This window comes from Carcharodon carcharias, chromosome 17 (genome assembly GCF_017639515.1).
Source record: "Carcharodon carcharias isolate sCarCar2 chromosome 17, sCarCar2.pri, whole genome shotgun sequence".
Lineage (NCBI taxonomy): Eukaryota > Metazoa > Chordata > Chondrichthyes > Lamniformes > Lamnidae > Carcharodon > Carcharodon carcharias.
In genome coordinates, this window is record NC_054483.1 from 22,958,458 (window position 1) to 23,023,746 (window position 65,289).

The 65,289-nt window shown below is 44.9% G+C and overlaps 1 protein-coding gene across 1 annotated transcript; it reads right to left on the reverse strand.

Moving 5' to 3' along the window:
• Window positions 1-11,572: 11,572 nt before the first annotated feature.
• Window positions 11,573-56,601, reverse strand: LOC121289884 (rho GTPase-activating protein 25-like). Its single transcript, XM_041209825.1, has 11 exons — window positions 56,420-56,601; window positions 37,742-37,941; window positions 36,370-36,457; window positions 31,665-31,790; window positions 26,893-27,100; window positions 24,594-24,726; window positions 21,027-21,100; window positions 19,760-19,881; window positions 17,462-17,631; window positions 15,316-15,887; window positions 11,573-12,164 (listed from the first exon to the last, which is right to left on the reverse strand). Exons 1-11 carry the CDS (start codon window positions 56,586-56,588, stop codon window positions 11,960-11,962), a joined length of 2,067 nt encoding a protein of 688 aa, XP_041065759.1. The 5' UTR covers window positions 56,589-56,601; the 3' UTR covers window positions 11,573-11,959.
• Window positions 56,602-65,289: the final 8,688 nt, after the last annotated feature.

Sequence of the window (65,289 nt, forward strand, 5' to 3'; positions counted from 1 at the left end):
GCCAAATAGTGCCTTGAATCTTGGACATCTACCATTCATCAAATAGTGCCATGAATCTTCTACATCTTCACTTCGTCAAACAGTGCCATGAATATGCGATATCTTCATTTCATCAAATAGTGTCATGAATCTTCTACATTATCCCTTCATCAAATAATGCCATGAATCTTCTACATACTTCCCTTCTAAAACAGTGCCATGGAATATTATACATTCTCACTTCATCAAATAGTGCCATGAATCTTTGACATCTTCCCTTCATCAAATAGTGCCATGAATCTTCTAGATCCTCCCTTCAGCAATCAGTGCCACGAATCTTCTACATCCTACATTCTTCAAATTGAGCCATGGAATCTTCGACATCTGCCCTTTGTCAAACAGTGCCATTAATCTTCTACATCCTCCCTTCGTCAAATAGTGCCATGAATCGTCTACATCCTCCTTTCGTCAAATTGTGCCATGAATGTTCTACATCGTCCCTATGCCAAACAATGCCAGGAACCTTCTACATCCACTCTTCGTCAAACATTGCCATGGAATCTTCTACGTCATTACATCATCAAACAGTGCCATGAATCCTCTCCATCCTCCCTCTGTCAAATAGTGCCATGAATCTTATACATCCTCCCCTCATCAAACAGTGCCACAAATCTTCGACATCTTCCCTTCGTCAAATAGTGCCATTAATCTTCTACATCCTTCCTTGATCAAATAGTGCCATGAATCTTCCACATCCATCATTGGTCATATAGTGCCATAAATATTCTACATCCTCCCTTCGTCAAACAGTGCCATGAATCTTCAACATACTCTCTTCATTAAATAATGCCATGAATCTTCTACAGCTTCCTTTCCTCAAATAGTGCCATGAATCTTCTACATCTTCCCTTCATCAAACATCGCCATGAATCTTCAACATCGTCACTTCATCAAATAGTGCTGAGAATCTTCTACAACCCCCCTTCATCAAATTCTGCCATGAATCTTCAACATCCTTCCTTCATCAAATAGTACCATGAATCTTCCACATCCTTCTTTGGCAAAATAGTACCATGAGTCTCCTATATCCTTCCTTCATCAAACAGTGCAGTGAATTTTCTACTTAGTACCTTCATCAAATAGTGGCATAAATCTTCAACATCAACCCTTCACCAAATAGTGCCTTGAATCTTGGACATCTTCCCTTCATCAAATAGTGCCATGAATCTTCTACATCCTCCCTTCGTCATCTAGTGCCATGGATCTTCTACACCTTCACTTCTAAAACAGTGCCATGGAATATTATACACCATCCCTTCATCAAATAGTGCCATGAATCTTCTACGTCCTACCTTCTTCAAATAGTGCCATGGAATCTTCTATATCCTCCCTCCATCAAATACTGCAATGAATCTTCTAGGTCCTCCCTTCATTAAACAGTGCCATGAATCTTCTACATCATATCTTCGGCCATCAGTTCCAGGAACCTTCTACATCCACCCTTCATCAAACATTGCCATAGAATCTTCTACATCCTCCCTTCATCAAACAGTGCCATGAATCTTCCACATCTTGCCTTCATCAAATAGTGCCATGCATCTTCTAAATCTACCTCTCATGAAATAGCACCATGAATCTTCTACATCCTCCCTTCGTTAAATAGTGCCATGAATCTTCTACATCCTCCCCTCTTCATATCGTGCCATGAATGTTCTACTCTTCCCTTCATTAAATAGTGCCAAGAATATTCTACATCGTCCCTTTGTCAAATAGTGCCATGAATCTTCTACATCTTCCCTTCGTCAAACAGTGCCAATGATCTTCTATATCTTCCCTTCGTCAAATAGTGCCATGAATTGTCTACATCCTCCGTTTGTCAAATAATGCTATGAATCGTATACATCCTCCCCTCTTCATCTCATGCCATAAATCTTCTACACCTTCCCTTCTAATGAAGTGCCATGGAATATTCTACATCGTCCCTTTGTCAATTAGCACCATGATTCTTCTACATCCTCTCTTCAGCAATCAGGGCTACGAATGTTCTACATCCTAGCTTCTTCAAATAGTGCCATGGAATCTAACATATCCTTTCTTTGTCAAACACTGCCATGAATCTTCTATGTCCTCCCTTTGTTAAACATTGCCATGAATCTTCTTGATCCTCCCTTCATCAAATAGTGCCATTGGTCTTCTATATCCCACCTTCATCAAACAGTGCCATGGAATATTCTACATCCACCCTTCGTCAAAAAATGCCATGAATCTTCTACATCCTCCCTTCGTCAAACAGTGCCATGTGTCTTCTACATCCTCCCCTCTTCATATCGTGCCATGAATATTCTACATCTTCCCTTCATTAAATAATGCCATGAATATTCTACATCATCCCTTTGTCAAATAGTGCCATGAATCTTCTTCATTTTCCCTTCATCAAACAGTGCCAATAATCTTCTATATCTTCTCTTCGTCAAATAGTGCCATGAATTGTCTACATCCTCCCTTTGTCAAATATTGCTATGAATCGTATACATCCTCCCTTTGTCAAATATTGCTATGAATCGTATACATCCTCCCCTCTTCATCTCATGCCATAAATCTTCTACACCTTCCCTTCTAAAGAAGTGCCATGGAATATTCTACATCATCCCTTCGTCAATTAGCATCATGATTCTTCGACATCTTCCCTTCATCAAATACTGCCATGAATCTTCTACATCCTCCCTTCAGCAATCAAGGCCACGAATGTTCTACATCCTACCTTCTTCAAATAGTGCCATGGAATTTAACATATACTCTCTTCATCAAATACTGCCATGAATCTTCTATGTCCTCCCTTTGTTAAACAGTGCCATGAATCTTCTACATCATATCTTCATCAAATACTGCCATGAAATCTTCTACTTTCTCCCTTTGTCAAACAGTGCCATTGATCTTCTACATCCTCCCTCCATCAAACAGTGCCATGAATCTTCTACATCCTCCCATTGTCAAATCGTGCCATGAATCTTCTAAATCCTTCCGAGTAGGCAGATGGGTTTCAGTTGAACACCTCCTCGGAATAGAAAAGAAGAAAGCTGAGAAACATCCATGTTAGAGGTCACTTGTTTTCACTCTTAGTCATTGAATGAAATGTATTGCAGGCTCGATGGAGGGAGGTGAGATGTAAGTGTCTAAGTGTGTCAAGTAACCCAGCAGCCATACCAGATTATCAGACTAGTGAAGACAAGGTAGGAAGCCTTTTACAATTATTTAATTCAAAGTTGTTCCTTATTCTTTCTCACACAGCAGTGAGAGGCAGAAGACATTCATGTGTGTGGTCGAGAAGTATATAGGACCAGACTCAGTAACACAAGGTGGCCCCCTGCATTTAATGAATCTTCTCTGTCAACTGTGCTCTTCTCCGCCGATGCTGCCAGACCTGCTGAGTTTTTCCAGGTATTTCTGTTTTTGTTTTGGATTTCCAGCATCCGCAGTTTTTTTGTTTTTATATTTGAATGTTAGCTCATTGGAGCCCTAGGTCTGCTTCACTCCTCACCTCTGTGCTCACTGACCTACCAGGGAGTCAGAGAGCTGTTAGAGCACTGAAGGATTCCATTTGGTCCATCTCTGTAAGAGCAATTTCCTTCATGCCATTCCCCCACCAGTAGCCTTCTTCCTTTATAGAAGATGTTTACAAGTTTTGTCAAAGATGTAAGGTGTTTAAAAATTCATTCACGGGACGTGGGCATCTTCGGCTGGGCAGCATTTATTGCCCATCCCTAATTGTCCCTTGAGAAGGTGGGGGTGAGCTGCCTTCTTGAACCGCTGCAGTCCATGTGGTGCAGGTACACCCACAGTGCTGTTAGGGAGGGAGTTCCAGGATTTTGTCCCAGCAACAGTGAAGGAACGGCAATATATTTCCAAGTCAGGATGGTGAATGGCTTGGAAGGGAATTTCAGGTGGTGGTGTTCCATGTGTCTGCTGCCCTTGTCCTTGTCGATGGTAGTGGTCGTGGGTTTGGAAGGTGCTGTCGAAGGAGCCTTGGTGAGTTCCTGCAATGCATCTTGTAGATGGTACGCACTGCTGCCACTGTGTGCCCTTTAAGATGTACCTTAAAATCGAGCTTTTTGACCAAGTTTTTGATTAGGTCACATCGCCTTACATGGATCTGTGTCAAATTTTGTTTGTAAATTCTCCTGTGAAACATCGAGGGAACATTACTCACTAAAGGCGCTGCATAAATGTAGGTTGTCGTTGTGGGGAATGTAGATACTGACACTGAAGTTCCAGGGAGCTGTTTAATTGATGGAACTTTGTCCATGTTGGCATACCCGCCTCACAACTGCAATAGTGTGAGGTAGAGAAGGTGGCCTCTCTCACAGGGAATCTGAACTCGAGGAACAAGTTTAAGAGAAAGGGGTCTCCCAATGAAGACGGAGATGAGGAGGAATTTCTTCTCTCGGAGTGTTGTAAGTCTCTGGAATATTCATTGCTAAGATAAAGTCAAGGGCGGTTTGGGGGAACAGGCAACAAAGTGGAACTGAGACCAGGATCAGACCAGCCACAGTCTTATGGAGTAGTATAGCAGGCCCGAGGGGCCAAATGGTCGACTTCTGCTCTATTTCCTACGTCCTCATGCCAGTGATGGCAATTATAGCATTGTTAACATGGGATGTATGCAGTACAGAAACAAGCCATGCGGCCCAGCCCAGCCCCTGCTGGTGTTCATGCTCCACTTGAGCCTCCTCCCATCTTTTCTCATGTAAATCTATCATCTGAGCCCCCTGTTCCCTTCTCCCTCATACACTTGTCCAGTTTCACGTGAACCACTTGCTGTGGGGGAGATCGCTTTCCACATTCTCACCGCGCTCTGGGAAAAGAGGTTTCTCCTGACTTCCCGATCAGATTTCTTGGTGCCGATCTTATTTTGATGGCTTCGGGTTCTGCTCTTCCCCACAAGAGGAAACATTCTGGCAAAACCTTGCAGCCTTTTGTTCGGACCTCGGCCTTCTTTTTTCAAGTGAAAAGAGACCCAGCCCGTCCATCCTTTCCTGATGTGTATAACCCACACATTTCTGGGATCACCCTTGTCAATCTGATTGGTGCGAAGCAGGAAGATTGGAAGCGACCATTGCTGTGACCCAGCAGGGATGATTTTCTTTTGAAGAGGTTTTCTGGGTAATGTGCATCATTACCAACCCAAGAATGGCATTTGCAGAGTTGCAATGTGTTTTTAAATGTTCGATTGCAGCATTGTGCTGCACCTTGGTTCCTGAAGGAAAAATGATTTGCAAATCACGCTTTCTCTGCCAGCAATTTCTTGCCCCCTCAGAGATGTGGAACTGGTGCCAATGCCGTGACTGTGTCAAGAGTCAGATTCAGTCGCACGCCACCACCTACTGGACATACCATGCAAACGCATCCACTTGAAGCTCGGTCTCAGGGATGCTTGCAAGCATGACCTGAAGGCCCAAGACATCGACTCTCCCACCGGGGATTCACGATCTGGTAAAAGAGGGAAATGGTGACACCTCCTGTGGGCTGGCGTGCACTACCGCAATGAGCAGTGGCTACGTCAGCTTGGCAACAGGCAACTAGTGCCAGAAAGAAAGCCACTACGACACCTGGTGGCTTCATGTGTGCAGCACTCGTGGAAGAACCTGCCTCAAGGATTGGCCTTTCCAGCTGGTGACAAATGAAGACCCCACCCCCCCCCAACCACCTTGCCCCCCCACCCACCCCATTGCCCATGTGAAATGGGTTTGTTTGCTGCGTGTCCATCAGCTTTCGTGGGACTGAGTACACCCATCACCAAACCACCTCAGATGAAGATGCTTCCAATTGGTTTATCAGTATTGTCTAACAGGATTTCAATGCTTGTGGTGAGCAGGTTGACTACCTGATACAAAATCCATATGCAGGATGGGATGAACCTTGTGACAATCTTGCAGTGATGAAGTGAGATTGAGGGCAGGACTAAAGGTGTACTGGATGGTGACAGACACTCTGTGACTGTCACGGCCTCCAGCTACGGTGTGGCAGCTGAAATATCTCACCGACTCCTCACTACAGGGGGGGAGGGGAGGGTGATCCTCTCTACGATAAGCCTTGATGGAGCTTGGTTACAGTTCTGTCCATGCGAAGGGTTGCTCCTTGTGCGCGGTTCTTTCTACTTGTGATGTGGACAGGGTCAAGAGCTGGGTCCTCAGTCACAAAGGCTGCCACAGTCTCTGAATATCCACCTGAGTTCAAATCTTCCAGCTGGTGAACAGCATCAACTCGCCATGTGCCCACTGTCGATTCACCAGGCGTGGTGAGCGCCAATGTCTTGGGGGACACTGTGGACAGAATCTCACATCCCCCCCACCCCACCCCCCGCCACCACCCCAGGCCACCCCACCATCAGCGGGGTTCATGGTGGGTTGATGGTAGGAAGGCCTTCCCATTGAAGCTTGACGGGAGCCCACTTTGCACCATTAAAACCCCAACCGGCTGGAATCAAACCTTCCCACCCTACCAGCAGCAGGTTCGTGCCTGCACCCAGCGAGGGAGAATGTGAAAACGCTCGTCTTGGAGTTGAAGCTGGCTGCGTCACTGGAGCTGCTCACAGGTGTGGAACCTGTGGAAGACACAAGTGAGGATGGTGCCAGAGGAGAAGTGGGGGGCGGGGTCCTGAATGAGAACAAAGGCTGGGAGCTTTCTGGATGGAGTATGTGAGGCCAGAGTGCTTCAGAGGGAGGGGCCAGCAGATTCGACATTGGGATTCTGGGGAGGGGTGCTGGCGATATGAGGGACAGTGACTGTTGGGGGTGGGGGGGGGGGCGGAAGTGGGACATGGTAATGTGGGAGGGTCTGATACAAGAATGTCGTATTCATCTCCGGGGTCACTTTGTGCTGGTGTGCTAGCTACTTTACCTACCTCACCTAGAATGGAGAGAGGAGGGAATGAGGGGCTGCCTAGCTGGCTCAAATGTGGCACTCATCAATCGCCTTGGTTTTCCGAGGATTATGCCTGCTCCCTCACTCGATGGTTGGGGGAGGCCGACCTTGCCTTTGGCACGGACACGGTCATGGCCCTCTCCTGCCAGTTCAGCACCCTGCTGCTGTGTGAGGGGAATGAGATCTGACATCATCCCCCCATCGCCTCTTGTTTTCTCTCTCTCTCCCTCCTGTTGTGGGGTGCCTCCTCCTGCCTAGGGACAGATAGATGGATTGTGAGCACTTATGATGAAAGGGCAGCTCACAGGATTCTAACTCTGGGGCTGCTAGCTGACCTTGTGACTCCCCAAAACCCGACCATCAAGTGCAAGGCGCAAGTGAGGAGTGAGATGGAATACTCTCCAGGTGCCTGAATGAGTGCAGCTCCTAAAGCACTCAGGAAGCTCAACACCATTCAGGACAAAGCAGCCTGCTTGATTGGCACCACATCCAGCATTCAGACCCTCCACCGCCCACGCACAGTGGCAGCCGTGTGTACAAGTTGTACTGCAGCAAGTCACTAAGACTCCTTGAACAGCAACCTGCAACCCCTCAAGCTCCTACCAGCTAGAAGGACAAGGGCAGCAGATGCATGGGAACAGCACCCCCTTCAGGTTGCCTTCTACTCTATACCCCCATGGCTGTGCCCTCATTGGGGCTGGGTGAAAATCCTGCAGCTCCCTTGCCAATAGCACAGCATGTGGACTGTGAGGGTTCAGTAAGGCAGCACCCATCATCTTGTCAAGGACATTGAGGGATGGGCAAGAGAAATGCTGGCCTTGCCAGTGATGCCCAAGTCCAAGTGGGACAAACACAGATGTGTGAAGGTAGGTTGGAAGAGTAGAAGGTTCACTTATTCTAACATTGATCTTTTTCTCAAACTGCAGGAGCAGTGTTTCTAGGACACTGACCTCCCTGACTCCCTCCTCCCAGGCCGCAGTGGAGAGCAGGGATGGCCTGCTGTTGCCATCCCTGGAGAAGAGGGACATCCCACCTTTCTCGCACTGCCCCCAGGGAATGCTTGAGGGATGTATTGCTAAAGCGGGAGGCCTGCGGCTTACTGCCTTCTCCTGTTCATCCCTCCCTTCTTCCCATTAGTGAAGGCCTGTCTGGGTACCTTTTCAATATGGTGCTTGGACATGATGGTGGGGTGCCCAACTCTCTGCCTGCCCTGCCATGAGACTCAATGCGGGGATGCACTCATGCATAAATTACAAGGTGGGGAGCGCTTGACTGCTGTAAAAGCCTGTCCGCCTGCAGTGGGAATCACTCCGACTTTCTCATCCCACCACAGAACCTATGGCAGGAGGAGAAGATTCCACCCTCGTTTCCAGCTTTCAGCTGTTTCTTAACCAAGCCAACTGTCCTTGCCACCAATCTTCAGGCATCAACTGGACAGAATTTCCAAAACCAATCACCAATAAAACACAGCCACGGTTCTTCGGGAAAGAATAGCACTGGTGGCTTTTGCAACACAAGTGACACTTGCAATCACAGTTGGGAAACTAGCCCTTTTTAATATGGCTGGAATTTCAAGAGTTCAGAAGAAATAGACAAGAAAAAAAATCATAAATGATTGAAGAGCTATAATCACTCAAAGCCAAGAGAGGACACATCAAATAATGAAACCTTACTGTACAATGAAAGTGTACATTCACTCAAACAGACACAGGATCCAAATCTGCCTAAATCCTGCCCTAAGAAAACCCTTTTATACAGTACTCTTCAGCAGCATCTGTGATGTAAACCACACAAACAACATCACCACTTTCGAGAGAAAAAAGTGCTTGCAAATGCAATACACAAGGTTGATCCCAGTTCTTCTAGGGTATGCTTACTGGAATGGTCTGAACTGGCTGTGGTGCTTTTCTCTAGACTTAGAGAGGACACAATGGAGATTTTTCAAATGATGATGAGTTTAATGGGATGGATGTGGAGAAAATGTTTCCACTTGTGGGTGAGACCAGAACTTGGGGCCATAAGTGTAAAATAGTCACCGATAAGTTCAATAGGAGGAACTTCTTTATTCAAAGAGTTTGTACATGGGACTCAGCACCACACAGAACTGTTGAGGCCCAAAGTATTGAAAGTGAATCTGGATAGACGCATGATGGAGGAAGGAATAGAAGGACATGCTGGCAGGGTAGAAGGAGACTCGGCTGGGGCATAAACACATGGACCAGCTGGGCTGAATAGCCTGTTTCTGAGCTATCGATTCTATGTGGTAGGCAATTGGAGGAAGGGACCTTCGATGAGAAGGCAGTTCTGGAGACAGCTTCTGTTGTGGAATGGCACACAAATTCTGAATGCATGTCATGACTGGAACAAACCATCAGCTCCCCGCTTCTCTCTTAGCAATGAAACTGGAATATCTGAACTCTTATGGCTCAAATAAGACCACAATCAAATGCAAGACTTTGCATGTCCTGTTTAGGGAACCTCGGCAAGTGCTCAGGGGGAAGACTGATAAAGAATTGAAATTCCATGAAATGCATTCACCCAGAGGGTGGGTATGATTGCACCGTATAAAAGCCTGTCAGTTCTTCATCCTCCACTTGAGTCTGCTCAATATTTATCGACTCATAGAGGGCTGGTTTCAATGAGCTGCAGGCCACGCCCAGGATTGTACACAGTGTAGTCATGAGCAGAGAGACCCTCAGGAATGTGCAAAGGCAAACTCTCAATCTGGTAGAGAGCTCGATTGATGTCTGGGGGCATGCTGTCTTGCTCTTAGGATGTGCAGCCTTTCATGCCATTCTTGGCCTCTCACATGGGCCCTGGTTTTGAAATCTTCCCCACAGGATCCCTTACACCAGCCTCAACACCAACTCCAACTGGAAACTAGCTCGTGCCCTGCAGGAACACCAGATGGCAGCATCTAAGGAGTGCCAATGTCACTCGCAGGAATGGAGAAATCGCGACATTTAAAAATGACCACTATCTATCTAGTTCTTCCTCCACCACCCTGTTATGTGTCTGATACAATGAGTAATGGAGTTGGTGGCTGATTAGAGCAATGGGCTTCCATTGATGAGTCTACAGAAGACCCAAAAATTACATAACCCCCTTGTGATCAAGAGCTCTCAGAGGTTTAAAGTCAGCTTTTTCTCCCAACATATGCCAAGTCTCAAAGGAATATTACATTGATGAGTAAACTGGTCAGCTGCACTGGCCTCTACATGCGGTGAATGGCACTGATATAAAAGATGTATGGTGGGATTTTCTGGCCCCTCCCACCGCTGGAATCAACCTGTCCCACTGAATGTCAATGGACTTTTGGCCGGGCCTCCAAATGTCCTGCGGTGGGCAGGTCCTGCCACGATGGGCCCGGAAGATCCCAGCTACACACTCTTTATCGCACAGCTAAATCTGACTGAGGCTTCGTTGCCAGATATAACCCAGTGACTTCTCACTCACTCCTCACCTAGCTCACAAACAGCAGTTCCTCCACTGTGTAGTGGGTACATACTGATACACACTCTATCCACATAAACTGTGGGCCGCATGAAGAGGACAAAGTAACAATCCATTGTTGGATTCCAGCCAAGTACGTGTTGATAAAATGCAAGCCTACCACAGTCAGTCAGTGTGAAGGGATATTGCAGAGTGCGCATAGATTGTGAGAAGGAAATCAGGTTTAACCAATTCATTGTAGTCCTTTGAAGAAGTAACATGTGCTGTGGGAACTGCTGGATGGATTGTACTCGGATGTCCAGAAGGCATTTGATAAGGTGCCACATCAAAGGTTATTGTGGAAAATCGAAGCTCATGGTGTAGGTGGTAAGATATTGCCATGGATAGAAGATTGCTTAGCTAACAGGAAATAAAGAGTAGGCATATATGGGTCATTTTCTGGTTGGCAAGATGTAATGAGTGGTGTGCCACAGGAATCAATGCTGGGCCCTCAACTCTTTACAATTTATATAAATGACTTGGATGAAGGGACTGAAGGTATGATTGCTAAATTTGCCGATGACCCAAAGATAGGGTGGAAAATAAGTTGTGAAGAGGACATCAGGAGGCTACAAAGAGATATAGATAGGTTAAGTGAGTGGGAAAAGATCTGGAAAGTGGAGTATTATTGTGGGAAAATGTGAAATTGTCCATTTTGGCAGGAAGAATAAAAGAGAAGCATGTTATCTGTATGGTGAGAGATTGCAGAGCTCTGAGGAGCAGAGGGATCTGGGTGTCCTAGCGCATGAATCGCAAAAGGTTGGTATGTAGGTACAGCAAGTCATTAGGAAAGTTAATAGAATGTTATCATTTATTGCGGGGGAATTGAATACAAAAGTAGGGAGGTTGTGCTTCAGTTGTACAGAGCACTAGTGAGACCAGATCAGGAGTACTGTGTACAGTATTGGTCTCCTTATTTAAGGAGAGATGCAAAATATGTTGGAAGCAGTTCAGAGAATGTCGACTAGACTAATACCTGAATGGGTGGGCTGTCCTATGAGGAATGGTTGGACAGATTAGGCTTGTATCCACTGGAGTTTAGAAGAGTAAGAGGTAACTTCATTGAAACTTATAAGATCCTGAGGGGTCTTGACAGGGTGGATGTGGAAAGGATATTTCATCTTGTGGGAGAATCCAAAACTAAGGGTCACTGTTTAAAAATAAGGGGTCACCCATTTAAAACAGAGCTGAGGAGAAATTTTTTCTCTCAGAGGGTCGTGAGTCTTTGGAACTCTCTTACCCAAAAGGTGGTGGAGGCAGAATCTTTGAATATTTTTAAGACAGAGCTAGATGGATTTGTGGTAAGCAAGAGAGTGAAACGTTATCGGGGTAGGCAGGAATGCGGAGTTGAGGTTACAGTCAAATCAGCCATGATCTTAGTGGATGGTAGAGCAGGTTCGAGGAGCCGAATGGCCTACTTCTGTTCCTAACTCGCATGTTCATATGTCTCTGTGATAAACTGGCAGAACGGAAATGTAAAAGTGGAAGATTTTGATTTCTTTGTTCCCAGTCAGCTTAGTCCTTCTAAAAGGGACTCTTTCTTCTGCGGCAAGTACTTCTTGGGGATTTAAGATCTGTCGTTTTCTTTTTCTGTCTGAAAGAAGCCCTTTAGCTCCTCCTCCAGCTCCTGGTTGCGTCTCTCAGCGTCCATCTGTGCCCGAAATGCATTGCGGAACCTGATTTCCAGGGCTTCGAATTGCTTCTTATTTTCTTCTATCTGTTTGTTGAGACGGACAACCTTGGACCAAACTTCGTAATTCTCCTTTTCGAGGCTGCAAACAAAAGCAGATTGATTTGGTCGGTACCATCATGTTTCAGCAGGAATACCCAGTAGTAGGGCTGACAACACAGGGAAGCTGGGTGTACTCCAACAGGCACAGGGCATGTCAACAGTCAGGAACTGTCACATGGCTTGTGACTTGGTGACACCAGCAAGTTTGGAAATGTGTCTTTCCCATCCATCATCTAAGTTATTGATGAATGTCACAGCAACAGCCTACACAGCACATTTAATAGAATGAAATCTTCCAAGGAGCATTCCAAAACGAAATAGACCACCAAGCCAGAAAAGAGATATCAGGGCAGATGACCAAAAGCTTGGCCAAAGAAGTAGGTTTTCAGGAGTATCTTAAAAGGAGGAAAGTGAGGTCGAGAGGGAGGGAATTCTAAAGCAGTGAAAGCACTGGATAGAGTGAATAGTTGAGGCCTAACATGAAACACCACTGGTCATATGTGCCAACGAGAATACTTAACCTCCACTCATCCTGCTCATCCAACTCCCAAGCCAGATCAATAATTCGCCTTAACTTCCATGGACTTCAACTTTAGCTAGCAGTCTCTTATATGCGACACGTACTCAATCACTCTGGGTAGGGAATATGTTTGTCACAAAGCTGCAGTCAAATTCTCACTTGTTTTCATTGGGACCTCATGACTATCCCTGGTTTTCAACGCTCTCCCTTTGGTGGCCGTGCCTTCAGCTGCCTTGACCCTCATCTCTAGAATTCCCTTCCTCAACCTCGCCACCTCCCTCCCTTTAAGACAGTCCTTGAAGCCTTCCTGCAAGATGAAGCTTATGTAGCTCCATGTTAATGTTGTTTGATAATACTCCCGTGAAATGCTTTTCAATGTTTGACTATATCACCGGAGCTGTATAAATGTTATTTGGTATCATTTTCACATCCTCTGATTTACAAGGTAAAACGTTGCACAGAGGAAAGTGAATAGAGGAGACTTTTGGTGACAGTTTTCGTTATTGCAGCTCTGCAACGATCAGTTTCTTTCTCTATGAATACTGCCAACCTGCTGAATATTTCCATTGTTTTATGTTTTAACTATAGATTCCCCACACCCACAGTACTCAGCCCTTGTCATGAAATTCTGACTCTGTTGAAGTGACTTTCAGAGACTGGAGCACACCATGCTAGCTGACACTCCACTGCATGACTGAGGGGGTGCTGCACTATTGGAGGTGTCATCTTTCAAACCAAAGCCCTGTGACCTGGCTTATATGTAAAAGAACCAATGACCCTCTTTTGAAGGAGAGGAGAGTACTCCCCACTGCCCTGGCTAATATTTATCCTTAAAAAAGATGATCTGGCCATGATCCTTTGATTTTTTGTGGGAGTTTGCTGTCTTCGAATGAGCTGGCCCATTTCCAACATGATAACAGTAGCTACGGGCGGAATTCTCCCATCCCTTCAAGCCGGCGGGTTCTTCCAGTCCCGCCGATGTGAACGGGAATTTCAATGGCTCGCCGGCCCCGCGTTGGTGGGGAGGGGCTGGAAAATTCCACCCTACATCTCAAAAGGACATCAACCGGAATGCACATCCTGAAACTACGGAATGCACGGTATTAATGGAAAACATTTTTGTTAAACTGTTGTAAAGTGAGTGGTCCTGGCCATTGGGAATTCATTCATTTGTCACAGCTAATACTTTATCACAGAAAACTCGGGTCAAGCGAATATTTTGCTTTGGTACTTATGCTGATGAGTGTGCACATGAACCTCATATTTTATTCAATCCTCTCTCCCACTGCTCTCCCCACACCACAGAGCATGCAGCCCTAAGGTTCAGCAAAGAAAGAAATAGATTGTGTTTTATGCAGCATCTTCCATGGCCTCATTACCAATGAAGTCATCCCTGGAAGGAAAACAGATTGTGATGGAAGTACTCAACAAATCAAACAGCATCCACGGAGAGATAAATTTAATGTTGCAAATGGCTGACCTCTTGTCAGAACTGGGAGATGTCGGAAGTGGAATAGGTCCTGAGTAAGGGGTGGGTGGGATGCAGACGAGAGGAAAGCCTGTGATAGGGTGAAAGACAGGGGAGATTAAATGGCCTGAAACATTGGTCTTCCAAGGCCAAAGGGAAAGGTGATGGGGCAAGAAAAGGATCAAAGACACGAAGATGTCTTTTCTGAGCGCGTCAACATTCCCCTTGGCTCTGGAAGACTAACTCTTCTGTGATTTAATCTCTCCTGTCTTCCACCCTATCACCGGCCTTCCTTTTGTCTGTGTCCCATCCCTGCTCAAAGCCTATTCCATTTCTAACTTTCCTCACTTCTGACGGTCATTAACTCTGTTTCACTCTCCACAGATGCTGTTTGATTTGCTGAGCATTTCCAGCAGTTTCTGTTTTCATTTAAAAATTTCCAGCACCCACGGTATTCTGCTTTTCAAGCAGTTTTTGAAGTGTAGCCACTGTAGTGAGAAATGCATTCCAGTTGGGTACCCCTGTCACAAGCTAGTCCCAGGGAACCAGCTGAGGTGAAGAACAACAGGCCCAAGAAGGCCTCACCAATCATCATCCCACACTTTTGGTGTGTTCCTTGACTCCTCTGGCATGGGCTGATGAAAACACCCAGGCCAATTTTCAATCTACCCTCATGCCTTGGTTTCTACCTGTCTGGTTCCTGTTAATGCAATTTTGGCAATTTTGTGAGAGCTATGCTGGAAAGAGTGGACTATATTTTAAAAGCCAGGTTTCTGTCGGTTACTTGAAAGGCTTCAATTATTGAGCTGAATGAAGATTTTCTTCAAACCTGGAACTAAAGCCGTGTCTTGCAGACTTGCAGATATTGCCGTTCCTTCACTGTCGCCAGAACTCCCTCCCTAACAGCCCTGTGGGTGTACCTACGCTACATGCACTGCAGTGATTCAAGAAGGCAGCTCACCGCCACCTTCTCAAGGACAATTAGGGGTGGGCAATGAATGCTGGCCTAGCCAGCGAAGCCCACATCCCACAACTGAATAAATAAAAAAGAGACTCGCATTTTGTTCCTATCTCACTTTCTGTCTGCATCCCAAACACAATTCAGTCGCTCACTTGCCAGGGTGCTAGCTTGTCACAGTAATTCAAACCAGCTGAGAAGCCCAAAGCCTCAAGCAGAAGAGTTGGTTTGTGTTGGCCAGTTACCTTTCAATTCTCTCGACGTAACTTTCCCTCTTGCTGTGAAACTCTTCCCTCAGCTTCGCGATCAATTTCAGGAGCTGCTCCTTGCTCATTTCCCCCACCTTCGCCTCACTTTCCTCTCCTCCGCTATCCAGCTCAGCTTTTTCCTGTTGGGTCTTTGCCGTGAGGCTTTGACTGGTCTGTAACAGGGAGTTGGCTGTTTGATGGCTGACCATGTCCAGAGAGGGTGAGGGACTGCGTGCAGCAGACCCATCCTTATCCTGAGAAGAAGCAGCAGAGGTTGCTGTTGGAGAGGTTTCAGAAGTGCAGAGCAACTGGTAGGAAGCTGAGGCTCTCAGAATGTCCTGCGAAAGACACCTTCTGTGCCCCTCAGTCACAGCTTCCTTGTCATTCCTGACCTGGGAACTCTTGGTGTTCCAGTTCTGAGTGCTGGGAATACCTTCGTTCACACTGTCAGATATCTCTGTGCATTTCCTGGCTGGGAGTGTTTGAGTCCTTTTCCTGGGGCTTTCCATCCAGTTTTCCAATTCGCTCTCCTCTGGCATGCTGTTGTCATTCCCATCATTCTGGCAGCGCTGTAAAGGGAAAGAAATTCCTGTCAATATTTCCAATCTTTCCCACCGAAAGAAAGACTTGCATTTGAGCAGCACGTAACAACGCATGATGTGCCTGTTGTCATGTAAGAAACATGGCAGCCAAATTGCACACAGCAAGCTCCCCAAACAGCAGTGTGATGAGGACCAGATGATTTGTTTTTGCATGCATTGTCTAGGGGATAAATATTGGTCAGAACATCAGAGAGAATTCCCCTGCTGTTCTTCAAAATAGAGCCCATGGGGTCTTTTATGTCCACCTGGGGGGAGGACAACATTTCATCTGAAAGACAGCATCTCCGACAGTACAGCACTCCCTCTGTACTGCACTGAAGTGTCAATCTGGATTATGGGCTCTGGTCCCTGAGGTAAGTCTTTGACGATCTGATTCAAAGGTGACTGAGTGCCTCCACTGATCCATGACTGACACCCAGGACACGGACAGCACAATATGTCCCTTGCTGGGTGTCACAGTGAAACCAAGACCGAATGGCCTGATACACAGATATTTATAAGCAATAGCGTTCAGAGGAAATACCGATATTGGAGTGATGAACTGGTGAAAACAGTTTCCTCTGCTCAAACTCATCCCCTGTTCTTGACAGACATTATTAACTTCAGCATCACACCATTCATGCCTCATGCTTGATCCTGAGATCTGTTGGGTAACTTGATCTCAGCTGGGACTAGGTAATTTCAGCACTTTGTGGCTCAGTCAGTAGTGTTGGGGCACTGGTGTGGGGTGGTGGGGGGGGAGAGGGGAAGGTACAGCCAGACACCACTTCATTCCTGTCACTGACTGCAATGTCATTGCTAAGTCCTACTGGGATACAGCTCAGTGGATATTGGCTGCACTTCCATACCTCACTGCTCATGCTGCAAGCAAAAACATAGACCATGTACTGCAGCAGGAAATAACAGCAAACGTAGACCCCATTCTCACCCAATATCCACATGTGACCTGATAAGCTGTTGATTGTGGTTCAAGACCTCATCTCTCTCTCTCTCTCTACCTCTGTAACCATCTCCAGCCCTACAAAGAGCTTCAACTCGAGCTCATGTGTGTCCCCCGTCTACTTCACCTAACACTGGTGACTGTGCCTTCAGCTGTCTTGGCCCCAAGCTCTGTAATTCCCTCCCGGAATCTCCCCTCCTTTAAGACGCTCCTTCTAACTGACTTTGACCAAGCATTTGGTCTCCTGTCCGACTATTTCCTTAAGTGGTTCAGTGTCAAATCTTGTCTCATGAAGCACCTTGAGATGTCTTAGTAGGCTGAAGGGAGTCACTTGTTCGTACAGAACTTGAGTGTTGATGAAAAAAAGAGACATGCTGTCAAAGTTTTCCATCTTGCACTCATCAGGACTGCTCGCACAAACTTACCAACTGTAACGAGGGAAATAAGAATTTATACTGCATGAGAAGAGAGTGCCGATTAATTGGAGATGTGAGATAAATGCAACTTATTATTGACGTAGTATGGTGTGGCAGTGGTGATTGGGTGTGCCTGCAGTGAACTGGTGTAAGGTCAGATTTTGCTCTGTGTTCACGAATCTTACCCTGTGTGTCCTGGTTGCCACTCCTGTTGCAAACTCTGCAGCACCCCAACCAACCATACTTCGTTGTGCAGAGATTCTCAAAGGGGAAGGAGGCTTATCCTCATGTTTTGGAAACAGTTCATCGTGGCTGCTGATCAGAATAGTCATCAGCTTCTGAACCTGTGGTGTCCCTGTCTCAAAAACAAAAAATGGAATATTGGTAAAGGCAAAATACTGTGGATGCTGGAAATCTGAAACAAAAACAAAAAATGCTGGAAAAACTCAGCAGGTCTAACAGCATCTGTGGAGCGAAAGACAGAGTTAATGTTTCGAGTCCATATGACTCTTCACAGAGCTAGGAATATTAGGTTTCTTTTCTGTCAAACCTTTAAGTCAGGTGAAAGAAAGTGGGGGCAGGTTAACTCCGTTGGCTAGACGGCTAGTGTGTGGTTTGAAATAACGCCAACAGCACAGGGTTCAATCCCCATTCCAGCTGAGGTAGACTTGGGGCCTGCTTTCTTGACCTGCTTCCTCGTTAAATCCTAATAATTCCATATGTGGCTTAGCATCTCACTTTGTCTTCGAACATTTTTACCCAGAGGGTGGTGACGGTCTGGAATGCACTGCCTGGTAGGCGGGTTGCCTCATGTCCTTTAAAAAGCACCTGGATGAGCACTTGGCACGTCGTAATATTCAAGGCTATGGGCCAAGTGCTGGTAAATGGGATTACGTCGGCAGGTCAGGTGTTTCTCACGTGTCGGTGTAGACTTGATGGGCCGAAAGGCCTCTTCTGCACTGTGTGATTCTGTGATTCCTGTCAAGCACCCTGGATGTTCTGCTCCACTAAAATTGCGATATAAATGTGAGTTGGTATTGGTGAGGTCAAATCATCTTGGACCTGGGCTGGAATACAAAATCTGATCACTACTTCTCAATGCCTCTTACTGGGTGTTGTTTCTTCCCACTGGCTCACTGGATTGTTTTTGTAGTGTGCTTGATTTGACATTGTATATTTTAGTTTAGCATTTATAATCTATGTTTCAACAGGGGCTGGTGGTGTGGTGGGGATGTGGGTGGGGGTGGAGGTTGAGGTTCGTGGGGGTGGAGGTTGAGGTTGGTGGGGGTGGGGGGATGGTGGTAGTGGGGGTTGGTGGGGCTGGGAGTGGGGGTTGGTGGGGGTGGGGGATAGTGGGGGGTGGGGTGCGCGTGGGGGAGGGGGTTGGTGGTCTTGCTGTGTGCTGCCACATGACATTAATCTCTACACTTGTAAGCAATTCATGACAAGTGAAGTGTTGAGCTCTTTCTGAGAGGTGTGATCTGATGCGATTAAAATGAAAATCTTTTTCTTTGTTGTTTCTTAATCTTGTCAACCTCCTCTTTCAACGATGTGACTTGCTCTGGTCAAGAAGGCAAGGCAGCTAATCTCTTTGCAGGCATCTATTATCACCACTCTAACCAGCTGTTGGAATGGTTTAAGTTTACCTTCGTTCACAGGATGTGGGTATCACTGGCTGGTCCAGCATTTATTGCCCATCCCTAGTTGCCCTTAAGAAGGTGCTGGTGAGCTGCCTTCTTGAACTGCTGCAGTCCATGTGGTGTAGGTAGACCCACAGTGCTGTTAGGGAGGGAGTTCCAGGATTTTGACCCAGTGACAGTGAAGGAACAACGATATGTTTCCAAGTCAGGATGGTGAGTGACTTGGAGGGGAACTTTCAGGTGGTGGTGTTCCCATATATCTGCTGCCCTTGTCCTTCTAGATAGTAGTGGTTGTGGGTTTGGAAGGTGCTGTTGAAGAAGCCTTGGTGAGTTCCTGCAGTGCATCTTGTAGATGATACACACTGCTGCCACTGTGCGTCAGTGGTGGAGGAGTGAATGTTTGTGCATGTGGTGCCAATCAAGTGGGCTGCTTTGTCCTGCATGGTGTCGAGCTTCTTGAATGTTGTGGGAGCTGCACTCATTCAGGCAAGTGAGGAGTATTCCATCACACTCCTGAATTGTGCCTTGTGGATGGTGAACAGGCTTTGGGAATTAGTTGGTGAGTTACCTGCCGCAGAATTCCCAGCCTCTGACCTGCTCTTGTAGTAAGTTGATATCCAACTTGCACCTCTGTCTATTTTTGCCCCCACTAAGAAGGTGCAGCTGAGATCAGGATATAGGAAGGCAGCTGCCCACCTCCTGCCCCTATGCGGTGCCAGGTATTGAGTTCCAGCACCCTGACACCAGTTGCCATCCTAACAAGAGGTGTTTTGTATTGTTATGGACTAGCCCAAGGTAGAGAATTCAGAAGGAGCTGAAGAATTACATCAGACTCTGACTTGCCTCTCATGATGGCCACGGGATCTTCGATTTTGGGTCTGAGGAGATTCACCCCGAAGACAGTCGCCAAATTGTCCACGCTCATTTTATTGATGCTGGAGTTGAGCTGCACTTCATGGAGAAATCTGCCCGGGAAACAGAAGAAACATTCAATTTGCACCTTCTGGGAACAATTGCCAAAGCCGGTCTGACTGGAATAACAACACCAGGGCCAAATATGTACAATCACAGGATTATAGAATGATAGAATAATACAGCAGGAGGCCATTCAGCCCATCGATACTGTGCCAGCTCTCTTGAATAAGAATCCAGTTATTCCTAGTTCCCCACTCTTTCCCCGTATCCCTGCAATTTTTTTTTCCTTTTGTATTTACCTCATTCCTTTTTGAAAGCTCCTATTGAATGTGTTTCCACTACACTATCAGGCAGGGCATTCCAAATCCTAACCACTTGTTGCACAGTCAAGTTTTTCCCTCTTCTTGCCCCTGGTTCTTTGAGCAATTATCTTCAATCTCTGGCCTCTGGTTATCTACCCTTTAACCATTGGAAAGCATCTCTCTTCAGTTAGTCTATTTAAAGCTTGTCATCTCCATCCAACATGTACCACATCCCACAGGGGTATGTGATCAGCAGAATCAGTAATCACGCCCATTTGAAATTGAAATGTTCATCCAACGTGCATGTTATGTTAGATAACAAGTGATACATGCTGAGGAACTAGGTGACATTCTATTCCGAGATCCCGGATAACATCAACCATTTCCTGCCAAAGGAATCGCCTGTTTTCATTTTGTGTCTGTTTGGTAGACTTCGTATTCCTACAAGAAAAAGCCCATTGGGAGACAATGATTCAATGTTGTAATTGGGAAGCACCATCACCTTGTTCGTTCCATCAGTTTCATATTAAGAACATTTAATAAATCAGTTTCATCTCTTGCTGCCAGGCCCATAGCTTTCTATTCCAAAGCCTACATCCCTCTATTCCCAAGCCTACATCCCTCTATTCCCAATCTTACACCCCTCTATTCCCAACTTCATGTCCCCGTTTCCAATCCCCTTTCCCTACACTCCCACTCCAACTCCACATCCCCAATCCTAATCCCAAATCCCTCCGCTCCCACTCCTGTGTGTGTCCATTCCCAATCCTGTATCCCTATCTCCCAAGCAGCATTTCTTTGTTTATGAGGAGATAGCCCTCCTGTGCCAAAGCCTTTTCACAAAGAAGCCTGGAGTTCAGATTCTGATTTGCCAAAGGTCGTGAGTGTCTCACCTGCAGATGTAGCTGAGCAGGTTGCAGTTTACCTGAGGCAATAAAGACAGCTGTGTCATCAGCTCCTTTCGCCCCTGTTGAGCAGAAAACATGAGTCACATATCAAAACAGGTTGTCACAAAGTACATTTTGTCTCTTTCTAAAGCCACAAACTGTTGGTCCCAGAAGAAATGGTTTAAAAATGATTATTTTCATTCTATTCTGGTCAAGCTTCCTGGGCAACTACTCAACAGAGCCTTTCATTTCTGGTTTCATTCTATGGAATCTTCAATCTTTTGGTTCCAATATCCTTTCTACTGTCATTTCTTACAATCAACCTTGCACCACGCCTGCCCAGCCCACCCCTCACTATCCCCCACCCCCACCAATCCCCACTCCCATCCCCCCCACCCCCACCTCCCCGACCACCACCCCGTCAGTCAGCCTATTTAGCCATGCTGAACAATCAGCGCTTTTCCCTTGTCCTTTCCCCATTCCCTTATACATTTCTTTCTTTTACAAATATTAGTAATGTTACCACCATGTTTGGAAGAATGAAAAAAAGAGACATTTTTAACAAGAGCCACAGGATAATCCAATTAATCAAAGCCTTAAGGATTAGAGACCATTCACTAAGCCAGTTGCTGTGTGTATCATTGCATTGCTGTAGCTGACATGAGTGTTGATCCACAAGTTGATGGCTCCTGACAACTCTCTTAGAATCTGGAAAAACTCAGCAGGTCTGGCAGCATCGGCGGAGAAGAAAAGAGTTGACATTCTGAGTCCTCATGACCCTTCAACAGATCTGAATGAATATTAGGAGAGGGGTGAAGTATAAGCTGGTTTAAGGTGGGGGAGCGGGGGGCGGGGAGAGAAGTGAAGGGGGGTGGTTGTAGGGACAAGCAAGCAGTGATAGGAGCAGATCATCAAAAGATGTCACAGACAAAGGAATAAAAGAACACAGAGGTGTTGAAGTTGGTGATATTATCTAAACGAATGTGCTAATTAAGAATGGATGGTAGGGCACTCAAGGTATAGCTGTAGTGGGGGTGGGGGGGCATAAAAGATTTAAAAATAATGGAAATAGGTGGGAAAAGAAAAATCTATATAAATTATTGAAAAAAAAACAAAAGGAAGGGGGAAGAAACAGAAACGGGGTGGGGATGGAGGAGGGACCTCAAGACCTAAAGTTGTTGAATTCAATATTCAGTCTAGAAGGCTGTAAAGTGCCTAGTCAGAAGATGAGGTGCTGTTCCTCCAGTCTGCGTTGGGCTTCACTGGAACAATGCAGCAGGCCAAGGGCAGACATGTGGGCAAGAGAGCAGGGTGGAGTGTTAAAATGGCAAGCGACAGGGAGGTTTGGGTCATTCTTGCGGACAGACCACAGGTGTTCTGCAAAGCGGTCGCCCAGTTTACGTTTGGTCTCTCCAATGTAGAGGAGACCGCATTGGGAGCAACGAATACAGTAGACTAAGTTGGGGGAAATGCAAGTGAAATGCTGCTTCACTTGAAAGGAGTGTTTGGGCCCTTGGACGGTGCAGCATTTCACTTGCATTTCCCCCAACTTAGTCTACTGTATTCGTTGCTCCCAATGCGGTCTCCTCTACATTGGAGAGACCAAACGTAAACTGGGTGACCGCTTTGCAGAACACCTGCGGTCAGTCCGCAAGAATGACCCAAACCTCCCTGTCGCTTGCCATTTTAACACTCCACCCTGCTCTCTTGCCCACATGTCTGCCCTTGGCCTGCTGCATTGTTCCAGTGAAGCCCAACGCAAACTGGAGGAACAGCACCTCATCTTCTGACTAGGCACTTTACAGCCTTCCGGACTGAATATTGAATTCAACAACTTTAGGTCTTGAGCTCCCTCCTCCATCCCCACCCCCTTTCTGTTTCTTCCCCCTTCCTTTTGTTTTTTTCCAATAAATTATATAGATTTTTCTTTTTCCCACCTATTTCCATTATTTTTAAATCTTTTATGCCCCCCCCACCCCCACTAGAGCTATACCTTGAGTGCCCTACCATCCATTCTTAATTAGCACATGCGTTTAGATAATATCACCAACTTCAACACCTCTGTGTTCTTTTGTTCCTTTGTCTGTGACATCTTTTGATGACCTGCTCCTATCACTGCTTGCTTGTCCCTACAACACCACCCCCCTCCACTTCTCTCCCCACCCTCACCACCACCCCACTCCCCCCACACCCCCACCTTAAACCAGCTTATATTTCACCCCTCTCATTGTAAAGAAAAATCAGTTCTGTCGAAGGGTCATGAGGACTCGAAACGTCAACTCTTTTCTTCTCCGCCGATGCTGCCAGAACTGCTGAGTTTTTCCAGGTAATTCTGTTTTTGTTTTGGATTTCCAGCATCCGCAGTTTTTTGTTTTTATCTCTTAGAATCTATTTAATTCTAGTCGTAGCTATTGTTATTAGAGTGGATTTCTTCAGTCTCCCTTTGCAATAAACAACATTTTCACCTTTCAACTCTCTGTCTCTTGCTCCAGTATGAGTTCCTGAGGTGTGCAATCAGTTGTCAGTGTTATACTGGGCAGAATGTTCTGCCTGTCAGGTGGGAAACAGGTGCGGGCGCGGGTGCGCAGCCAATCGCTGCCTGCGATTGGCCGCGCGCCGCCATTTACGTGGGTGGGCCAATTAAGACCCGCCCAGTGTGACACAGCGCTACCTGTGCGGGCGGGGGGAGGAGAGAGAGTCAGTTCCTGTGCTCTTTCGTGCATGCCAGATGTCAGATGTCAACGTTATAATGTGCTGTATTATGTATGAGTCCCTTAAGAGGTGAAAAAACAAAAACAGAATTACCTGGAAAAACTCAGCAGGTCTGGCAGCATCGGCGGAGAAGAAAAGAGTTGACGTTTCGAGTCCTCATGACCCTTCGACAGAACTTGAGTTCGAGTCCAGGAAAGAGGTGAGTTGGCTGTCATTCAAACTGTGCTGTCTTCAGTCAACTACACAGAATCTATTTGTGTACAGTTTCATCCATCTCTTACTTCAGACTTCGCGGGAACAATAAGATGAGGTTCTCCACCCAGCGCCACACACCCACAACAAAAGGCTCGGTGGGATACGCACACTGCCTGATATGAGCCTCGAGGACAAGAAAGATTGAGAATTCAAGCATGTTCTAGGCTGACTCATTGACCTGAGATGGGCAACTCATACCATGATTGTCAGGTACTCCCATCAATGGGCTTGGCTGTGGAATCACACACAGTCCAGTTACCTGGTGACAGCTACAGCCAGAGCTCTACTATGAAGACTGATAAGCTACTGGAGGGTCCACACATTTCTCCTCCTCTCCATCAGTATTCAGTAGGTCTCACCTCCTTCAAATGATAGTATTCTAGCTCTCCAACCCATCAGACTCAGTCCCTTCTTTCCCCTATAGTCTGAGTTTCTCATTATGGAAAAAAACATGTTGGCATTTATCATGTCTTCTCACCTACTGTTTTCAAACATTCACAGTGTCCTGTGCACTGACTTTCAGATGTTCAGTTTAGTTTCTGAAATCAACACAATGTACAGCCAAAACTGCATTGCAGAACACAGAGGCAGAGAACCAATACATACCTCCTCTTCGTTGCTGCTCATTAACTGGCAACATGCAAGGAAGTTGTCATACTGAGACCAAGGGATGACTGGTTCCGGGAGCTCTCTGAGGTATAGCTTAAACAGAGAGGCTACAGTGTGCACATCTGTATCCCTGGAAGAAAAGGCAAGTTTCGACACATCAACATTGAATGAAGATACAACGGCCTGGACAAAAACAGAGACATTAAAAGGAATTTACTCAGATTATCCCACAGGGATACTAGATCAAACATCAGTAAACTGAGTCACTTGTCCTTTATTACTAAATGTTCATTATTGTAGAGCAATGGGTTAATGAATATGTTAAAGAGACCATGATGATATTAATGATGAACTGTGACATCAGTTGTCAAATGACTGAGAGGCTCCAGTTGAGCGAGGAACAGAACAGTCTGTGTCTTGAAGACCATGTGCTAACCTGGAAGTCTTTGTAAATAGTTCTCAATAAACAGTTTGAATTTAAACTATACCAACCATCTCAGGTCTGTCAAAGAGAAGCAAAGCCTCATCAAGGTTAGGTAAGCCAAGAAAACCTCACTAACACTTGGTCATAACATCGAAAGACATCAAAACAATTACCAGGAAGGAATTCAGGCTTTTGACACAATTCAGGTTCACATCAATTTCACATATTAAATGGGAATGAAGTGGAAATTAGCCTGCGTTGTATTAATCCAGGCATGGATATGTGTCTGTTCTCAGTGACAAGCAAACGATATCTAGCCAACCTTTCTTTCTTCAACTGCTTCACGTGGAAACGGCCTGGGAAGGGAGACTACCCATAAAAATGGTTTCAGCTGGGATGCAAAGTGCAGGGATTGTGCTGCACAAGGGCTGACAATTGCAAAGGACAGGGTGAATGGAGCAAAGGGTCTCTGTCATTGTTGGGATATCAGTGCTGGAGAATTCAACCCCACACCTCTCTGGACACACTGTTACCATGAGTCACTCCATGGTCATGGGACAGATGCAGCGAAATCTCCATCAATCCTTTTTCAATGACATTCATTGACCACAAGCTTAGCAGATGCATATAGGATCAAGGTGAGCATCATCCTTTAAACCAAACTCTTGGTTCCTTACATAAGGGCATGAGAAATAGGAGCAGGAGGAAGGCTACATCATCCCTTAAGCCTGCTCTGCAATTCAGTCAAATCATTGTCTTGTCCCACAGAGTCACCAGCCGCCATTTTGAGAAGAGTAAGCTAGTTGAATAAAAGATGGGGCAGCATCTCGCTCCCTCTATTTCTCTCCTTCTCCTGTCCTGTCCTCGGTAACTACAGCAATCAATAGAAGCATTGATCATTGCAGCTTTCTGCTGCCAAGGTAGACCAAGTTTACCAATAGGCTATGCCACCTAAAGCAAGGACAAACAAAACGGAGGCCTGTTATTCCACAAGATAACTAATGTTATAAATCTCCTGAACTCATTTCAATCACTTCACAGGGTCCAAGAAGAAACACTCAGATTGTTTTCTCTCCTAATTGGCCTGAATTTATCTGTGTGTCTGTGGGGAGTTGATGTATTGTGATGCACAAATGTACAGGTTGGGTAGACCAAGAGATCTTGCCTGCTGATCCTTCTCCATGTGTTGGGATACTGAGAAGATTAATTGTTCATTGTGAGAATACACTCCTGTGTTACCCTTTTCAATGAGAGTGAGTTCAGAAAGATTAACAAGTGATAGTGACTCATGCAATGTGTGTTCTGAGGCTGAAATAAAAAAACTCATTCTCTGACTCCAGAGAATACATGGCACAGAATAAAGAGCTGTTGTAGTGACAGGGTTTTATATGGTTACAGGAGGACCATAAACTACTCTTTGCCAAGATATAGTTAATGGTTCAGGCAAAATCAAAGCCTCACAATTAACTACGTGGTCCATTCTCACTTGATGGTATAGGGTGAGTGGTGGAGTGAGCGATCTGGTCAATTTTAACTTCACAGTGTGGGTGCCTTTACATTGGGGATAACTTGGATCTTGTACAAAAATGTAAAATGGGAGACAGGGAATTGCATCCCGATTTTTCATTTCTTCCCATACTTATTTCCATTTATGATTTGCATATTACCTAATGAATTCACGGCAAAGGAAACTGGAAGAGAAATTGGCAGCCACAGCAATGTCGCATGCTTGACACCACGACCTCAAGCTGCAGTGAGCCTCTGTTTCGTATGCAAGCTCACCAGTCAATGCAATCACAGCTTGAGCAGTGCAGTGTCCTAAGAAGGCCTTGGTCATTCACAAAGAGTGTTTCAAAGTCGCAATTTGCGTACCTATCAAACGTTGGCCTCTCTCCAGAATCAAAGGCATCTCGCAGTTCTTTGACTTGGTTGTCTTGCCCTGGTAAGCGAAAGATTCCTTCCTCATTCAGTCCATGCTGGCGAATGAAGTCTGCACACTGCTCCACTATCATGGGCACCGGGTGTTTCCCAAACTTCTGCTCGTATGCCATGGTTTCTGCTAAACGCTGATCAAAGACAGCTAAAGAAAGAGAAAGGGTTCAGTCTGGGCAGCAACACTTCACATTTCTTGGGGAACAGAATGTGCCACAAGATCAACTCTGTGTCGCTTGGCCTGTTAGATTTCATTGAATCATTGAATCCTGGAGCACAGAAGGAGGCCTATTGGCCCATCGTGCCTGTGCTGGCTCTTTGAAAGAGCCCTTGTGCTAAGTCCTACACCTGTCATTTTTTTGTCCGTAAGTCTGTAAGTTCCTCATTTTCAAGTACCTGTTCAATTCCCTTTTAAATCTATTTATGGAATCAGTATCCACCACTTTTTCAGATGTACAAATAGTCGTTTGAGTGTTGCTGAAGAAAGATATTTTGTCAAAAAGTTTTGTATTACACCCATCAGGGCAATCACAAGAATACCAATGTCAGGGGAAGCAATGCTCGTATCAAACAGTTTGTCCCTTCCACTGCTTGCAACAGGTAGGATACAGGCCGGATTGTATCCAACCAGCCCGTGGAGACATTGTCCAACATTAGTTGTGATTCTGTGATTGGACAACATTTGCTAAATAATCCACAGTGTGCTAAAAATTATTCTGACAACCAGTTAAAGATTGTCATGAGAGTGAGAGTGACTGCCCTTGACATCAAGGCTGCATTGACCAAGTGTGGCATCAAGGAGCCCTAGCAAAACTGGAGTCAATGGGAATCAGGGGGATAACTCTCCCGCTGTTTGGAATCATACCTAGCACAAAGGAAGATGGTTGTGGTTGTTAGAGGTCAGTCATCTCAGCTCCAGGACATCACTGCAGGAATTCCTCAGGGCAGTGTCCTCGGCCCAACCATCTTCAGCTGCTTCATCAATGACCTTCCTTTCATCATAAGGTCAGTAGTGGAAATGTTCACTGATGATTGTACAACGTTCAGCACCATTCACGACCCCTCAGATACTGAAGCAGCCCTTGTCCAAATGCAGCAAGACCTGGCTTGGGCTGACAAGTGGCAAGTAATCAAACAAAGTAAGATCAAACAAAATTTGACACAGTGACATAAGGAGATATTAGGACAGATGACCAAAAGCTTGGTCAAAGAGGTAAGTCTTAAGGAGTATCTTAAAGGAAGAAAGCGAGGTAGAGAGGGGTGATGCACTTTTTCCTTGCTATTGACATCGCCTGTCCCTCTACAGAGTGGTGCACTCCTTGTTTTTATTTACCGAAGAGAGATGGGCAGTGAGTGCAGCCCATGCCAGCAACACCCATATCCTGAGGATCAATTGGGAAAAACAAATCAAATCTGATCAAGTCGACTGAAAGATCTTTTCTGGGAGTCAAATCCAATCAGCTGACTTCAAGAGCTGCAGCTGAAACATAGGAACATTAGGCTTTAGATGAGCTGTTTTAAACACTTTGAGGTTTCAGAGTATTTGTGAGCAGAGTCTTCAGCTCAGAGTTATTGGGAAGTAAATGGGGAGCTGTGTGTACTGACGCATCTGTACACCCACCAGTATAGCCGACGAGACCAACAGAAGTACAGGCTTGTGTGTGCACTGATTCGGCCTGTAGGTTCAAGTCTGTACTGAAAGATGTTACTCTGTCGTGTGTAACCATTCCTTCCGGGAATGGATCAGTCAGGCTAGGTTTCCACATGTGTCCGCGGGGTGAAAGGAGCATTGAGCTTCATCCAAACTCGACACGACACCAGCAGAGATCAGATTGACAACCAATGCCTTGGAAATTGGAACCTCTTCAAAACATCTTTTAAGAAGCAGGATCACTCGGAACTCAGGTTAAAAACTCTCAAACCCTAATGAGATTAAATATCTCAAAGAAGGCTTCCAGTTCAGAACTAAAATTAGAAATAACTGAACCAAATTTTTGAGAAGAGTTTTGCAAACAGACTGTCCCTCAAGCAAACCTGCCAGTGAAAAGTCTTCAAATCCTCAGGGTGTGGCTGCTATTGGCTATTGGAATAGTAACCTGGCTTCAAACATTGGTTGTCTTGTTTTGTGATGGACAGTGTCAGTGTCATGGCAACTGTGGTGTCCAATTGTGTGTGGGGACTGCAGCAGATTGGTGGATTGAATGATATTCATCCTCTCAGTACATTGAAAATTTCAAGCATTTTGCTTTTGTTGAGAGAAGGGGACAGGTGAACTCTCTCCCCATACTCAGGCTAGAATTATTCAGCAACCATGTATTGTGTGGTAAGTTGCAGCAAAAATCTGCCACTCTGTGGGGCAGTGTGCTGACCAATTGGATGCCAAATTTGAAGAGTAAGTTGTGCAAGAGGCAGGCGGTAACCATTTCTATCTCTGCTCACATGTTTATACAGCAGCTATTTCTCACTGTTAGCTCAGATTCAAGTTATGCCTTCTATCTGCTGCTGAAATGCTACACAAGTGTTGTATTGCAGGTCTGATGAATGAACTGTCATAACGCACATGCCAAAAATTACCACTTTTCTCTGACTTTAAGTGACCACTCTTGGCTGGCAGTGCAATGAATCCTCCCAGTCCAGATTCCAAATTCAGTGCCAACTCCAGGAAAAAGCTGAATGAAAGGTAGATGCAGCACAAATCTTTCAACTCTCCAGCCTGGTGAAACTCAGGCTCAAGCCTGATGTGGGCAAGGGAAAGCATCCATGTTCTATCCAAAGAAAGCTTTGGTCCAAGGCATGAAACTAAGCAACATGGGAGGCCAGCAGTTTAGAGCAGATCTCTTGCAACAGAACCAGCAGCTCCATATCAACTTCCGATTTTGATCGAAGTAAAATTTCTTCCTGAAAGTCACGAAGCAGGCCTACACTTAGCTGGTTCTCTAAGGCTGGACAAATTGGTGAGGTGCTGCACAAACCTACTCATTTGTATCTTCTCTTTAGTATAAGGGTCTGGCACTTACAGGGTTAATGTGGGACTGAGTACAATACCACCCGCGCAGTGATGTAAGAGAACACATGACCCAAACCCAGGGTCAGTCGAGTGTTGGACAGAGCTGTGTGTACCAGCAAGCATGGAGACAGCTCCCAACTTGAACCCTTTTCTGTATATTTGCAAGTAGTTCTGAGTCAGTAAAGACTTACAGTTGACCTATGTATGACGACAAAGACTTCTTCAGACCTATTGACCTGTATCCAGCACCCTGCAACATCCTCTCATCTCCAAACTTGCCTTTGCTCTCTCAGGCTTGAAAGAAAGGTGAAAAATGAGAGTGGTGGGAAGAAGTGGGATAATTTGAGGAGGTAAATGATTTTAAAAGTGACCTTGAAAATTGGTTGTCAACATGGAAACCTTTCAGCAAAAGAAGGTCCTTTCGCTCATTGTGTCTATCCTGACCATGAGAATTTTCCATCCTAATTGCTGGCTTTCAACTCTAGGTCCAAAGCCCTGTAGGTGATGACACTGGCGACCATCTCCATGGTTATGTTTGTTGTGTTAGCTCATTTTTGTGGATTTTATTTCTTAAAACAAATGTTCCATCCAGTTTTGTCTCTATCCTTCTGTGATGAAGGTACTAACTGATTTTCACAGGTACTGCCCACCCTCATTCTGGTTTTCCAGTAGGAGTTTATCTGCTGCACTTGTCTTTTTTAAGTAAAGGTTCGACAGTCTAGCCTGACCCTCTTCTCACATGGCACCCATGTCCACGTATCTCATGTTGTTTGTGTTCTGATGACATAGAGGCTCCAACTGCTCAGAACGGATTGTGCAAATACATTGTGGGTTCATTTATTCATCCTCGACACAGGTGAACACATATACCTGGACAGAAAGCTTGAGGAGATCAAGAGCAGGGCTGTGTGTGCTGTGTCCTGCTCCAGGCAGCAGTGAATCTGAGGCTGGATCACATGACACACTTCCCTTAAAGTGACAGCATGCTGCTATCTCTTAAAGGCATATTATAATGTCTTACAACAGAGGTCATTATGTATTGCAAACCCAATAAGACCAAATGTAGCAACAGCTTCAGTTACCCTGGCTGAGATCAGCAAAATAAACTACGGATCAAAGTTTGTAGATCTGCATGATTCAAAGCAATGAACCCACTCACCAAATGAGTATCAGAACTGCAAAATCATTTTTACGTTCAGGCATACTTAGCAAGTTGGTGATAATATTAGTGGCACAACATGGGCTCTTGCACTGGTAAGAGTCCAATATGGGGGGAGCGGGAGAGAAAAAAAGGTCTTACATTTATATAGCGCCTTTCAGGGTATCCTAAAACACTTGAAACCAACCAAGTACTTTTAAGCGCTAGTCGCTGTTTTAATGTGGGAAACATGGAAACCAAATTGTGTACAGCAAGCTCCCACATACAGCAATGTGGTGATGAGCAGATAATCTGTTTCTGTCTGAGCGATGATATTGGCCAGAACACCAGGAGGAACCTCCCTGATCTTTGAAATAGTGCATGGAATCTGAGAGGGCAGACAGGGCCTCTGTTTGAAATCTCATCTCGGATTGTGCAGCCCTCCCTTCGTACTGCACCAAGAGTGACAGTCTGGACGATTGTTTATGTTCTCTCTAAGATTTATGTGGCATGTAAGTCTTTTATCAAACATGAATTTAAGAGGAGTGCCCAAATGTAACCTGGTACCTCCACTTGATGTTCCCAATGTTCGGCGAATTGCTTTGACCCAATCTTTCATTTCATTCTGCGAATTGGCCATCAGCAGTTGTGTGTCATAACCACTTCCTATCCAGTCTTGATCACTGCAGCCCACTGTAAAACACCAGGGGAACAAACGATTCCAGAAATATCAGTACAGATCTTTGAATCCACATTATACTCTTTATTCTTCCACCACGGGCCTCCATCTCTCCTTACCCCTAACCTGCAGCACAGGTTGGGATTATGCAGACAGAATACACTTCCTCATCACTTGTGATTCAACAACTATTTGCATTGCTCTGATATTTTTAAACAATAATTGACCTAAATCTCATCAGAAGAGAAATAAGAATGAAAGGAGGTGATGAAAAGGGATACAAGATGGCCTTTGAAATGACTGTTGTGGTACACCTTTAAGTGGGTGTGGTTATGTTTTCTGCTTACATCACCAGAGGGGAAATGATGCAATGTTTCATGTAACTTAGACTCAGTTTGTTCTGAGGAAGCTCCTAACTCCGACACGCGTACAGAGTCTTCAGCTGTGTTATGCTGTGACCAGCTTGTCAATCCTTTATACATGAACCGAGGGATTTTTGTGTTAACCTATCCTGTGTGTGTGGTTGGTACCTTGATGTTTATTTTCTAAGTAAACACAAGGAGAATAAAAACAACAGTGGATAGGAGGGTGGCAAAATGACATGCTGGAGAGGGTTGAGCGAAGGACTTGGAGAGTGGGGCTGAGCTGGCTGAAAACTGTGCTGCAGGTTAGGGGTAAGGAGAGATGGAGGCCCGTGGTGGAAGAATAAAGAGTATGATGTGAGCACAGAGTTGGAAGTAGTGCTGAGGTAGGATGGTGAAGGCAGTGTAGACATTAGCCAAGGACTTGAAGAATTTTGAACTCATTGTGCTGGAGCATGGTTGGGGAAGAGAGGTGATATAAGAAATGTTTGTAGTTAGCTGCAATTATGAAAAAAAAGGCATAAATTGCCTCATGACTTGTATATTTGCCCTCAAGCCAAAAAGAACTCATCCCTCTCCTAAAAATTTACCAAGGAGCTTTTTGTTCATGAAAACCCTTCACTTTATCCTTGGTAATTTCAGGCTAGCCAGTTCAGACTTGACTTGTAGCTGGGCATTTGGAGGACTCCTGCTGTGGGTATCACTCAAACAGGGAGAAAAGGTCCCAGCTCTTAGGACTCCATCTCACTCTCCTCACCGCCCCCCTCCCCTCCTGGCAGCTCAAGGTAAATCAGCTCCCACCTATCACCACTATCAGATCTGAGAGGAGAAACTTGATGCTGCTGGAAAGGAAAGTATTTATGAAAATTCTGCTTTCAGATTTCTTCTAACCAGCTTTGCAAAAATACAGGATTTACATAATATAGAATGCATGTGAATGAGAAGTGACTGGAAGACTCTTGTGACCTCCATTATTGGTTTAAGGCCATTTAGTTCTGTGTCAGAGTCACAACAGTTGTTAACGGGAGTGATTTAATGGCTGGATAAATTAGTGTGTGTGTTCACTGACCCAGGATTCCCTTCACCTTCTTCCCTCTTCTCTCTCCCCACCCAGGTTTCCCACGTTCTGCTCTCAAGGCATTTGTTCCTGGTTGGAAAGTCTGTGTCTGCTGGTCAGTCACCAGCTAACTATTAGCTAGTTTAACAAGGTAGAAGCTGCAAGATTGTTTCCCCTTGTACAGAGTCTGGAACTAGAGGGTCACAGTCTCAGAATAAAGATGTTCATGCTTTGTGAATTGGATTGTTAAAGATAGCAGGTGGAGGGTATTGATTGATTAAATGCTGGAGTGCATCATTTCCCCGAAAAAGGTATTTGACTTTCAATTGAAGTTTCTTTTTAGATTTCTTTTGTTATAGTCCCCTTTAATGGGCTGTCAGTTAGTTAATTTGTTTATTTGATACTCAAAAGAATGTAAAAAGAGATTGCTGGGACACTGGTAGGTAGAAGGCAAAGAAATGTAATGCTGCATTCTGTGAACAAACCTAGAATCAAAAAAAGGATGTCTGTCTAGTTTCATACTTCACCAACTGGTTTGGGTCTGTATAACAAAAGAGTCATTTAGGACTGAGATGAAGAGAAATTTCTTCAAAGGGCTGTGAATCTTTGGAATACTCTACCCCATGTGGCTGTGGATCCTCAGTTATTGAGTGTATTCAAGACAGAAATGGATAGATATCTGGACACTGAGGGGATGGGGGTGAAAGTGGAGTTGAGATAGAAGGTCAGCCCTCATGTCAAACAAGGGACCAGACCTGAGGTACGTGTACCTAGTAAAAGTAGCTACTGAGCATGTGCATACGGAGCAATGTCACTCACTGAGGAGTGATGACTGAGTAACGTCTCAGAGAGCAGCTCTCACTGTGTCTCAGTCTTAGCTCACCTCTGGAAATGGTTAGAATTCATGTCTTTTGAACAAAGACCATTGCCTCTAGCAAGATCTCTTCTACAGCAAGAAGATAATAAATCCTGCGCTCAAACCACGATGACAGACTATGAATATGAGCTACGTCGGCTCCTATTTCTTAAGTTTTTAGATCCATGAATAAATAGTGAAGGGCATTAGGCTGGATATCCGAGGAGGGTTTTTTATTCATTCAGAGGATGTGGGCGTCATTGGCTAGGCCAGCATTTATTGGCCCTCTCCAACTGTCCTTGTTCAGAGGGCAGTTAAGAGTCAACCACATTTGCTGTAGGTCTGGAGTCACATGTAGGCCAGACCGGGTAAGGGTGGCAGATTTCCTTCCCTGAAGGACATCAGTGAATCCGATGGGTTTTTACAACAATCAGCAATGGTTTCATGGTCATCATTAGACTTTTAATTCCAGATTTTTATTGAACTCAAATTCTACCATCTGCCATGGGATACGAACCCTTAATCTGGGTCAAAGACCCTTCCTCACTGGGCAGTAATCATGAGGGAAAATTCCCTTGGCCAGCGAGGGGAACTGAGGACAGCATATGGACCACACCAATGGAGCTCAAATAAAGTGCACAGACTGAGGATCAAACAGCAGACTCCTGTTGTCCATTTGAATCATGGCAGGTGGCGTCTTTACACCGGAATCCGTCTGGCGAATTACTTGAGCAGAAGGTCCTTTGCAGCCAAAGTGAGAATGACAGCCCCTCGATTTCATGAAAAATGTTACTCCTGCTCTGTAATTGGGTTTGCCCCAAAGGTAACAGCCAGTCACTGCTGGGACAAACTGATCTTTCTCGTCTTGGATTGAACGCTTGAAAATAAAACGTTCACTTTTAGGCAGGGGACATGTATTCAGGATTAACTAATTTTAAGGTCGTGGGTGTATGAAAACCCCCCAACGATTTTACATTCAAATCACTGACTCAGTAAATGAAACTTCTGTTTTGAACGACAGCACACACTTCCCCTGAGACTTTCATTTGCAGCATCGAAGACCAGGGGCGGGGCTCAGGGTTTTTCCGTCACATTCTGTTGAACAGAAACTGCTCACAGTTGGCGCTCACATCACTCAGAGAGAGAGAGAGACCACATCCGCTGCACAACTTCACCAGCCAGCTCGAGGTGCAGGTAGTAGACCTCGGCCTGCATGTGTAGGAAAGGGGAGCTGCACAGGATGTATGATTTGATTAAGCAACCACCTGCACAATGTCGTGAAAAGGCTGCAAGATTTGAACTGAATGTGTCCCCTGCGTCAATCTGTATCTTTCTGACAATTAAATTGATGCAGTTCATCGCTCATCTTCCTAGCCTGGTAAATTTCAAGAAAGTGGAAGAATAACTAGTTTCCGTGAAAGACGGAACTACCAGCAATGACCTCCTCCCTCAAAAGCTGCAATTCAGTGAAGTGGGGTAGAAATTGGAACCTATTGCGCCCGGTTACTTGGTGTAAAACAGACCAATCGTGGGTTGTTCTACCCTGCATTGGGCCACATTGGCTTAAGTAATATTCTGACTGCTCAAACAGGAGTTTTGGCATCCTACATGTGCTTATGAGTGGGTTGATGCCACTTGACTGTCCTGGAGCCGATTGCTGGACTCCACTTTCGGTTGGTTTTTCTTCACTCACTTGGTGCCCTGGCTAATTCCACAACAATCCTGTGGCTTTTCCCAACCCTCATTTGCTTTAGAGGACTGAAGTACTGGCCTGTATTTGGTGTTGGGGAAATCCCAGAATCCAAGTAGCCATTGTTATCCAGGAGTCGGACTGGTCTCCCAATAGGAGGAAGGGAAGATCGAGAGGCATGGAGATGGAGAAGTTTAGAGAGAAAATTCCAGAGCTTGGGCAACTGAAGGCATAGCTGCCAATAGTGGGGTGATTAAAACTAGGGATGTGCAAGAGGTCAGAATTGGAGGAGTGAAGATATCTTCAAGGATCATTGGGCTGGAGGAAGTTATAGAGGTAGGGAGGGGCGAGACCGTGAAGAGATTTGGAAACAAGGATATTTAGTATCACAAACAAAGCTCATTCAGTCCTCACTCAACAGCCGCCCACACACTTAAGAACATTCTTCATATTAAAAACAATTATAGCCCACTCTAACTTTCTTCCCCTCTAGTCCAGGGATACTCCTCAAGCTGTAGGACTCTTGGAGATATCTGAACGTGGCTGAGGGTTGAGCTGGGAGCCTTCCTAAACTTTATAATTCAGTCCGTTTGTGCTTGGAGCTTTTAAGGGAACAGAGAGGATATACCTGGGGTGATCTCAAAGAGGAACTTTCCTGGATCTTCAGGGTTTGATGGTACTTCATTGACCTTGATATCTTTGAGGAGAATGCAACCCTATGGATAACACAGATGTAATGAATGCATCACAGAGGAAGGGCTTACACTAAGCACATGGTTAAAAATAACAACAACTTGCATTAATAAAGTGCTTCCAATGTCAAAGAAAATGTCCCATTCATAGAGGCTGAATGGCTCATCAATCATGCTCACAGTGGGTAAAGGCTATGTCAACTACACTGGTTTGTGTCTGTGACATCACATAACATTTGTCGACTAAAGGATTTATTTTTCTATTCAGCATGATGAAAATGTGATGACATATATCCCAGTGCAAAACGCAATTTCTACTTTTTGACATGTAACATTGAGAATTGAGAAGGCATCTTTTCAAATGTATGATGGAAAATGCCATGTTTCTGAGGTGAATTTCCAAGAGTTACTGTCTTTGTGTATCTCTAATGGACAGGTGAGGCAGTTAAGTGTTGTGCAACATTTATTTTTTCCCTCTGAAAATGACTGTGTTCCCCCACCAACATCCTGCCCCCAATATTGGCGGTAAGTGGAGTGGAACTGAAATTAGTAAGGATCAAGTTCACCTCACATTCAATCTCTGCACAATTTGTCAATCTTGGTCCAGACAGCTGTGGAAGGAGGTTAAAATGCTGAATCCCCAATCAGAATGGTTAGCTTAGTGTCCAATTGTTCGGTGTTTGATTAAGTATGTCTAAGTATCTTCTCTGTTCACTGAATGCATCCAGTTCAGCCTGGCTGTGGTGACTGAAAAAGGGACACAAAACTATAGGTAGCAGCTGTAAGTATGAGAGCAGACATTTAAGAGTATTGCAAATAAACTACTCGCACACATGGAAGCTAATGTGTCATCTCTGCATATCTGCAATGCATAAAACACAACAGTTAGGCTCAAGTTCATACTGAGCCTGAACAACAAGGAAGAGCTTCAGTGCCATTCCTTGTTTCAACCTCCTGATCTCAGTCAAGTTTCAGTCTGGAGAAATCTTCTAATGATAGGACACTGATTGGTTAGTCATCCTGTCCAGCCCTGCCATGGTTTGCACGTTCTGTGAGCTATAAAGCCACCTTGATTATTATCATATTAAAATCTGCCTCATGCTTACAGGCACCCTGTCTTAAGAAAGACTCCGCAGACAGGAAGATGGTAAGAAGGCATGTGGTGTAGATAAATGTCAAATATTTACTAACTCTCTAAATATTACCACAATTAACCAGATCCTAACTGTTCTATCATGGTCAGGGATAAATTCATTTTCTTGGCTCCAAGCCAAGCATCATTGTTAGCAAATATTTCCAATCTATTACCTGTGGCTTCCCATCCTCTTCCTCTTTGTAATAACACAGGTAGACTCCTCGAAGAACAAACCAGCGAGACTGCCACTGCTTCATTAGAGATCTCCTCTTTTTTAGCCAGCCTGACTTCACAGGGCGTTCCATTGTGTTGGGAGATGAAGCTCTATTTAATGCTGTGCCATGGTCAGTTGGCATCACACTCTTTGAACGACCTAGAGATAGTCAACAAAAGGAAACCACAAGCTTGAGGGGTTTATTTTTAATGTTAGCAATGCATCCCTTTTTACATTGTTTACCAAAACAAGTTCTGCAACACTGAGATGCTGTTATGTACATTTTTACAGACTTACATGTTTGTACATATTCCTCTCCACAAATAAGAAAGTCAATTACTCATCTTTCAGTTTTCACTGGTGGACTAATGAACTGTTCTCCTGACTGCGCAAAGCCTGTCCACCATGTACAAGGCACAAGTCAGGAGTGGGATGGAATACTCCCCACTTGTCTGGATGAATGCAGCTCCAACAACACTCGAGAAGCTTTACATCATCCAGGGTAAAGCAGCCCGCTTGATTGGCACCACATCCACAAACATTCACTCCCTCCACCACTGACACACAGTAGCAGCAGTGTGTACCATCTACAAGATCCACTGCGGCAACTCACCAAGACTCCTTAGACAGCACATTCCAAACCCATGATCACAACCATCTAGGAGGACAAGGGCAGCAGATGCATGGAAATACCACCACCTGGGAATTCCCCACCACACCACACACCATCCTGACTTGGAAATATATCACTATTCCTTCAGTGTCACTGGATCAAAATCCTGGAACTCCCTCCTTAACAGCACTGCGGGTGTTCCTACACTACATGGTTCAAGAAGGCAGCTCAGCACCACCTCCTCAAGGGCAATTAGGGCTGGGCAACAAATGCTGGCCTCGTCAGCAATGCCCACACCCCATTCATAAAAAAAGAAATGAATAATACAATTGTTTTTCTGAAGCTCCAGATATACCTTCCCACTAAATCATCAATGTACCACAATCAAAACTTAGTGCACTGACTCATTCTTTTCAAGGAATTGAAAGTGGGGCATTTTCAGGTTTAACTACTTGCTTGGCACAACTTAACTTCAAGGCTGATGAATTTTACATTTCCAAAGCAAAATATGTTGTATAAGTCAGAATATTACCTCTTGAATACATAAGAGCACAACAAACAAAGCTGTTTTGCCCAACGTGACTGTCAAAAAGCAACTGTGAAAATGCTGAACTTGAAGGTGGACAGGCTTTCGAACAAATGTATTCATCACCTGGTAACTTTAGGTCCTTCCGTAGAATTAGCTCATTTCCCTCCCTTTCCAAGAATACGGCCTTCTGAACTAGTTTTTGAGAAATCATGGTGAAGGAGAAGTATGGAAATGAATCCAATATTGAAGAAGTCAAGTTTGAGTCTATGAAATATCACCTGTTTGCAGCCTCCCTCAAGGAGTGGTGCCCACCAAGATGGATGTATGTTTGACAGTCATTAGGAGTGACGCAGCATGTTGGAACATTGCTTCCTCAACCACCATCACTAAAACAGATTATCCAGTTGTTATCACATTGCTGTGTATGGGAGCTTGCTGTGCACAAACTGGCCAACATGTTTCTTATGTTATAACAGTGACTATGCTTCAAAAAGTGTTTCATTGGCTGTAAAGAACTTGAGGGCATCCTGAGGTTGTGAAAGGTTCTGCAGAAATGCAAGTCTTTCTGAGTGCAGTTTGTGATGTTGTACCTAACCTGGTGCAGGAGTAGAGCATACCTGAGCCTGTGTGGCCATTCAGTGCTGACCTTCACTTTCACCTCCATTTTCCCACCCAATCCCTCACCTGGCCCTGATTCTCTGAGAGACCAAACATCTCGACCTCAGCCTGGAATCTATTCCTTGACTGAGCATCCACAACCCTCCTGAGGGAGAGAATTCCAAAGATTCATAGCCCTCTGGGTGAAGGAATTTCTCCTGAATAATCATTCCCTTATCCTGAGACTGAACCCCAACCCCTGCCATTCCAATGCCTGGATTTCCCCCGCCAGGGAAACAACCATTCAGTGCCTATCCTGACAAGCTCCCTCAGAACCTCGAATGTTTCAGTGGGATCACCTCTCATTCTTCTAAACTCCAGAGAATATCGACCCAATTTACTCAGCTTTTCGTCACAGGGAGCAATCCAATGAACCTTTGCCATACCACCTCCAGTTATGTGGCTCGGTGTCAAATTTTATTTGATACACGCTACTGGGAAGCAGCTTGGGGTGTTCTACTGTATCAAAGAGGGTGTAAAAATACAAGTTGTTGTTAGACATCTCCAAGTCGCACAATCTGACTCTACCTTGGAGTGGGGAGGAATGAAAAGAAGATTTCCAAGGCAAGTTGACCTGTGGCATTCAGCACATTTTAATGACAGGATATGCGTTATCTGTATGGACAATAGCCCAAAATGGGCGCAGACACAGGTTCTCCTGCCTCTTCTCATTCAAAACAAGAGCAGTTGCGCCAAGATCTGAAAGGAAGAAATCTTGCAGGAGAGAATCATAACCGTTTTGAGAATAATTTGGGCCACTGAATGAATGAAGTTCTGTTTTCTGTCCGTAAGGCTCTGGAACTTGGTTCATTCGGCACCAAATCACTTCAGCTTGTGTTCAATGTTCATGATGGTTCCCGTCGACAGGGACAATCTGCCTTAATTACAGCCCCGCCAATCAATAGGCTTTAATTTCCAAATGCCATGAACTGAGTCATCCTTCAGAAAAAGCTGAGCTGCGCTCTGTTTATAGTGTTCCATTCCAACAGTCAAGTATGTCATTGGACTGTGCAAGGCACAGCTGGTCCAGACTCAGGAAGTACTTGCTTAAAATAGAAACCAGCTTCCCAGATGTATGCACTATCATTGCAGTGACAGGAAACAAATGTGTTTGAACATGAGAACTTGAGGAAAACTTTCTCACCCCTTACATTCCAAACTATCACTCCCTCTTCTGTTTCTAAATGTGGAATTCTGGTAGGGTGACAGACTGGAAAATTCAGGCAGCATCTTGAGCATCCCTGATTTTTGTCGTTGTGCTGTTGCCTTCAGCTGCCTAGACCCCAAGTTCTGAGTTCCCTTGCTAATCCTCTCTGTCGCGCGGTCTCTCTCTCTCTTTCCTCCCTTTTTATACGGTCCATCAATTGTGACCAAGATTTCCTACTATGTGGATCAATGAGAAATTCTTGTAAAATAATGCTTCTGTGAAGCACTTTGGGGCTTTTTACTGCATTAAAGGTGCTATTTAAATGCAAGTTTTTGTTTTTAATACCCTTCGAATGTACACTGACCTCAGCTGTGTTGTTTCAGAGCAGCAAACTTGCTGTCTTGTCTTAACAGCATTTGTTAGCTTCTTCAATTGGCCCAGTATGCTGGCCGCAACCAACCTTGTTGTCAAATTATCCCAGCCCCTGATCACTCTCTGTGAGGAGAAAGGAACTTGCTGATGATGTAGGTCTGCTTTTCACAACGCTCAATGTAATCGCTCTCTTACTACTGTCCCTGGTGTTTTTGAAACTATTTTGGCAGTTTTACATTCTCTATCATTTAAAGATTATATAGGACCTTCCAAAAAGTAGCAGGAGTCAAAGTTAATCAAGGCGTTCATTGACTCAGCTTTGTTCTAGAGAGCTGATACATTTCAATGGCAAGAGTTGCATATCATACGTTTTCAGATCTGTTCCGCTTTGTTTAATACCAAGTTCTTTAATGGTGCAGCGGTAACTCAATCCAGGGAGCAATTGAAAATTGCAGCCTCTAGTAAATCAGACAGAAGTGGCAATCCCACCGAAAGCTCAATATTCTGAACCAGACAAAAAACACAGGCAAAGAATGCAAGAAAAGCCCTCAGCTGTTTCCTTCCACTTTTATGTTTCCTTCTTGGCTGTCATTGTGTATCTCACCCTCTTGACCTTTGTCCTTTAAATTAGAGATAGGCTGCTCGGGGGTGCTATCAAGAAACGCTACCTCAGCAGAGATCAGTGTCAACCTGGAATACCCTCGCCCAAAGAGCCGTTGAAACTGAGGATCATTTGGAACGATTGGATTTTTCCTAGTTAAGGGACTTGATGACTGTTTCATCGCAACATAGTCCAAGACTATAGCAATTTGCAGCACAGAAACAGGGCATTCAGCCCAACAGGTCTGTGCTGCTGTTTATGCTCCACACAAGCTTCCTCCCACCCAATCAACCTATCCCCCTATCCCTCTGTCCCTCATGTACTTATCTCACTTCCCCTTCAAGACAATGATCAGCTTAACCGGAATTATGTGTGAGAACGATGATATAAAGGGACATAAACAAAAACAGAATTACCTGGAAAAACTCAGCAGGTCTGGCAGCATCGGCGGAGAAGAAAAGAGTTGATGTTTCGAGTCCTCATGACCCTTCGACAGAATTTGAGTTCGAGTCCAAGAAATAGTTGAAATATAAGCTGGTTTAAGGTGTGTTGGGGGGGGCGGGGGAGTGGGGCGAGAGAGAGAGAGAGAGAGAGAAGTGGAGGGGGTTGGTGTGGTTGTAGGGACAAACAAGCAGTGATAGAAGCAGATCATCAAAAGATGTCACCAACAATATAAAGGGACATGTTCCCCTTACGGTACCGTAATGGTAATGGAATCAGGTGGAGAAATGGAATAAAGATACAGATCGGCCTTTTCCTCTTGCAATGGCTGACCCAATTTGTGTGGGATGAGTGGTCTCAGCCTGTTCCTGTGGTCTTCACTCGTTATGAAGCAGGATGGTACTTGAGAAAATGCAGGAGAGACAGCAAAGAACCATTCAAAGCTTACATCCCTTTCAAACCCGATGAACGCAAACCTATCTCTGTGCTCAATCAAAGTGGGTTCTGACATTGCACCAGGGTACAAAAGCTGGAAAATAGCTATTTTTATTGGAATACTTTTGAATGGGATTGCAGGGTTTTATTGAGGCTAAAGTCTGAAAAGGTCAGTTCTGGGGTGACATGAAGCTTCAATAGGTATGAGGAAAGGCCAGAGGTTTGGCCAGAAAACAATGGCCCCACTTCTCTGTCCTGTGGTCACCTACTCTGAGAAACCTCACCACAGTGCAGCCTCAGAAAATTACATCTGAAGAGTGTGCAAGCAATCTAACACAGACAAAATCTCACCCACAAAAGCCTTTTGATAATAGAGAGCGGGGGCGCATTTGGGAGCACTCTTGCTTCTTGAGTCACAGGGTTTTGGATCCTGTCCCACTCAAACTTCGCCCCTCAGCCTAAAGCTGAAAGAGATGCCAAAAACAAAATACTTCAGGTACTGGAAATGGGAAATAAGAAGACAAAATGCTGGAAATGCTTAGCAGGCCAGGCAGCACCTGTGGGGGGAGAAACGGAGTACATGTTTCAGGTTGATAACCTTTCATCAGAGCTAAGAGATCATCTGTTTGTGGGGGCTTGCTGTGTGCTGAATGGTCCCTGCAGTATAATGGTGATTACTCTTGAGAAGTATTTGACAAATTATCAGGCCTTGTGGGACTTCCTAAGGTTATGAAAGGTGCTTGGAAATGCAGGTTTTTTTCATTTTTGTTGTTTAAAAAAGTCATGCTCCCCAGATTTTCCCCTCACCCTTCACCGACCCCGCCCCACCCCCAGCCCTCCCCTGTCCCCTCACATCTGTTCTGCCAACTTACTGCTCCACATCCAGACGGGGCTTTTTTTCTGTAGGTGTGAAGCAGCTCGAAGCACTCTGTGCTCACATCTGACAGAAAAGCTGCTAGCCTGTGATGTTCATCTGGGAATGCACACTGCATGTTTCACCCTCCCACGAAGATACTTTGTCGCGGAGGAAACCTCAGACAAGCGCAGAGACATTGGAGTCTTCAGCCCACACACAACCTCACCAAAGGCTTGCTAAAGCAGGGGGTACAGGGTAGGAAGCTTCTCTTGGCATCGGCCGCTCTCCTTCTTGTCACACAACTCAGAACAGTTTTATTATTCAGGATTTATGAGCAGCTGAGCTGTTGATGGAGAGAATAAACCCAATTCCTGGCTCTCCCTGGCCACTACCTGCAGGCACAGCATTGTCCCTATGTCCCGAATTGGCCGTTGGATTGCATGGCACATCTTCCCGAGTCAAGCAAGTTGTTTCTTGAAGGGAAAGCCTCCTCTTTTGGGAGGGATCTGCTTGCTTCCCTTTGGCTGGTTTTCTGCAGACCCCTATACCTGCTGAGAGCATGTGGACAGCTCCAGCCTCTGCCAATATCATTCCAACTGCGTGCAAGAGGTAGCCAGTCATATTCCAGAACCACTGGCTCTGAAAGTGTGCTTTACTTCCACTCAGTGAGTTTTCAAGGCAACACCCTTGTCCCACTGTCTAATGGCAGCTTGAAGACCACCTCCTCCATGCCCAATGCAACCTGCCTAGACACCTGGGGCAGTTCTGCAACCCTCCTTCCTATGTTCCTCCATTGTGAGCAAGACTTCTCACTCCCTTAGATTACAAAGCCTGCCCTAGATACATTGAATGGCTTTCACCCGCTTGGCACTGATCACAGGAAAGGCAGCAACAGGGCTGTTGCAAGTATCACCCAAATGTAACAGCTGCTACAAATGTGAGGCTTTATAAGGCGGCTCTGTTTTGAACTGTCTCCTTGAACTTCAGATAAAACAGGATGCCCTGGAGAAAGGGAGATGGTGTGAAATTGTATTGGACTCTGCCTGGCAACAGGCCAGGTGATGGTTACAATGGGGACAGGGGCCCAAGTCAAATCTTACTTCATGTGAACATATGAATTAGGAGCAGGAGTAGACCCCTCGAGCCTGCTCTACTGTTCAATAAGGTCATGGCTGATCTGTTTGTAACCTCCCACCTACCCCCAATAACTTTTCACCCCCATATTTATCAAGACTCTATCCACCACCTCTGCCTTCAAAATACTCACGCTCTGCTTCCACCGCATTTTTGGGAATAGAGTTCCAAAGACTCACGACCCTCAAAGAGAGAAAATTTCTCCTAATCTCTGTCTTAAATGGGTCACCCCAGATTCTAGATTCTCCCACAAGAGGAAACATCCTCTCCACATCCACCCTCAGGATCTTCTTAGTCTCTTCATGACCGTGCAAGTTTAACATAAAAACATTGCTTTCCCCATGGGCCAGTCCCTGGTGCCCAGGATTCATTTCCCATATACTTCCAGCCAATGCCTGTACAATGAACCTTGGATCAGATCAACAAACTCAATTCATATCTGACAGTCGTGGGATTTTCTGTTGTCTCTGAATTGGCTTGACGTTGCACCTTAATTTGGGAGGTAAAAACTTAGTTTAAAAGTGGTTTTAAGAAGTGCCTGAGGGAGATCGCCGAGGGACATTGACCCTGCAGCATTAACATGAGAAAATGGACACTGTTCCTCATTGAACATTTGCAGCTTCCACATTGCAGTGTTATCACAAAACCACATCCTGTTACAAAACGGCTGTACAGTTGATTCAGAGGCCTGAACACCCAGCAGGCTCTGCAAACAAAATTCATCTCAGCAACTGTTTCTAACTGCCTTCCAGCTCAAAGGCAAAAATAATTTGAGTAAAGCATCTGATTTTGAATCATTTTCCTGGAGTGACCCACCTTGTTGGATCAGGAATGGAGGTCAGTTAGTTCAAAACAAAAACAGAATTACCTGGAAAACTCAGCAGGTCTGGCAGCATCGGCGGAGAAGAAAAAAGTTGACTTTCGAGTCCTCATGACCCTTCAACAGAACTGAGTAAAATTAGGAGAGGGGTGAGATATAAGCTGGTTTAAAGTGGGAGGGGGGATGGGGGGAGAGAAGTGGGGGGGGGGTGTGGTTGTAGGGACAAGCAAGCAGTGATAGGAGCAGATAATCAAAAGATGTAAAGATGTCACAGACAAAAGAACAAAGAGGTGTTGAAGGTGGTGATATTATCTAAATGAATGTGCTAATTAAGAATGGATGGCAGGACACACAAGGTACAGCTCTAGTGGGGGTGGGGTGGAATAAGACTAACAGGGCATAAAAGGTATAGATTTAAAAATAATGGAAATAGGTGGGAAAAGAAAAATCTATATAAATTATTGGAAAAAAACAAAAGGGAGGGGGGAGAGACGGAAAGGGGGTGGGGTTGGAGAAGGGAGTTCAAGATCTAAAGTTGTTGAATTCAATATTCAGTCTGGAAGGCTGTAAAATGCCTAGTCGGAAGATGAGGTGTTGTTCCTCCAGTTTGCATTGAGCTTCACTGGAACAATGCAGCAAGCCAAGGACAGACATGTGGGCAAGAGAACAGTCAGTTAGTTCATCTAGGAGGAACTAACACTGCATCTTTTACAAGAAGTACATTGCAGTTGTAACAGTATAAAGTATTTTGAGAAGTTGCAGCAAAATGTAACTGCAAGAATTCTTTGAACACATACAGCAAGGACCCAGCAATTGTCCTTCTAAATCTACTTTTTGTTGCACCCTGCCTGCTTGTTGCACCACTGCACAGTATACAGCAGAAGACTGCGCATCACACACCCATGCAGTTCAGAGGGAACAGGGCTCTCCAGCAATATGAGCATTTTATTATTGTTGTTGAGAGTATTATTCTGTGTAAGCTGGGCAGGAACAGTCCCATTTACTATTGGGTGTGACGTCTTTTAGAATTGGGACAGGGTGTCAATGCTGTTTAATATTGTCGGGACCAAAGTTTTCCACAGATTGGGAAAGGACAGTACTGATTAAGAAAGAGTTACATTGCACCCCTGATGAGCTCAGGGCATCTCAAAGCACTTCACAACCAATTAAATACTTTATGAAGTTGTTCGAGAGAATTTTCATTCTCAGGAAAGTATAATAATGTTCATAATATTTTTCTAGCTTACTGTGAAGTAGGTTTATGGGGGTAAGTATAGTTGGGTCTGTGTGTGATTTAATTAAATTTGGAGTCAAGTAGGCTGCAAGTTTAAATCATCAAAAGAAGCTAGGTGTTTGACATGCTATTGAGTAAACATGGATGCTGGCTTAGCATGTAAGGTGTGAAGGGAATTTGCATTTTTAGATAAATGAAAGGATATTGGATTTCAAAGTCTGTTTACAACTAGCCGGATAAGCAAGGCTAAGGAACATATTTATATTTTTTACCAATGGTTACTGACAATATGTAGTGACAACATGAAAGTTTTTATATTATGAGAGAAATACGGTTTCAAAGATGGAACAATAGAAGTTATATATTAAAAAGGGAGAAACATATATAAAGGAAAATGAAAGGCTATATGTCAGGAGAAGGCCATGAAAGAGTCTGTGAAAAGCCTTAATGAAGCCTCCAGCATTTGTGCGTAAGTCTGCCGTCTAATGAAACTAAAGCTGGAGAACAGCCATTTGGAGTTCCACTGTCCAGGGTATTGGGTTAACTTTCTGAGTCTGTTTTGAATTTAAAATCAATGTCGGACCATTGCCTTAAAGGGAGTGTAACTGGGAGTCAGGTTAATTAGGAATTTTAGGAGTTATTATAGTAGTAATTGTAGTCTTATGTCTGTGCTTGACATCTTTTATTTTGTGAATAAATATTTTAATTTAATTTTTAAAAAGCTCTCTAAAGGTCTTGGTGAACTTATTACTTCTGAATTCAATGTACGCATCTCGTAATAAATACAAATTGCAAAACTGTTGTGATAGTGCAACCAAGTTTCCCTCGTGGATTTGGTCCACCTGGCACACATAACCTGCCACATCATAACATCACACAGTAGAGTGACAATGACCAGATAATCTGTTTTTGTGTTGTTGACTGAAGGATTAATATAAACCAGGGCACTCAACTCATTTTTGAGGGGCGTAATGTGATCTTTTCAGTCTGCCTAGGTTTAACCCTTCACCTGAAAACTATTTGATACATAAAAGTGGGTAAACATGGATCATAGAAAATGTACTGCAGCTAACTCAGTGCATTCAGTTGCAATGCTACTGCAGCACCAAGTGAAACAAATGTACAAATCACAAGTTAAATTATGATAATGTAGACCACTCAGCCAATATTAATTCATTCATGCTGAAATGTCATACCCTGACCAAATAGCTAAATCCCCCTCTTTGTGAGCGAGATTTTACTCTGCTGGTTTTACCCTGCTGTGTTAGTCCTGCTGTTTAATCACTGGGTGAATGCTGGGCTGAGTGCCCTGTCCCTGACTGCATCAGTGTGACATGTTGTCCATCTGAAGGAACATGAAGCTTCATCATCCTGTGTGACACTTCCAATGTTACAGATTAGATGAAGCATCACTGGAATAGCTTTCCTCTGCGCTTCCTTTCTAGTTCAGTTACTATCTGTGGTGTCCCTGTGGAACCTCACCTGACAGAGCGAGGAAGATCCCAGCTTTGTGCTGAATTAGCTGATGTCCACTAAAGTAGCTTCATAGAATTAACACACATTTACAGCATGGAAAGAGGCCATTGGGCCCATCATGTCTGCGCTGGCTGACAAGCAACTATCCAGCCTAATCCTACTTTCCAGCCATTGGTCTGTAAACTTGCAGCACTTCAAGTGAATATCCAAGTACTTCTTCAATGTTATGAGGGTTTCTGCCTCTGTAATCCTTTCACCAGTGAGTTCCTTACCCCACCACTTTCTGGGTGAATCCTCTCGAAACCCCCTATTTCTTCCCCTAAATCTATGTCCACTGAGTGTGAACTCCTTTAACAAAGGGGAAATAGGATCAACTTATCCATCCTGTTGTCACAATGATAAGAAAGTGGGACTGAGTGAGAGCTCCTTCCAATTTCAGCAGCTAACCACACACATATTGAACTGTTTAAAGAAGACCTACTGCTTAAAACATACAAGAAAAGACACTGATCAAAAAATGGCGGCCATGAGTCACCTGATGGCTGATACTGTAAAGTTGACCACTTCTCTGGAAAGTTGCACTGCAGACCTGTTACATGGAATTTCACACCTGGGTGCCATGGGGGCTGGGGAGTTTCAAGCTCCACTTCAAACAGGGACACTCTGGAAAGGAAGGTATTAAAAATGCAAAATGCTGGACCTTGATCAGCTATAGATCTGGCAAGACAATGGAAGCTGCTAACCAGCCAGGTATTCATCAGACATTCAAAACCCCCTATGCTGTGGAAGATGAAATAACCCCCAACTCCTAAGGGTTTATACATTGAAATGTGTCAAAAGTCTCAGAGATGAAAAAGTCAAAAATGGGATTACTTGGTCAGTAATAAGGACTGCAAGACATGCTAATTGATTTCCTTTCTGGCAATATACAGATAAGAGTTTAAAAACTGGAGCAGCAGGTGTAAAAGGAACATGGCAGTCATCAAAAAACACTGCTGGAAAAGAGCAGGAAAGATCTATCTCTCTCTCTCCCTATCTGAAGCTGGAGTTTCTTTGACACAGTATAGACTTAATCAAGTTAACTCCAGAATTCTACCAATTAATTTCAAAGAGCCACCACGTCGAACAATCTATGCCTCACACACAAGCAATGGACTGAAGCATATATTCTTTTCAATTTTAATTGGACCTTTCTTACTTCTGATGTGTGTGTGTGTGTGTGTGTGTGTGTGTGTTTGTGTATGTGTGTGTGTTTTTGTGTGTGTGTGTGTTTGTGTGTGTGTGGTTGCATCTTTATTTTTTTCTCGGCTTTAGTAATGAATAAACTTACTCTTTCTTTGGCTGAAGAAAACCTGGTTTGATTGACTGCTTATGAGCAAATAAATAGATTTGGATTGGAAAAGGCATTAACGGGGAAATAAAATTCTAAAACCTTTGTTATGACCAACCGAGGAGGCTGAATGAAAGGGGAGCCAGCTCACCCATCCTGACCCAGTTGTAACAAAATCTAGACCCATCATAATTTTATACAGTTTCAATCTGGTCTCCCCTCAGCCGCCTCTGTTCCAAGAAAACAATCCTAATCTATTCAATATTCCCTCATCACTAAATGGCAACATCCTCGTAAGTCTCCTCTGTAACGTCTCTTGTGCAATCACACCTTTCCTATAGTGAGGTGACCAGATGTTCATGCAGTGCTCCAGTTGTGACCTAACTAGGTTTTTTGTGGCAGTTCAAGCATAATCTCACTGCTCTTCTATTCAATACCTCAGCCAGTAAAGGCAAGAGTTGGATATGCCTTCTTGACCACTTGATTCACCTGTCCCACCAGAAGGCCTTGGTGTTCTCAGTTTGGTGTGGTGATGCTGGGCATTTGGGTGTGGTTGCAGGTGAGTTGAGGTTCCATCACTCAAGTGCCACTAAAGTGACACTTGGTGCTGCATTTCTGTGGAGCTTAACTCAGAACATGCTCAACCCATTAAGGTGGAAAAGCAGGGTGTTGGATGAGGAGATTTCAGAGGCAGGGTGGCTGAACCTGTGGAGGGATTTCGACCTGAGAACAAGGATTCTGAAATGAATGTAATTTTTGTGGTGGAGGGGAGGGTGGGCTTCAATGCATGTGCTAGCAAGGACGAGATTGAATGGGAATGAATGCAGGGAAGGACATGTGCAGCACAGCTTTGGACAGTAAGAGTTAACAGAGAGTGAAGGGTGGGAGATCAGCAAGGAGAGCATTGGACTAAGTCAGGGAATCTGAAAGTGACAGTGTTTCAGTGCTGGAGGTATTATTGAGCTCTTCTCAAGGCTGTTGCGCCTGAACAGGGGACATCCAGAGAATGAGAATTCCTTCAGAAGACTGATAGCAAATCCTTCAGAAAACATCCTGGCCACAAGAGGAGCACAAATCTCTTTCAAACCTTGCAGGAGTAGTTTTCAAAAGAGCAGTTTGTAAGGTTGGATTTTCCCCTTCAGGATAGTGGGAAAGGGATCTGGAAGTATTGGAAATATAGCTGCAAGGAATGTTAATATTTAGAAAGAGTGCTTAGCAATGCCCATTTCCTGATCTGGTGTGTGGAACTGGCACTTTGTCCAATGGTCATGTACAAATTGTCATCGGCTGCATTCTGTCTGTAACGTTCTCATTCAGGAAGAATTAGGAATGGGCAACAAATACTGGTCCAGCCAGTGAGGACCACATTCCATGAACGAATTAAAAAATATACTAATTAAAAACTATTATGTCTGTAATGTTCCCATTTAACATATATACTGAACATACAAACATATGAATTAGGAGCTGGAGTAGGCCACTCGGCCCCTTGAGCCTGCTTCACCATTCAATAGGATCACGGCTGGTCTGGATGTAACCTCCTGCCTACCCGATAGCCTTTCTTCCTCTTGCTTAGCAAGGATCCATCTACCTCTGCCTGAAAAATATTTACAGGCTCTGCTTCCACTACCTTTTGAGGAAGGGAGTTCCAAACACTGACTACCATCTGAGAGAAAAAAATTCTCCTCATCTCTATCTTAAATGGGTGACCCCTTATTTTTAAACATTTATACACATTACACACCATTTCTGCTCATTACACATTGTTCTGTCTTTAATGTTCACACGTATCACGTACTGCCCTCCCTCAGCTGATGAATCAGTGCTCCTCCATGTTGAACACCACTTGGAGGAAGCACTGAGGGTGGCAAGGGCGCAGAATGTTCTCTGGGTGGAGGACATCAATGTCCATCACCAAAAGTGGCTCAGTAGCACCACTACTTGACCAAGCTGGCCGAGTCCTAAAGGACACAGCTGTTCGACTAGGTCTGCGGCAGGTGCTGAGGGGACCAACAAGTGGAAGAAACATACTTGACCTCATCCTCACCAATCTGCCTGCCATATATGCATCTGTCCATGATAGTATCGGTAGGAGTGACCATCGCACAGTCCTTGTGGAGACAAAGTCCTGCCCTCACATTGAGGATACCCTGCATCGTGTGGTGTGGCACTACCACCGTGCTAAATGGGACAGATTTCAAACATATCTAGCAACTCAAGCCTGGGCATCCATGAGGCGCAGTGGGCCATCAGCAGCAGGATTGTACTCAAACACAATCTGTAGTCTCATTGTCCAGCATATCCCCCATTCTACCATTACCATCAAGCCAGGAGATCAACACTGGTTCAATGAAGAGTGCAGGAGGATATGCCAGGAGCAGCACCAGGCTTACCTAAAAATGAGGTGTCAACCTGGTGAAGCTATAACACAGCACTACTTGTGTGCCAAACAGCATAAGCAGCAAGTGATAGACAGGGTTAAGCGATCCCACAACCAACGGATCGGATCTAAGCTCTGCAGTCCTGTCACATCCAATCATGGTGGTGGACAATTAAACAACTCACTGGAGGAGGAGGCTCCACAAATATCCCCATCCTCAATGATGGAGGAGCCCAGCACATCAGCGCAAAAGACAAGGCTGAAGCACTTGCTACAATCTTCAGCCAGAAGCGCCAAGTGGATGATCCATCTCAGCCTCTTTCAGAGGTCCCCAGCATCACAGATGCCTGTCTTCATCAAATTCGATTCACTCCACGTGATATCAAGAAGCAGCTGAAGGCACTGGATATTACAAAGGCTATGGGCCCTGACAATATTCCAGCAACAGGACTGAAGACATGTGCTCCAGGACTCACAGCACCCCTAGCCAAGCTGTTCCAGTACAGCTACAATACCGACATCTACCCAGCTATGTGGAAAATTACCCAGGTATGTCCTGGGTACAAAAAGCAGGACGAATCTAACTCGGCCAATTACTGCCCCACCAGTCTACTCTACATCATCAATAAAGTAATGGAAGGGACTATCAAGCGGCACTTGCTTAGCAATAACCTGCTCACTGATACTCAGCTTGGGTTCCTCCAGGGCCACTCAGCTCCTAGCCCTGGTAAAACTGGAGTCAATGGGAATCGGGGGAAAACTCTCCTTTGGTTGGAGTCATACCTAGCACAAAGAAAAATGGTTGTGGTTGTTGGAGGTCAGTCATCTCAGCTCCAGGACATCACTGCAGGAGTTCCTCAGGGTAGTGTCCTAGGCCCAACCACTTTCAACTGCTTCATCAATAACCTTCCTTCCATCATAAGATCAGAAGTGGGGATGTTCGCTGATGATTGCACAATGTTGTGCACCATTTGCAACTCCTCAGATACTGAAGCAGTCCATGTTCAAATGTAGCACGACCTGGACAATAACCAGGTTTGGGCTGACAAGTGGCAAGAACATTCGTGCCACAGAAGTTCAAGGCAATGACCATCTCCAACAAGAGAGAATCCAACCACCGTCCCTTGACGTTCAATGGCATTACTATCGCTGAATCCCCCACTATCAACATCCTGGGGGGTTACCATTGACCAGAAACTGAACTGAACTAGCCATATAAATACTGTGGCTACAAGAGCGGGTCAGAAATCCTGCGGTGAGTAACTCACCTCCTCACTCCCCAAAGCCTGTCCACCATCTGCAAAGCACAAGTCATCACATTCCATCACAAGTGTGATGGAATACTGCCCACTTGCCTGGATGAGTGCAGCTCCCACATCAATCAACAAGCTTGACACCATCCAGGACAAAGCAGCCAATTTGATTGGCACCCCATTGACAAACATTCGCTCCCTCTACCACTGATGCACAGTAGCAGCAATGTGTACCATCTACAGGATGCACTGCAGGAATTCACCAAGTCTCCTTAGACAGCACCTTCCAAACCCACGACCACTACCACCTAGAAGGACAAGGGCAGCAGAAAGATGGGAACACCACCGTCTGGAAGTTCTCCTCCAAATCACTCACCATCCTGACTTGGAACTATATCACTGTTCCTTCACTGTCGCTGGGTCAAAATCCTGGGATTCCCTCCCTAACAGCACTGTGGGTATACCTACGCCACATGGAGTGCAGTGGTTCAAGAAGGCAGCTCACCACCACCTTCTCAAGGGCAACTAGGGATGGGCAGTAAATGCTGGACTAGCCAGCGAAGCCCACATCCCATGAATGAATAAAAAAACATTCATATACATTGCACACCATTTCTGCTCATTCCACACAATTCTATTTGTAACATTCACATTTATACATGTTACACACCATTTCTGCTATTCCACACTATTCTGTCTTTAATGTTCATATTTGTAGTCTGGTTCTGATGCAGGTGTACAACACTCAAAAAGAACTGGCACCAGAATTTCCACTGAATTTCAGCAAACAATGAGTCACCTTCTCTTTTTCTCTCTCTGACTCAACTTCCTTCTTATTGTAACTAGAGCCAGATGTTACCTATTTACCCACCTTTCTATGAACACTTAACGAAGCAAAGAATGAGACAGTACAGAGGGAGACCATTCAGCCCACTGCACCTGTGCTTCACTCCTGAGTGGAACTATCAAATTGATTCCGATGCCCTGCTCTTTCCTCATAGCCCTCTCACTGTGTCATTTCAGGGGGTTCTCCAATTCTTCTCTCAGGAAGATCATAACAACTCACCCTGTGGACTAAATGTTTCCTCATGTCACCTCCGCTTCTTCTTAAATTTGTGTCCTCAGGTGACTGACCCTCCTGCCATTGGAAACACTTGCTCATGATTTACTCTTTGAGACTTTGACTCTATTCTGTGCTGTGTGGGTCTTGGCCACTGATTTTCATTTTATTAACAGAAAATGCATTTTGTCTAAACAAAAACAACAACAACTTATACATAGTGTCTTTGTCATAGTCAAATGTCCCAAAGTGCTTCACAGAGGAGGCATGATCAAACAACATTTGACATTGTGTAATGTAGGGATATATTGGAGCAGATGATCAAAGCTTGATCTCAAGGTAGGTTTTAAGGAGAGACTTAAAAGATAGAGGAAGAAATGTGGGGGAAGATTTAACAGAGCTTAGGATCCAGGCAGCTGTAAGCATGTCTACCAATGGTGGAGTGATACAAATGGAAGCAGACCAAGGAGGTGCACCGAGATCTGAGATTTACAGGGCTCGAAGGGGTTGTAGAGATAAGTGTGGTGGGTGAGACCGTGGAGGGGTTTGAAAACAAAGATGACAATTTCAAGTTCACGGCCCTGCTGGACCAGGTCAGTGAGCACAGGGGTGATAGGGACAAGGATTTGGGGTGAGTTAAGATACAGGCAGCAGATTTTTTGGATGAGCTCAAGTTGATGGAAGTGAAAGATGATAAAGCAGAACTCTGGAATGAGGTCCAGGATGTGCCAGGCTGGCAAACAGGAGATGCAGAGGGCATGTATACGTTGGCTCCTCATTTGATGCCATTCTGCCCATTGTACTGAAGGGGATGAGGAATGGGAAGCTGACTGATTTTGCTTTCACATATCCTGTGGGGATCTTTTCCCCAACGAGCAGCCTGAGACTGGATTAGCTCATGTAGTGCTGACCAGACAGGGAGTCAAAGTGCTCTGGTCTAAGGTCAGACAGTAACCTCATTAATGCCCAGTGGAGTCTCGCTTGTGGAGTGAGTTTGTCAAAATTAACAGACAGAAAACAGCAGAGAAGGAGGTTAAAATAATATACAACAGGCCAGAAATAAGGTAATCACTAATAAATCCAATGGGAAACTCAGGAGAAACTCCTTTACCCAGGGAGTGGTGAGAATGTGGACCTCATTATCACACCGAGAGGATGGCTGCATTTAAAGGGAAGCTGGGTAGACACAGGAGGGAGAAAGGAATAGAAGGACAGGGTGATAGGGTGAGATGAAATGGGGTGGGAGGCGCAACAGCAGCACAGGGCAGACGGGCCGAATGGTGTGTTCCTGCATTGTAAATACTCTGTAATAACAAACTGTATTGATATTGGCCTTGTAGAAACAGCGCAGAAAGAGATCATTCTGCCCTGAACTCCTGAAAGGTAGCCCCAAGCTCACGGGCAGAGAGGGTTGAGAGAAGGCACAGCGGGCTGCAAGGTCAGCTGAGTTCCGTTTGGTCAAAGAGCTGAGTTTGTAGGCTGTTTTGAAACGGTGGGAGTGGGGAAGTGAGCGAGAGAAAGGAATATCTTAAGTCGCAGTCACCAAGGGATTTGAGGGTGCGGATACACACAGGGGCACAAGGAATTGCAACACCTGAAGCATTCAACGTTGGTGTTCAAAGTGAACCATTGAATGAAGAGTTCAGCGTGTCCCACCATTCTCCACAAGTACACCGAGAGAATCACTGGATTCACCTGTCAGTGCACAATGCCGAACCGCCTGGTAAACTGCAACAAGAAGTGGTTTTGAAATGGTGCCGCAGCTACTCAGGTCAATCTCTCTCCAGTTCGATTTCTTGACCCCCAGACATGGACAGGTGGCAAACTGACCTCGCAAGTGGGATGGGAGAGGGAGAGCCCCCACTGGACAATTGCAAACCATTGTCAGCCGCCTCTCCCCGGGGCTCTGTGTCGATGGGGTGGGGGGGTGGGGGGTGGTCAGCGTCTGACTAAAGGAGAAGTCGAACATGACATTCCTGGCAATGCTCACATCCCACACAAGTTGTCACCAAATGCCGACACTTGGATCAACCGGACACTTGCACACAGCAAGCCCATGACTGACAGACAGACAGATTCCTCCCCTTTTACCCCCTCTTCTCCGCCACGCAGACGCGTATTTGCCCTCTCCTTCCACAGTCACTCACTGTGGATGGAGAGGGGAATCCCAGACTCCCGAGTGTCATTCCTTGTCTGTCCACCCAGTTTCTAAGCACCGCCCCCACGGCCAGGCAGGTCAAGCCGGCTGGAGGTTTGAGGCAGACAGGAGGCAGGATTGAGAGATCAGACTGGACAGTACCTATTCGGCCGCCGTCTTTCAGGTTAAAATCCCAAACATTCCGAGGGAGCTTCAGTGACATGCTTTCTCGCTTCTGGAAAGGCGACCTCTTGTCTTCAAGTTGCAGGCACTTGTCCTGTGTGTAGTTTGGTTCCCGATTCAGCCTGTTTAAGTGTCTGCCAACCCACATCCTTGTTCCTGTGTAACCCGACTGTGACCAGACACGAACCCAGCATGTGCACACGAGAGGAAGGTGCCTGTTCTGCTCTGTGCTTCCGTTCATGTTTCTCAGAAAGAAATGGTTGCAGCCCAGAGCTTTACTACCCCTCCCAGGGGGGCCACAGGGACCTGTGCAGAGCCTCCTGAAGGTGCAATTGGAGCCGAGTGGGTGTTTGTTCCACACTGCTGCAGAAAGACGACAATGACAAAGGCACTATGTATAAGTTGTTGTTTGGACAAAATGCTTCAAAGTGTGGAGCAGAGTGCGCTGTGCATACACACTGATCACGCCTTCAACTCCTCCACACTGATTGGGGCCTCTGGCCTGACCCTCAGTCTAACCAGGCTAGCTTTCAGGGTAGTGTTGAAAATAAGATCCAAGATTAACCAGAGCCCAACCATGATGCTGTAATGGAGAAGAGAAGTGATCGGTGGCACCTTTATAAAAGACTCATTTAGCTGGTCAGCTTGCCATCCTATTTGAAATTGAGCTCAGTTTCTGATCCTATGTCTCCCGCATCACAAAGATCGCCCACTTCCTAATCTGTAACGTCAGCCATCTCTGCCCTTGCCTCAGCTCATCTGTTAGTAAAGGCCTCATCCGTGCTTTTCTCATCCCCAGTCTTGACAATTCCACTGCTTGCCTAGTTGATTTCCCAGCTTCCTCCCTTCGTAAACTTTAGCCAATTTAAAACTCTATTATCCATGTTCGAACTCACATCAAATGCTATTCATTCATCATCTTTAGCCTGGCTGATCCACATTGGCTCCTGGTCCACCGATGACTCGGTTTTCAAATTCTCATTGCCCTCTTCAAATCCTTCTATGCCTCACTCCTCACTATCTGTCCTACAACACTACACCAGTCCTACAAAACTACAACAACCCTGTGTTCCTCCAATTCTGGCCCGCAACTCCTAGGCTTGATCACTGATGTCTGTGCCTTCAGCTGCCTGGGCCCTGAGCTTTGGAATTCATTCCATAAACCCCCACACCTCTCGAACGCCCCTCCAATGTTCAGACTTCTCTTCAAATCTGGCTCTTCAGTCCAACTTCCAATCGCTCGGCAAACTGTCTTCTTGGATGGTTCAGTGTCAATTTTTTCACCTGGTTATGTTCCAGGGTGCCTTAGGGTGTTCTCCTGTTGTCAAAGGTGTCAAATGAAAGCAAGGTGTTCTGGCAACACAGTGGGCAGAATGAGTCCTAAGACATTTGCCAGGCATCCTGCTGCGCGTTCCACAAAGATGAGCCAGGGTGTGCTCTCCATCTCTTATCCCTTCAGATCTCGCAAACAGACTTTCTCCACACTGGACCAAAACAGCACCTCACAAAGGCAGTGATCTCACTGGGGACGACTCATTGACATTCACTGATGTCACAGTCTCTTCACCACCATCAGCAAATAAAAATAAAGCTCAGTATCAGGCAACAAGGAAAGCTGCAATTGGATTTCACAGCGTCAAGTACACCATACAAAACGTTGACAGTGAATATCTTTCAAATGCAACCTGGAGTGAGTAACAGTGAGTAAGTAACAACTAAACCATTTTGATTAGATTCCACTCTGTAACTCACTCCCAGTATCCATTATTCTATATATAAACCATCTGAACCCCTCGACTAGATTCCAGATCTTTACTCATGTGGCTGTTCCTCAGTGTGTTAAAACCAGGTGAGGAGGAGCGAGCTGGCTCCTCTTCTGTTCAGGCCCCTCGGTTGGTCACAACAAAGGGTTTAAATTTTATTTTTCCCATAAATGCCTTTACCAATCCAAATTTATTTATTTATTAATAAGGGCCAATCAACCAAGGTTTCCTTGAGTCAAAGAAAGAGTAAGTTTATTAGTTACTCCCCCGAGAAAAAAATAATAAAGGTGCACACACAAACACACACACAAGCATAACACACATATCAGAGTAAGAAAGTTAGAGTACAATAAAAGTTAAAAGAATAAACAATTAAGTCCTTTGCTTGTCCTTGAGGCTTAGATTGTTCAGCTTTGCAGCCGTTTGAAGTTAGTTGATTTCCTGTAGAATTCTGGAGTTGACTTGTTTGAATCTGCATTTTTTCAAAGACACTCTTTTAGTTTGAGAGACTGTGGACTTTCCTGCTCTTTTCCAGCAGTGTTTTAGATGACTGGCATGTTTATTTCTCCTCCTGCTTTTCTTTATCATTCTGCTCGGCAGAACCAATTTTTAAACTTCTGTTTGGATATTCTCAGAAAGAGAATTTGATGAGCATGTCTTGCCTTCATTGTTGCAGACCAACATGTCTTCATCTTTGCATCTCTGAAACTTTGGACACATTTCAAGAGATAAATTAATAGGGGATAGGGGTTATTACATCCCCCACTGGGGTTTTAATGTCCGATGAGTATTTGGCTTGTCAGCAGTTCCCATTGTCTTGATAAAACTATAGCTGATCAAAGTCCAGCACTTTGCATTTTTAATGCCTTCCTTTCAAGATTGTCCCTGTCTGAAGTGGCCTTGACATCCCCTCCCCAGGTGTGAAATTCCATTTAATGGGTGTGCAGTGCAATTGATGCAGAAACTTTCCAGAGAAGTTGTCAACTTTATAGTATCAGCCATCAGGTGACTTGTGGCAGCCATTTTTACCTAGTGTCTTTTCTTGTATTTTTATGAAAAAAACAAGTCTTCTTGAAACAGTTCAGTGTGTCTCTGGTTTGCTGCTGAAGTCATAGATAGCTCTCACACTCCCAGTTTCCTGTTGTCATGACAATTGTGAGTCCAGATAGTATTGGTAGGCTGTTGGCCCAGGGACGTCTGTATCTATGAGGCTCTCTTGTACTTAAGCAATGTGCATCCACAAGTGTGTTGTTGAGGGTGTTTGCTGTTGCAGATCAGGTACAGGAAATACGGGAACCCTGAATGATGTTTATCTGGGCTAGTTGTACATGAGTCAAATCTGACTCATTTCCACATGTGAATTGATCAACTGAGCCACTACAGCATTGTAAAGTGTATATTGTTAAAGGACATTGATTGTTTGAGATAGTAAACACCAATGTATGATAGCTTCTCATTAAATTCTCATTTAACAGCCTTTCCCTAGGTTGTAGTATCAAAGTGGAGAGGTGGGGTTGATTCAGGGAAAGGAGACAAGTGTTTTGGATCTAGCATTCTTCTTCTGGCCTTAAAAAAAATAGTGTGATTAAAAATTCTATCCCAGCCTAATTGGTGGGCAGTACCACAGTGCTCATTCCGTGGTCAGTGTTGACACTGTTAAAAAAATGCAGATCCTTTTAAGAGGAAAGCAGGACAAGCTTCAGAGCAGATTGAGAGCAGGTGATGCGCACTGAAGCCTGTATTTAAGAGTTGGGTATTTTCCCTCGGTTGTTGGGTTTGCTTCTGAACAGGGAGAGGATCCAGAAGGGAAAAGTGGAAAGTGGTGTTTGTACTGAACTGCAGTGAAACAATAAAACAGTTGTAATTCACACAATGTCTTCTGCTGCTTGATTTGGTCGATGGATTTTTGCCTATTAAACAAGAGTCACCTCAACTGTTCTGTTGTCCATAAGGCGTTCCTTCAAGCATCCTTTCAGAAAGATGGATGGAACAAAATATCATTGGTAGTAACAGTGCAATAGGAAACAGAAATCCCTAGTTCTGAGGGCAGAGGGGAGATGGTGGCCTTTTGGTTTTTCAGTGGACTAGTAATCCTGAGGGCTCAGTGTTGCACTCTGTGGACATGGGTTCAAATCTCACCATGGTGATTTGTGGAATTCAAATTCAATTAATAAATCTGATAATCAGTAATGGTGACCGTGACAGCTATCACTGATTGTTGTAAAAACTCATCTGGTTCACTAATGTCCTCTAGGGAAGGATATCTGCTGGTCTGGCTTACATGTGACTCCAGATGCAATGTAGTTGTTGACTTTTAACTGTCCTCTGAAATAGCCTAGCCAGAACCTCAGTTTAAGGGAAATAAGGTATGGGCAACAAATGTTGGCCTTACCAGCGAACCCCACATCCGATGAAAGAATAGATTTTTTAAAAAAGGATAGTAGGCTGTTTATTTCAAGTTCCATTTTGGCATCCTTCCCTTGTTTTTAAAGAACAATAGTTCTGTTGTTAAAAATTTTACCCCAGAGTTAACACTTAGCACCATCTAGTGGTGCTTTTATGGTCTAGTGTTGGAGTGCATCCGAATTGATTGAGAGCTGTAGATCTGAAACCGGGACCTGTAGAGACTTTCTCGAGGGTCTGTGAGATAAAATGACAGTGCAATCAGGTGGCAGGAATTAGGTGTGGCCCTGCACACAGGAAGTGCAGAGTTATCTGTCTCGCCTAAAAAGGGCATGCACTTGGTGGCGCGACAGCAGATTGGCACAATAGGAAATATCTTAAAAGCATCATTAAAACACTATTTATTTTACATGCATCACCTCCATGTAGTGTAAGAGTTATATTGTGTCACAATTAGCTGGGGAAGTGTCCACAATGATGAATCCATTTGGATAGGGGCCTTTCATCCAAAACAGCCGGAGGACCAGTGTTTCAGACAGCTTCACTTTTCATTGAGAAAACTAAACCAGAAAAGGTTGGTGCGAAGTGACAATTCAGTGCTGCATCGCTTGAATTTTCAAATGTAGGTGAAGGAAGGAAGGAGTTCCACAGTTTGGAGAGCTTGGAAACGAAACTCCAACACTGTCAGATGTAAGAGTGTGTAGCATGACTTCTCTCGCAGCTTTGGAGGATTAAGCAAGGGAAATTAAGTAAAGATACGGCCAAAGTGGCAAAATAACTGTGAGAAAGACCAAAGAGGTTGCAATTGAGGGAAAGGGGTTAGGGGTTAGAGCTGAGAGAGGGATTATCTATCTTTTTCAAGCTTGACAATCTATTTGACCTTGGGTTCAACCCCATGTCGAGCCCTATTTCCTCGCCATCACTAAGACTACGTATGTCAGAAGTATGACAGGGCCTGGCTGAGAGGATTCCAAGCCAACTAAAATTAAGCATTTCTGATCATTGTGTCCTCAGCTCTTCTGGATTGCCCTGGTGGTGTTTGTGTGTGTGTGTTCATTCAGGGAATGCAAGTTACTGTGGCAACTTTTGACATGCATGTTGGAGTCAGGAGCTATGGATGGTGATTTCTTTCCATCTCATGGCTGACCAGAAATCTTTCCCACTCTTACCACCAGCCATTAACATGTGGATTGGAAGGATTTATACTTTGATACACAACCTGTGTGGGAGAGTTATGAACACACCTTTCTTCATCATCAAAGCCCGGAATGGGATTCAAACCTAGAGCTACTGGCTCAGAAACAGGGACACTACCCTCTGCACCACTGGTTACCCTGGAGTCACCAAGCATGAAAAACTGAGTGGGTGGGTGGTGGGGGGGGTGGGGGTTATGTTGGCCAAAGGGTGAAAACAGGTGTATAACTGATGCAGTGTTAATAAAGACACGCCCTGTATGAAAGCTTGGATTTCGGACACAATATTTGGTCCTAATTACTGACCACCTTTAATATTGAGCTTACCTAGAGGGTACTAACCTCAAACCCACAGCTTCAGCGCTCAAGTGCTGATTAGATGTAATTTTCATGGAGCAGTCCATGTGGGCCTGAAGGTGTGGAGTGCACTGGCTGGCATTCCACAGGACTGAAACACAGGCCTCATAGTCCGTTGCTATGGCACTGGAGATCCTGTTGAAGTGAAGGGATATCCTGCACCATCAGTGGAGACAGGAAGCTGCCTTGCCCTCCTCTCCTGCCGCTCTGCTTGGACCCATGTCCTCCTCCCAACCCTTGCCCAGACCAAGGGGGAAGCCCCTGACAGGATGCCCAAGAACAAGCGCACACAGTTTCTGCTGCTCATTCTGATATGGTGTTTTGTAAGGTGGAGAAGCAGAGCACTGACTCTTTTAAGCTGAAGCCCTCAGAAAATTTCTAGAATAAATGTGGCCTCAACCTGGAAGTCCAAAGCAGCACAGCAAGTTTTTTGAACGTGATTCAGGGGTCCTCTTCACAGCTCCAGCACCAATGACCACGAACTCGGGAGTATCCTGTGAACGAGCGCTTGAAATTGACAATAAATTAACACCCTCTGGTCACAGTGGCCAACTTGGGAGTAAACATGGTGTTGAGGTGCAAGTCACCAAACTTTTAGGTAACAATCAGCTAACAAGCTTCCCAATGGCTATCCCTCGCGCTGGCGTAAACTTCTTTATCAAGATGGCATCTCGCACTAAACAGGGGGCTAAGGTGATCTCCAGCTCAAGGCCCCAACTTAGCCATCTCTTTGGCACCTCAAATATTTGGTCAAAATTACCCTTCTCATTGCGAGCACATTGCCGAAAGCAACGTTGGAAAACAATATTAAGGCTGTTAAAAAGTGTGCTTTTTTACCAAAAAGATTTTGGTTATGACTTATAAAAATATGAAATGCAAAAGAGAAGCATTTTACTGCCAGTCAAAATCGTCCAACTGGGTTATGAAAAGTTGATTTGTTTTCCAATTGGCTGTGGGAAGCTTTGTATGGACCTGTTGTAAGATCAACAGCAGGAATGTGGGAGCTGTTGTGGTACACTTTTAACTGGGGGTGGTTATGTTCTTTGCTGACATCACAAGAGGGGAAATGATGCAATGTATCATGTGATTTAGACTCAGTTTGTTCTGAGGGAGCTCCCAGCTCAGACATGTGTACAGGATCTCCAACTGCGTCACGCTGCAACCAACTTCTTAAATCCTAAATAAATAAGCCTATGGTTTTTTGTTAGCCAATCCCTTCTGTGTAGTTTCTTCCTTGACATTTACCTACTAGGCAAAATCAAGGAGGAGAAAACGTTGGCATCTTCTGCCAATGCAAAATGGCCACCACCACCTGACTGCACACATGCAGAAAACCATTGACGTCATTGGCCGGACTTGTCCGCAGCAACAGCCACTTCTTTAACTTGTCCTGTGCAAGGCTTTTGATCCTAGACAAGCCAGATCAGAAGCAAATGCCCAATTTGACATGAAAAGCTAAATAGTGCAGTCATAGATTATTGGAACTGTCAGTGACATGGCACCGACACAACATGAGCTTGCCATTGCCGATAACATCCACTCAAGAAATCTTGAGTTGAAATTTGTAATTGTTTTGTGCAGGTTACATTTGTCATGGTTTCTAATATATCAGTCCAGGTCCAACCAAACCAATATATCAATTGAGGCAGAAAGGAGTGCAAGGATTATCTGCACACTATAAAGAGAAATAGGTGCATAATTGTCCATTTAAGGTGATTCACACCACAATTTGGGACTGCCTGTTTGACCAAAATAAGGTTGGATGGAATATACACCCTGGCAAATGAATGGACTGCTTATGTGTCGAGAAGCTAAGTTGTCTTGATGAATTGTTTTTTTAAATGGACAGTTGTGTCAATCGGTGTGGCCATAATCTCTGTTCTGATCTCCGTCACTCGCAGTGGCATCACGGAGTGAAGCGATACAACTGCGTGGGGACCGCAAACACAGCCAGAAGAGGAGCACAACCGGAGCAGGTGGGCAAAGGCAAGTCATGTGATGCCACCTCCAGGAATCCACCCACCCAGTTTGCAACTCAGACTGAGTGGCAGCACCCGTGTGATTGGAGCAAACCTCCAGCCAGGCTAGCCACTGACAGAGGCCGAGATGATCAGACACCGGGGCTGCAACAAGTGCAGTGTCGGTGGGGGGCGGGGTAAAAGACATGAACACTGTCACACCGCACATAAAACGTCATCATAGACCTCCCATCCAGAAGCCTGCGTGCGGCTCTCAATTAAATAATGATGGTCATGCAAATAACCAGAAAAGGAATGAGCACAGCCCCCACCCACCACTCCCGTGTTTCACTGCAGCACAGCAGTGAGTGAGTGGCCCAGGGATGATCCTGCAGTGAGCATTTGCATCGCTAGTGACCACAAAATAAAAATACTGGACATAAACGCGCTTAAAGCTCTGAAAGAGTTATTTTGGACTTGAAACGTGAACTGTTTCTCTCTCCACAGATGCTGCCAGACCTGCTGAATTTTTCCAGCATTTCCTGTTTTTATTTCAGATTTCCAGCATCCGCAGTATTTTGGTTTCCTAAAAACATCTGGTACCAGACAGTGGACAGAGCAGCTAGAAACTGGAATATCTGTTCTACAACTGGATGAACGGCCAGCCTACAGTCAGGCCATGAATCAAACACACTACCTCTTTCCATTGTGTAGATCCTGAACCCAGATCCAAAACAGAATGTCGGTGGAAACCCTCAAACTTTCCTTTACATTCAACACCGATGTAATCTTTCTACAGTAAATGATCATGTCCAAATTTAAGAGGAAAATACCAACTGAGGGAAATCTGAAACAAAAGGAGAGATGTTCAAAAAGACAAGAGGAGCAGACACATGGGAACACCACCACCTGGAAGTTCCCCTCCAAGTCACTCGCCATCTAGACTTGGAAATAGCTCACCGTTCCTTCACTGTCACCGGGTCAAAATCCTGGAACTCCCTCTCTAACAGCACTGTGGGTGTACCTACAGCACGGACTGCAGCGGTTCAAGAAGGGAGCTCACCACCACCTTCTCAAGGGCAATTAGGGATTGGCAATAAATACAGGCCTAGCCAGTGAAGCCCACATTCTGTGAACAAATAAATTTTAAAAAGTGAATGGGCAAGTTAAAGACA

Coding starts and splice junctions, on each gene's coding strand:
- LOC121289884 (XM_041209825.1), bottom strand. CDS start 56,588: ATGTGGGTTGGCAGACACTTAAACAGGCTGAATCGGGAACCAAACTAC. Junction 24,727..26,892: donor GAGAGGCCAACGTTTGATAG/GTACGCAAATTG, acceptor CTTTTCTTCCAG/GGATACAGATGTGCACACTG. Junction 15,888..17,461: donor TGGCAACCAGGACACACAGG/GTAAGATTCGTG, acceptor TTCCCTTTACAG/CGCTGCCAGAATGATGGGAA.